Source organism: Pseudopipra pipra, chromosome 1 (genome assembly GCF_036250125.1).
Source record: "Pseudopipra pipra isolate bDixPip1 chromosome 1, bDixPip1.hap1, whole genome shotgun sequence".
Taxonomy (NCBI): domain Eukaryota; kingdom Metazoa; phylum Chordata; class Aves; order Passeriformes; family Pipridae; genus Pseudopipra; species Pseudopipra pipra.
The window spans coordinates 28125175-28197263 of record NC_087549.1 but is presented as its reverse complement, the minus strand read 5'-3'; the positions used below and the strand labels follow the sequence as shown (position 1 = coordinate 28197263).

General features: G+C 35.2%; 1 long non-coding RNA gene across 1 annotated transcript; it reads right to left on the bottom strand.

Moving 5' to 3' along the window:
• Window positions 1-24504: 24504 nt before the first annotated feature.
• On the bottom strand, window positions 24505-43011 carry LOC135411814 (uncharacterized). The gene is made up of 3 exons (XR_010429330.1): window positions 42863-43011; window positions 26489-26578; window positions 24505-24710 (listed from the first exon to the last, which is right to left on the bottom strand). It is a non-coding gene; the product is annotated as an uncharacterized LOC135411814 (long non-coding RNA).
• Window positions 43012-72089: the final 29078 nt, after the last annotated feature.

Sequence of the window (72089 nt, the reverse complement as noted above, 5' to 3'; positions counted from 1 at the left end):
AACTACAGTGTGCTAGCTAAATGTCCTGTTCAGGCTCTAACTTTCCTGTAAAGACCAATGATTAGTAGGACTGCCCTGCAAATTAGGTCATCTAAGCACTCTCATGTAGGTTTTAGAAGCAGAATGTATGGTCCTTAGAAGGAAAGAGAGGTCTAGATATTTCTAATATTCCTCTTCTGGTGTATTATGAATTATATATACCCTACAACGAAGTTACCTCAGTGTATACCGATTCTTAAAACTCAAAAAATAACAAAAAATTTCATAGGTTATGGTAGCTTGTGAATACCCTCTGATGCCCAGTCTGCAGTTCTACTTTACAATACTCCTGCAAATGAAAGAATTATAGTGAAATTCCCTCCCCATGGGCCAGGCAATCTTCCCTAGTAGAAAATTTAAAAGCAGTATCTGAAAGTTATGTCTTTTGGGAGGATCACAAACTCCTTTTTTTGTCTTTTTGGTGCAATCGCCAAGCATACGAAGTTTAACAAGGGCAAGTGCTGGATTCTGAACCTGGTACAGGGCAACCCTGGTTGTGTGCATAGACTGGGGAACAAGAGGTTGGGGAGCAGCACTGTAGAAAGGAACCTGGGGGTCCTGGTCAATGGCAAGTTGAATTTGAATCAGCAGTGCCCTGGCAGCCAGAAGGGTCAACTGTGTTCTGGGGGGCATCAGGCAAAGCATCACCAGCCAGTCGAGAGAGGGGATTGTCCTGCTCTGCTCTGCACTGCTGTGACCTCACCCTTCAGTTGGACTAGATGATCATGATGGGCCCCTTCCAAATCAGCATATTCTATGATTCTATTATTAAATAACATATCAGTATAAATGCCTTAACATAGACTTAATAGTTAGTGAGTTTGATTTTCTGAATTTTTTTTTCCCATAATGGTACAGATTCAGGTTATTTTCCTTTACATGATGGTTACCAGGTTTTCTAAATCCAATATGCCTTTATTAGACTGGTTGAACCCTAATCCTTGTCTATAAAGAGCAGGGACTTCTGATTATTTTTCTATTTTTCTGGCAATGTGCTTTTGTGCTCCTCATACTCTCAGTTTCTGAATACAACAGTCCCTTTTGATGTTTTTGATGTAGTTTCAAAAAAAAAAATAAAAGAAGGAAATTGAGGATATCAAACTATGCAGCACAATATTTTGAAGCTTAATAAAGAAACCAAAATCTACTAAGAGGTCATTCAAGCTATAAAAGTTTTTATCTAAGTTAGAAATATTTCTCTCTCCTTTCTTCAACTTTGATATTATTTTAGGCTGTGTTGTCTGCCTTAAAACAGAAATCAAACACAGATTTCCTGGACACTCAAATGCTTTAAGAAATAAAAGTTGTATGCCTATTTGATGGGGAAAGTGAAAATGTCAAAAGCAAAAGAACTCTATTGAATCTGTTCTCTCTTATAGAGAGAATACTATGTCTTAACACATAAATTGTCATTGTTTATGATGAAAATACCCAATAAGTAATGTAAAAGAAATTTTAAATGGAACCAAGATTTTAAAAATTAAATCCAGGGATCTATTCAATAGTGGTTAAAATTGGCAAAGGCATTTCTTGTACTTCCACCCTCTATGTGTGATGTTGTTAGCATGAAGTGAGGGATATGGTATTGTCATATTCTAGGCTTTTGATGTCTTCCGTCTTCTGCACAGGTGCTAGTTTGGGTTTTTACTAACTCCACAGTCCACAAAACCAACACTGCAATAACTGTTCTTTCATGTATTTCAGAGGCTCACTTTTCCTTAGATGTCAATATTCAGGGTGCAAAAGGAAAACAACATCATTCCCTAAATGCATGGATATACACCTGTATGCACAGTGTGTGGAAAATCGTCTAGGATTTAGCTTTCTGTGCATGCACAGCGAACACCTAGGACTAGCAAATAGTGTAAAGTTTCTTGCCCCAGAAGTTGCTCCATGGACTTGCCCTGAAACGGTGAGAGGTTACAGCAAATAAGTCTTATTTATCTTTCTTAAATCTTAGTAAGTCTTCCTTTGCTGAACTCAGTGCTTCAGCACTGTGGTTGTACCTCGTGTGTTGGTTACTATACATGCGTAGGTTCACAGTGTTGTTTTGGACTACTTCAGTCCAAAATTTCAAGCTGATAAAACTCTGCTTAGCAGTCAGTTGCATGACCCACAGGAAAATACATTGACTTTTGCTTGAGCTGGAACTTCTCTCTGTACTTGTACTCTTGCCTCTGATTCACTATGAAATATAAAATATATGAGTAATTAAATAAAACTGATATAGCTGAAAAATAAGCTTTTCAAAGAAAAGCCATGCAATAATATTATACCTCAATACTTATTGTTGGTAATTTCCTCTTTAACTTGCAAAATTCATGAGGTAGAAGGGATATGACAGCTCTCTGCTCAACTGGGTGATAGTACAGTACTGTATAAGCAAGTGATTGTAATGAAGTTGGCACACAGAAAAAAAAAAGAAGCAACTTGGCGACTTTGCAACCTGTCAGCTTGGACAGTCAGACCTTAAGAGGCAGGCAGATTTTAGTTCCTATATATATATGTACACACAAAAATTACTATTATTTAAAAAAAATGCTTTTTTAATGGGAATACCACTGAATTCTGAAAGCAGGATATAAATCTCTCCAGTCCCCCCTGAAACTGCCACATTCATTTACAGATTTTTTTTTTAATAGATTTCTGAATTTCTCAAATGTCTGTCATCCCTTCTACACAGGGAACTGGAACACCAAAACCAAAGCTTTTGATATCCCTCTGGAAATTCACCCTGTAGGCCCAATTCTTCCTTTCTCCATTTCCATTTCTTTTTTACCCCAGATGTAGAGTACCGCAGTAGAAAAAACATTGTTCATAAATGTATGGGAGGTGTGTGTGTGGTGGGGGATGAGGTTAAGCTCCGTGTTCAGACCTCTGAAAATATTAAAACATATTCAATTTCTGACATGAGTTCCTAGTTTTAGCAAATTTGGCACTTAAATACAATGGTTGCATTGGTTCCCGGTTGCAAGTATTGTTATAATCAGCTCTGGACTGATGAGAGAGAAGGGCATTATTTGACTCCTATTTCTAAACATAAGGCTTTCATAGAAGCAGTTTTCCTCTGACTTTTGAACTCTGGGATTCAGGGAGCCAAAGAGATTCAGTTGTGCTGGGACAAGCTTAATAACAAATGCTTTTCACTTTTGAGGTTCAGTGACATGATACAAGAAGACAAGATATCAGGGCTGTAATCACCACTGTTTTATGACAGCCTGACAAATGCTTGAAATTGCTGTAAACACGACACATCTTCAACTGGCATGTGACAGGGTCTTTCCATTAAATTTTACCTAATAGTGCTCATTTATACAAGCTGATAATAAGCCAAAACATGCATTTGTTTGGGTTTTTTTTTCTTGTCAAGTACAAGAATTTACAAAGAACCTGAAAAAATGATCCCTTTGTGTGAGCAGGAAAGGAAAAGCAGACATTTTGTCTTATTTTATATCTTGGTTTTCACTTGAGTGGATATGAGTTTTTAAACGTAGAGCTGCATATGTAAGTTTCTAGGCCATGAACTTACATGCACATGGCACAGGCGTTATTCTTGGGGCTGTCCTGTACAGGGCCAGGAGTTGAACTTAACGATCCTTGTGGGTTCGTTCCAACTTAGCATATTCTGTGATTCACACATAGGACATAGACTTTGCCAGCACAAAACACATTGAGCACAAACAGAACACAATTGGTATTAGATGTGAGGTTTTTTAAGGGATAAGTAAAGCCAGATTTATTCTACATTATGACCTGCATTTCTTGGGAAGCAAGGTTTATTCAACCTCATTTTAAAATCGCTAAATCCAATGTTTCAGAGAGAAAATAGAAGCCATGCTTAAATTATGAGAAGCATGTTAAAAGGCATTTAATATAGATTCATCAACAGGTGACTGTGTGTTAGGATGCTTAGAATAATAAAGAGAGTCTCTAATTTTTATGCGATGAACTACTGAGTACTGTGTTCAGCTCTGGGGCCCAATGTAAGGAAGACATGGACTTGTTCAAGCAGGAGCATCTCCTCTTTGAGGAAAGACTGAGATTGTTGGGATTGTTTAGCTTATAAAACTGGGAGACTTTGTAGCAGCCTTCAGTATTTAAAGGTGACCTACAGGAAAGATGGAAGGAGTTTGTCATCAGGGAGCATTCTGATAGGCTGAGGGGTATTGGTTTTAAATTGAAAGATCCTAGATTTATATTACACATTATGAAAAACTTTACTGTAGCTACAGGCCAGTCAGTCTCACCTCAGTGCCTGGGAAAATCATGGAGCAGTTCCTCCTGGAAATTGTGTTAAGGCACATGGCAAATAATGAAGTGACTGGAGACATCAACATGGCTTCACTAAAGGCAAAACATGCCTGGCAAATTCGGTGGTCTTCTGGGGTTATAGCAGTGGTGGGTGAGGGAAGGGCAACAGTCTCGTGAAAAGCATTTGACACTGTCCTGCCTGACATCCTCGTATCTAAACAGAGAGACACGGATTTGATGGATGGACCACTTGGCGGATAATTCATTGGCTGCACAGCCACAGACAAAGGGTAGCATTTTTCAGCTCAATGTCCAAGTGGAAAGCAGTGACGAGTGGCATTCCTCAGGGGTCAGTACTGGGACCAGCACTGTTTAACATCTTAGTTGTCAACACGGGCAATGGCACTGAGTGCACCCTCAGCAAATTTGGCAATGACACCAAGCTGTGTGGTGCAGTCAATGTGTTGGAGGGAAGAAATTCCATCCAGAGGGACATGGTCAGGCTTGAGAAGTGGGTCTGTGTAAACCTCATGAAGTTCAACAAGACCAAGTGTAAGGTCCTGCACCTGGGTTGGGACAATCCCAAGCACAAGTACAGGTTTGGTGGAAAATGACTCAACAATGTGCGCTTGCCTACCACATCCTGGGCTGCATCAAAAGGGGCATGACCAGCAAGTCAAGGGAGGTGATTCTCTCCCTCTATTCTGCTCTTACTTTACCTCCTGTTATAGCTTAACTTACCTTTTATTCTAAAGATTTTTTTCTCTGTGTCCTGGCTTCCAGTGGATTAGCTTTCTATCTGCAGTTTTTGTACGAATTTTTTTTTTGCAGTTGTGGGTTTGTTGTTTGGGGTTTTTTTCTTTTTTTTTTTCTGTTCATTTTGAGCATTAACTGGTTTGATTCAAAGATGCTAGCTGGGCTGGAGCTTGTTCCTGCTGCTTAATGGGATCGTATTTTTTTACCCACATGATCTTCCAGTCTTGTGGTTGGATTTATTCTTTCCTTTGTAACCATATCCATCATATAATTTTTGGTTCTTTTCATGGCTGACTGGATAGAACTGACCAATTAATTGTGACTTATTAAATCACCCAAGGTCTAAAGATATTTCTACTTAGATTTGCAGTCTGACAGAGTTGAAGCTATAGGAGCAATTAGTCAGTGCATGGTTTTGGAAAATTTTACTGTGCCCTTTGAGGAGAATTGAACACGTTTGTGGTTAAATATATTTATGTAAATAAATTAATAAACAACACATTGGAAAGAGTTCTACCGCCATAAGTGGTTCTACAAAGAGTCTGAAAAGATGCATCATAAGCCAATTCCTTGCGTACACTTCCACCACTACCAATGATGTGAACACTGGCAGATCGCCTTTCAGGTAAAGAAATGATAGAAATGATAATACATTGTATCTTTTTTCCTAATATCTGAGTGCATTTTGTAACATCTACTACTAGATGACAAGGTCCAGATGACCTCTTGGACCCTACCTGTACAAATTTGCTTGTGAACTTTATCTTTTCTCAATTTTCCATCTATGCAGAACAATACAATGAAAGCAAATCAAAAACATCTTTTAGGTTCCAACACAGACTTGAGATTTGACAAATTGTATTGTAATTATGATTACTAGTACTTGTTGTACTAAAAAGTTTCAGCTTCCAAGCCTTTAAAAAAATTATATATCTAATTATATGGATTTAAACCAAAGGGTTTTTTGTCTCATTAATGGTTGCCTGGTTAATGACACATTATAAAACATCGTATAAAGTTCTGGGAAGGTTTGTCAGGTTAAAGGCCTTAAGAATGATAGATATATTCAGACCTTTCTTCTTTCATTTTTAAGAAATGTTTTTAAAAAATTGTAAAGTGGGATTTTTCAAAGCTGTTTAAAGGGGAATTTTACTACACTTTGCAAGGGAACAGAGAACAAGAGTTAATCATAATTTGTTCTGAGACTGGAACGATACAGCTGTATCATGCTTGCTCTCTTTAGGCTACTTGTCTTTGTGAAAATGTAAAGGTAATTTTTTTCTGATGTCATACTGCTCTCACGCAGCCTCGCATTTTGGAATTTCCAGTTCAACGTGCTTCTCAATGCATCGTTACATACTGTATCCTGTGGCCATGTCAGCCCTCTTTGCAACATACCCTTTAATAAGGTGAAAAACTAGCTGAGAATACACTATTTTCAAAGAAACTATCCCTAACACTGTAGTCACTTCTAAAATTTGTCACTCCATCGATACATGTTCTCGTTAATTAATGCATAAATATTCCCTGTGCTACTAAGATATTTATATCTGATATTTAGGCATTGAGGAGCTCTGAAAAACACTGCTCAACTATCACCTAACCCTTAATTCGTACCATTGGCTGTCAGCAATTTTCCTAGGCACCTGACACAATTGGCTTTGCTTGGAGTTCTCAGTTATAACTAACTTGCTCATCTTTGTGTATCTGCATTGCTTTTAGAAGACTGACCGTTTGTAGGTTGAAGAGCAGGACACCAAGGTGCCTTTGTAGTTTTAGCTGTGGGAATTTCTGAGACAGATAATTTTTTTTCCTTTTCCCCCCTTTTCCTACAGTTGAAGGAGCTGTCAACATACAATATTTTCTATACTTTTCTTGTGTCATATCATCACAGAACTGATATGATAATACTATTGTTTAAGTAAATATATAATTTCATTTATAAATTAAAACAAATACACTTGAAACAGTGATCAGGGATGAATTTCATCACATTAGCATGGCATTGGCTTGTTCCTTTGTGTGGTCTTGACTTTATTAGTCAATATTTGTCATTTTTGATCAGTAATGTATATGTTCCACTTGTCTTGGTCTCTTTGTGGTGCTTGTACTTTAATTTATATTAGTTTGGTGTGACATACAATTGCAAGTTAATCTTAATTATAGGAAAAGAATCATCTAATTCAAATTAATAGATCACATGATGGTTTTAAATTTATCTTCTCTGTCACACACAGATGTTCCATCCACTGCAGAGGTTACTAAATAAACCTTTTGAAAAATTATTCCTTCTTCTACAACCAGAGTTTGAACACAATGTACCATTTTCTGGCAGCCTGTGGATTAGACATGTTCTCAGACAGATTGGTTCGCAAAAAGAATGAAAACCAAAAGTCATCTCCAGAATTTTATGCTGCCCATCTGCTCCCATGTTCTGCTTTTTGCTTGCTTCTTTCCTATCTTATAACACCCAGTTTGTAAGGTCCTCTACATCCCTTGCATTTTCTAGAACATGTCTTCATGTGAATTTGTCCTGGAATTTTATCTTAGACTGCATTTTAAAATTGAATAAATAATAAAAAAATTAAGGAACATATACAAGCTTCTTGCAAATACTTAAAAAAAAATTACTCTTTGATTATTTGTTTGTATTGCATGACAGAAAAAGACCATTTTTTGCAGTCTGGTATGTCACATTTGACAAACAAAAGTTGTAATCTAACATTTCTATCACTTAAATTTGACAGTTGTTAATAGTTAATAGTTATCTCTTTATGTAACAATATTTTAACAAATCTTTAATCTCAATGGATGTAAGCTTCTAATTTGGTTATACTATTAGATCTTAATAAAGGAAATCTTTTAAAACAAGATAATGAATCTATGATAGTGGTTCACTAAAATTTATCAACTTCTGAAGATTAATGAAGTCTACTGACTGTTCCTTATTTGAAAATTTTTTAGAGAAATTAAAGTTCAAGGACTAAAGGTATAACTTGTTATTATGGAAGCATTGCCTTTTTCTCAATATCAAAAATAGGTTGTGATCCCTAAAGATCTTTTTTCAAATCTGAAACACTGATGTGGTGAAATAGAAATACAAAACATCTGTTCTTAATGCAATTTACTGTCACATATTTCTCTCTTAGACTGGCTGGATATGTTCCTGCAAAGCAAAGGTTTTTGCTAGTTTTAATTATGTAATTAGAAACTTCTCTTGATTAGGCAAGTGAACTACAAGATACTATATTTAGGGTTTTCCAATTTAGTTCATAGGACTAATAAACACAATGATAAACCTAAGTTAATATTTTTGAGCCTGAGATCTCTTTTTATGTATTCCAAAATGTATAACTCAAAGCTAATCAGATGTTATACTCAGGAAAGAAATCTATGACTGGGATAATACTTTAATTTTTACTATAGAAGGAACTAATTTATGTGTCACTATTTGCCTGCCTGCTGTTACTTTTATGGTAGAAAGCACTGTTTCTGATTTTTCTGATGCACCAATATATCTAATACTATACTTGTGACTGAGAACAGTTTTTGCTGAAAAGCCTAAGAGGAGCCACACTGCATCTCTTCACACACTTTTGAGTTGCATGTATTACACTTCCTAACTTTGAAAGAGAAAGTGTAAGCATGACACTTTTGGTGAGTCAGATTTTCAATCCAAGTTTCTGAAGCCTGTTTACTAATTCATTTGCTGGGAAGTCTTGCTTCTTAGACGCTGAAAAGATTCTGAAAAACATTTCCAGCATGTCAAATTAGCTTGTTTTCAGATAACAGTATCCATACAATTAATACACATAATGCAGTGTCTTACCTCCAGATGTGTAAATTGTTTTGGAAGCAATTAGGGAATTTTTTTCAGTTCAGACATGAAAAATGCCACCAGTCAATTGATTAAAATTTTGCATGTTACTTATTCATGTACTTTCTCACTCACGGAACAATTTATTTAAAGTATTTTTTAACTGTCTTGAAAAGATTTAGCATGAAGTTTAGACTACAGGAACTGTGAAGACAAAAAAACCTCTAAAAGCTTGTATAGTTCTAGCAGCCCCTTATAATGATGCTTATAGTCATGAAGATGAAAATAAAATTCTGCAGAGGGATCATTTCAATTTTAATATCTAAAATGTAAAAGTTGAGTCAATCCTCCATCTGCTCTTTTATCTATTGAGTCTAATATTAATCTTGAGTTCGAACTAATGTTAAAAAACAAGTTCTGAATATTATATAATTAAATCAAAGAATTGTGCTGCTTTTGTTTTAAAAGGAAAAAAGGGATAAGTGTCATGTGCTAATTGCCAGAAAATTAAAATCAAAAGGATTTGAAATTTTTTTAGAGTGTATACTGCAGTGTAAGTGTTCATTTTGGTCTTTTGTTATGTAAGTGAAATGTTCTTGAATCTCTCTATGGAGTATGTTGATAGGCCAAAAAAACTGAGTAGGTTCTAATAGAAGTTATTGGTCATTCTTTCTAACAGAAAACAAAAGAAACAAAGAAAAAAGGGCAACTATCAGATTGGCATCATCTTGTGAATTCAGATGAAAATGATTAGTTTGGGTTTTTTTTGTTTCTAAGAAAGGCTTTCACTGTAAGTTAGTGAACTTGAGTAAGAAATAACCCAAACTATTTTTCTCATGATAAAAGTGAGTCTTCTTCATGATTTTCAGTAATATGTATTTTTCAGGTGATCATAGTATTTAGAACAGTTAATATATCTCGGGACTCTGTTTTTTTATGTAGGCTACCAATAGGTAAAAAAAACCTCAAACAAACTCCCTTAAATTCAACTGAGGAGTAAAAGACGGGTCTAGACAGACAGGTGGGAGAGTACAAGGAAAAAATAAGACAACAGTCTGAGTAGAAATAAAATTCTCATAACTATACTGTTTTATTTCCTAATGAACTGTTTAAATAAAAGTTTTTGAGAGCAATCTGCAAGAAAACAGTGAATTAACTCTTTCAGAATGGAAGAAGCATTCTGGGTGAAAAAGATAGGCACTGTAAAAAAACCAACAAATGGAATAATCATTGATGAGAGATAAGAGTTTTTGCTCTGTTAAGAGTCAAATATAAATAAATTAGTTATACTGCAAAATAAGCAAATACTATTTTGAAATATTTTCTTAGAAGTCTGCCAAGGGAAATGGGATATTTCATTCCTAGATGAAACTGTAGTTGACAGTAGGTTGGATTTTCCATCTAAAGTGCTGGGCTTCCATGATGAAATCCTGTCTCTTTTCAAGTTAGTGGCTAGATAAGAAGAGACAAGGTATGAGGTAGTGTTTTACTTATTTTCTTTAATCTCTTCATACATGTTCATGGACAAGAAAAAGAGCAACATACAAATGCAAAAGAAACTACTCAATTGACAACAAAAATAGGATAAAGAGCACTACTTTGCAAAGAGTTAACATGGGAAAAAAGTTAAATAAATGGGAATTTTTGTGCCTTTGATAAAATCTTCTCTTTACTATCTAAACTGATAAACGTGGAGTACTGAAGACAGTTAAAAATTGGCCTAAGTATTTTAGACAGATGGTTATCTGCAAGTCACATTGATTTTCCTGAGAAACCGAGTGATCAGTTTTTGTAAAAATTTGTCCCATGTGGCTAAGAATCTAAATATAGGTCTGACTTTAGGCTGAGTTTCAAAATATTTGTCTAAGTCCTTTTTCATTTTGTTTTCTGCATTAAGCGAACTTCAAATGAATGGGCAGATACTCTAAGTGACATTTTGAAGAGGCGATCGCTGAATCACATTAACTCAAAATAGCAATCCAGGTCTAGTTTCCTCATAGGTATTTCCAGAATAGTGTCCTGTCTACCTTGAAAAGTGAATCTAAATTAATGAAAAAACTACTGAGCTTGGAGCTATCTTCTTTTAAATATGATTTGCTAGTCTTTGTCCCAGAACTCAAGAGAAATTTTAATTGCAGATGCAGAGTGCAGTTACACTTCTGACGCATATTTGTGCGTCTCTACTTGACCTCAATCTGACATTGAATTTACACAGGTGAAGAAAGTATTGTGTATCTGATAACAGCTACGGTAAAAAAGATACCAGGGTATGCTACACAACTATGAAGGAAGCAAGTATAAACAGAGAGGAGCTGAATCTGCTGCACAGCTGGTGGGAAATGATGAAAGAGAATTTATTTCTTGAAGCAGAATAGGCATGGTGTCACTCTAGCATATTCCTGGTGACTTTGAGATTTAGAGTGCCAATACAGGTTTTAGGGCTAATTTAGCTTTTAAAATAACTTTACTTGAATTTAGATATTTCGGAGGGTATCTGTTCCTATTTTCGGTGAAAACAAATTCTAGATTAATTTCTTCATAGGTCTCTGGACAGAGTGTCACTGCAAACATGCACCTCAAATAGGTAATTCGGTAGTGGGTGGATGTTTAACATGTATAGCCAGAAGAAGCAGCTATCAATATTGATGAAAAACACAGTTTTGCTCCTACTCTTAAGCAAAGTTGATTAGATAATAAGTAGACATTTTCATTGTGGATAGTTGGTACATCCTGTAGTTACGGAAAGTTTGAATTCTGGGAAATTTGAACATTAGTTCCAGATGTCAAAGAAGAGTCTGTTCTCCTTATTATAGGCAGGAAAACAAAAAAAATAATTTTGGATGTGTTGTTATATTTCTAGAAGAAAGTCGATTGGCAAAATTTTATTCTCTAGTGAATATGCTGGAGGCATACCATCCTCTTCAGACAGTTTTCTGAGTTTCTGTATAACAAAGTATTTTTTATTGCTATGACTAAACTAGATGAAAAGAAATTGAAACTCTGCCAATCTTTGAAAAATAACAGTTGCAAAAATGAAAAGAATTGCTGTGAAACACACAGAATCTGTTCTAGGAAATCTACTAAGGGCTTAATTTGGGAGGTAACGACTATATTTTCACCAGTAGAGGATGATAACATTTTTCAACTCCCAATTCTAGGAAATTACTTTTCTGTTCTCCTTATCCTCATGCTATCTCATCCGTGTCTTTTTATGTGATAGGCAAAGTTATGCAAGCTTAGAGAAGCAAGAAAATGCTCTTAACCAGGGGAGAGGAGTAGTAGCAAGTAGCATAGCAGTGTTTATAACTTGAAAGAAAGATTAAACATGGAAGCGTAGGAAGAAGTGAGTAAGATGTTTACAGTGAAAGAAAAAGTGCAAACCCTCGAGGTATTGAAGATCAGTATATAACTTTCCTTCATTTTGGTTCTAGAAATTTTGGCTTTTACAGGGCAGTGAAATCTGCTAAAAGAAAAGTGTTTCAGGAAAGATTTAAGCCTAATTTAAATGGAGATATTTTTCAGGCCATTTAGTCTCATTCATATTTTTAGAAAACATGTAATGAATCATTCTAATTATATTTAAAATATGGATGAATAACTTCCCCTGTAAGCTGTATGTATTTTTTATTCTTCATATGTTTGAGCATCGCAAAAGAAATTTATATTTACATTGTTCATTTCCAGTTTACTTTAATTCAGCGTATCTGAGTTTGTACATTTTATCAAAAGAAGCAGCATTAAAAAATTCTCCCTTATATGATCTGGTCCCTTTCACAATTAATAAAAATGTTTCATAGTTAATTTTTCTCACTTCTAATATTGATGTCCTTCTAATATTTTGTTAACAGTGTTAATTAAAACACTGCATTACTCTCCTCTGTGTATTTTTTACCATCTCACATCCAGTAAATACCTTGTAATGTCATTTTGTGCTGGTTTTGGTTGGGGTAGAGTTAATTTTCTTCACAGTGACTGGTATGGGGCTGTGTTTTGGATTTGTGCTGAACACAGGGTTTATAATACAGAGATGTTTTTTGTTATTACTGAGCAGTGTTTGCACAGAGCTGAGGCCTTTCCTGCTTTTTGTACTGCCACAAGGAAGTAAGGGGTGCATGGGAGGCTGGGAGGAGATACAGTCAGGGCAGTGACCCAAACTGAACAAAGGAATATTCTATACTATATGACATCATGTTCATCATATAAAGTCGGGGGAAGAAGGAGGAAGGGGGGGACATCTGGAGCGATGCCATTTGTCTTCCCAAGTAATCATTACACATGATGGGGCCCTGCTCTCCTGGAGATGGCTGAATACCTGCCTGCCCATGGGAAGCAGTGAATTAATTCCTTGCTTTGTGCATGGCTTTTGCTTTCTCTGTTAAACTGTCCTTATCTCAACCCATGAGTTTTCTATCTTTTACAATTCTGATGTACCAGTCCTGCTGTGTGGGGCTTACTGGCTGGGGTTAAAACATGACCCCTTTTGTTTTTATGCCAAAGAGTATGGATCTTGCTTAGCTGCAATACATAAAAAATGTCCTAAGTCAGACTGCTGGCCCATCTAGCCCAATATTCTGTCTCTCAGATTGACAAAGGAAATTATATTTAGGGAAGGACAATAGATATTATGATACTGCTTTTTCATAGAAAAAAGCCTTTCAAATGGGAGCAATTTTCACTTGCACTCACTTTTATTATGGTCTACCTGTCATGAAATGGTCCTAGTGTTTATGAAAATCAGGTATATTGTCCAGTGGCATAAGTGTAATTTCACATTTCTATGAAGTGTCTTCTGGACCCAAGTCTCTTGTACATACAGAACTGTTATCATTCTCTTCACAGTAATTCAAATAATAAAATTTATTCTTCAGATTCTTTCATGAATAAAAAGAGAAAGATGACTCATTCAAGTGGGGTACTTGAAATTATTTTAATTTTAAAAAATTGGAATTCCAGGATTACAAAATACATGTTTATGCTGGTGTCATGGTTTGAGAGCCCCAAAAATCTAATTCTCGAGTCCTAGCCCCCCTCCCACATCTCAACCCAGTGACAAACCATGACAGCTGGCTTATTTTTTTTTTAACTAAGGAACATTAGATGCCTTACAGAAGAAAAATACAGCCTAACTCTTAAAGACAGTTTTGTTCTCCTCAAGAAACATCAAGAGAAGGAATTAACAGCAAAACAATGAAGTAAAAATCAAAAACTATCAGGAATTAATTAAGACTAATACTTAGCTCAAAATAGGCATAGATGTAACACTGACTCAGGGACCAAGAAGCAGAAAAAATCCTTGCTATGTCTGTTGAAAGAAGGTAGATCATCACGATTTTCTCATGACTTTCTGTCATCTTTAACACAGAAGTGGGAAACTGTGGTATTTAAATAGAATAAGAAAAGTTTCTTTCCTTCTTTTTTGCCTCTTGTAACATTTTTCTTTTCCTAACAATATGAAATCTATTCAGAGATTTCTTTCAGTTGCGCTAATTATTTAGCCATCATCAACTGTTGTTCACAAGTTGTTGAAAGCAGCAGGGAGACACTAAAGCAGATACTGTGATTGCTTTCTAAAATTGCTGGTGCCTAGGCAGTTCAGCAGTCATTACCATGTAAGGTCGCTTAGTGAGGAGAAGTAAAGAAGTTTGGGCTTGGAAAATATAGGTTGAAGAGTATAATTTACCTCTAAAACACCTCTCAAAAACCTTATCCTTCAAGGTGCTGAGCACCTCCCAAGAGACTAACAACTTCTATTGAAATAATCCTCATTTAAGATTGAGTACTTCTGAGAATGCATTCGGAGTTATCCAGGAGCAATGCCTTGTTTCAGAGTTGATTATTTTGCACAATCCATACGATGGTTTTATTTTTGCTCCTGTAGTTCGCAAATATTTTTTTCTCAAACAGTTTTAGTGTGCAGGACAATGCATTTATATTGAGGAAACATTTCTCGTTCCAGTGGAAATGGTCATTCTAACTTAATAATTAACACGGTTGCAGACCATCTAAATTTTCAAAAATATATTAGGACCTTAATCTGAACAATGCCGTATTTTACAAAATGCTAAGCACAGAGTAAGTACCCAGACTGTCAGCAATGACTGGTGGCACACATGATGAGGTGGATCAAAAGAGAATTGATTTCAATATCTGGCTTCTAAGATTCTCAAGATATATTTTGAAGAGCAAGGCAAGAAGGTATAAACAATTCCTTTCAGAATTGTAGGGGTTTTTTCTCTCCATAAAAGAAATATAACATTAAAAGCCAATAAAGAATTTTCCAGATTTATCATTCATTTTATCCCACTATAAATCTCGAATGTTTTGGTAATATTTCTTCTGCAGTTATTTTGTTCAATATATGGCACAAAACTACAGTATGGAATGCAGAAGCCATTTCCCCACAGAAATTTCACTTCTGAAAGACAAGACATGCATGCATGCCTGGAACTTTATTTTTTCCAGCTGAGTGACAGAAATAACTACTGCCTACTACTATAGCAGGATCTATTTTAATCCTCAATATAAGAATAGTCTCTCTGGGGAATTTTCTTTGATGTGCATTTATTTTCTTAGTCTTGTACTGCCATGTTAGTAGTAGTAATTATTCTGTTGCCAAAACCAGACTACCAATCTTTCAGTAAATATAGCTGGGTACCTCAGAGAATTAGTTTTCAATTTTTTTTTTTTCAGAGTTTCTGGAGATCTGTAAATTATGTTTAGGCAGTGTGTAAGCCTTAAATAAACAAAGTAAATCAACTCTCGGTAAGCTTTCTTTAGCTCTATGGTTAAGGTATACCAATATTGGGAATTCACTGTCTCACATCAGGAGTTGGAAACAACTCTGTAGTTAATTTATGTTAAATTTTAATAGTTAATAATAAATAGTACACTTTCAGAAAAAAGACAGTCTTGAATATAGTTCTGTTAACCAGAATAAGACTGCAAGTGTACACTGATTTGATTGTTAGTTTATTATTTGTGTATTTTTACACATAGGAAAGAAGAAAACTGTAGAATATGCACAGGAGGAAAAGATATTCAAAGAGATTGAAATTTTGTGCTAAAAAAAATTGACTTTTTTAAAAGAGTGTTAGTTTTAAAATATATTTAAAAGCATTTTCTCAATAACTTCATTCTGAATGCAATTTTTTAAAGAATTTTTTTTTCCTTCTATGTCAGAACAGACAGGTTTTCTCTGACCTTAAGTTTTTTTGATTGCTGCAAACAAACTATTTGCCAGAAAAAGCTTGTTGTGCTTTTTCTATTAACCTGAGTTGAAGCAACTGACTAGAGAGAGAGTTTTAGTTTTCAGGTTGAATGATGACTTTGATATAAATATAAAATGACTAGAAGCAATATCCTCTAGTGATTTTCAGCATCGCTTGATATATATTTTTCTTGACTTCTCTCATCTTATCAGAATGTTGTATGGAAAAGTATTTTTCTATATATAATTTTTTAAAAATTAAATGTCTGACTGACAAATCAAAAAGTTAATTCCCAGCTTCTAGCATATCAGTAATAGCCAATGACCTTGATGATTAGAGGTTTTCAGTACACATCAGAATAATATGAGAGAAATTTAAATAATTTAAATAATTGTATGGCATGTGTTGGTCACTGAATTTTGAGTGTAAGGTACACTTTTTGAATTACATATTTTTAAACACAGATAATATATTTCTTCATATATAAAATATATTCATCTCTTTTGTAGCGATTGTGAGTGTAGAGACTCAACCACTAGGTTCCAAGAATGGTGCTTTAGAATCACAGAATGGTCTGACTTGGAAGAGACCTTTAAAGGTCATCTAGTCCAATCCTCTCTACCCTACACAGGGACATCTTCAACTAGATCAGGTTTCTCAGAGCCCCATCCAACCTTGAGAGTTAGGGTTAGGGTTTCCAGTGGTGGAAAATCTACCACCTCTCTGGGCAACTGTTCCAATGTTTCACCATCCTCATGGTGAAAAACTTCTTGTTTATCTCCAATCTAAATTTAGCATCTTTCAGTTTAAAACCATTACGGCCTGTCCTCTTGCAGCAGGCCTTACTAAAAAGTCTGTCCCCACCTTTCTTATAAGCCCCCTTGAAGAAATAGGGTCTCCCCAAAGCCTTCTCTTCTCCAGGCTGAACAACCTCTCAACCTTTCCTCATAAGCAAAGTTCTCCAGCTCTCTAACCATTTTTGAGGTCCTCCCCTAGACCTGCTCTAACAGGTCCATGTTTTTCTTGCACTGAGGATCCCAGAGCTGGACACAGTACTCCAGGTTGAGTTTCACAAGAGTGGAGTAGAGGGGCAGAATCACCTCCCTCAAACTGCTGGCCATAGTTCTTTTGATGCAGCCCAGGATGCCAATTTCTGGGCTGTAGGAGCACATAATCAACTCATATCCAGCTTTTCATCCACCAGCACTCTCAAGTGTTTCTTGGCAAGGCTGCTCTCAATCCCTTCAGTACCAGTGGTTTCTCCAACCCACTTGTAGGACCTTGCACTTGACCTTACTGAACCTTATGAGATTCCTATGGGCCCACTTCTCAAGATTTTCCAGGTTCTGTTGGAGGGTATCCCATCCTATAGGTGTGTCAACTGCACCACTCAGATTGATGTCACCTGCAAATTTGCTAAGTGAGCACTCGATCCCTTTGTCTATGTCATGATGAAGATATTAAACAGTACTGGCCCCAATACAGACCCTTGTCACAGATCTCCATCTGAACTTTTTTGACCATTACCCTCTGAATGCAATCATCCAGCCAATTTCTTACCCACCACCCAGTGCATCCATCAAGTCCATATCTCTCCAATTTAGAGAAAAGGATGTTGTGGGCAACTGTGTCAGAGGCCTTACAGAAATCCAGATAAATGACTTCTCTGGCTCTTCCCCTGTGAACTGAGGTAGGCACTCTATCCCAGAAGGCCACTAGGTTTGTCAGGCAGGACTTGCCCTTGGTAAAGCCATGCTGGCTGTCTCGAGTCGACCTCTGTCCTCCATGTAATGTAGCATAGCTTCTAGGAGGATCTGTTCCATTGTTTTTGCAGGCATAGATATGAAGTTGATAGGTCAGTAGTTCCCAGACTCCTCCTTTCTACCATTTTTAAAAATGGGTAAAATGTTTCTCTTTTTGCAGTCAGTCAGGACTTTATCTGACTACCATGACTTTTCAAGTATCATGGAGAGTGGCTTGGCAACCACATCTACCAATTCCCTCAGGACGCTGAGATGCATTTTGTTTCATCCCGTAGACTTCTGTATGTTCAGGTTCCTCATGTGGTCACAAAACTGATCTTCTCTTTCATCCCCTTGAAAGGTATGGGAAGAGAGGTTTCTGATGAAGACTGAGGCAAAACAAAATAGTTGTTGAGTATCTCAGCCTGCTTCTCACCTCTTTGTCAGTCATGTTCATAGAGAGGTGCACGTACTTTGACCTTTCTTTTCTGGCTGACCTCCCAGTAGAAGACCTTATTATTATTTGTGTCCCTTGACAAGTTCATCTACCTCTGTGCCTTGGCAATCCTGACCCTAGCCCTACGCAACTGGGCAATGTTCCTGTAGTCTTCCTAGGATATCTGTCCCTCTTTCCACTCTCTATGCAAGTCCTTCTTGCTCTTTATTTTACCAGTAGGTCTCCACTTAGCCATGCTGGTCTCTTGCTGTCATTTCCTGATCTGTTATACCTGGGAATTGAGAGATCTTGAGCTCTATGGAAAGTATCCTTAAAGATCTGCCAGTTCTATTCTCCCTTATTCCTGAGTGCAGATTCCAGGGTGTCCTAACTCCATGAAGATCTGGAAGTTTCCTTTCCAAAGGGTCAGAGTGTTGAGTTTATTCTTCACCTGTCGCATATCCTTCAGGTCTGTGAACACCGCTAGTGCATGATTACTGTGGATTCATTCTTTGTACTTTTCCTCAGAGCATAGGAAGGAGGGAATTGGCAAGTTAAGAGAAATAAACCAACTCTTGTTCCTCCTCTTCCATGAAGGCTATCTCTGTACCACAAGGCTTTACTTTTAGACAAACCATGTGAATGCTTCAGCTAGGACCAAGGATTTCCACATGACTTTTGGACTCCCATCAATGTTGTCATTGCAAAGGACAAAAGAACCAAAGAGAACTGGAGACTGTAGATTCCTAAGAAAGATTTTCAAATAGGAGAGGCAATCAAGCAAAAAATTATGCTCTTATGATACATTTTATGATTCATATTTCACTTGCTAATTCATTTACCAAAAAAAGAGCTGTATTCTTAATCTGATTACATAATGACTGTGAAAGCCAAATTACTTTAATAACATTTTGCATCACAAACTATGCACGAAGAAAAAAAAAGTACAATTTTCATGGTGTTGAATATTCAGAAAATAAAATCATGCTGTCAGCTCAAATAAGGAGGAAACATATGTTTTAGGCAAAAACAAGACAGAGGACATAGTGATGCTGTAAAGGCTATAGAAATAATACATAAGTGACACTGGTGAAGTAAAATCAGCAACAGCTTAGTCACAGTCATCTTAATCTGAAACTTTTCTGTACTTTTTTCAGTATGAATAGAATTTTCTTAGTAAATTCATTTGAAAACACAAATTCACAATCAAGCAATATTTATATAATAGCAAAGTTAATAGACCAATTTATTTTTAAGGGACAAAGAATATAACATAGTGTTTAAATTTTATTTTATATGTATACAGCATCTTTTTTGCATCCTTGAATCTATGATTTTTGCAGTTAAGAAGTGAGATTAGCCTCTTCTTATTACAGAATCACAGAACGGATAAGGTTTAAAGAGACCACAGTGGGTCACCTAGTCCAACCTCCCTACTCAAGCAGGGTCATCTCAGAGCACATTGCACAAGAATCCCTTCCCTGCAGGGCCCGTTCCCATGGGATTCTTCCAAGAAGATCCCTGAAGAAGCTAAAGTTAGCTCTCCTGAAATTCAGGAGAGTTGTAGTCTTACTTGCTGCCCTGATTCCTCTTTGACCAATACTGAACTCCACAATCTCATGGTCACTACAATCAAGACCACCCCCAACCTTCACAACCCTTCCACAAGGCTTTCTCTGTTTGTTAGTATGAGGTCAAGCGCACACCATTCCTTGTGGGATCCTCGACTACCCATGAGAGGAATTTGTCATCAACGCTTTCCAGGAACCTCCTGGACCCTTTGTACTTTGCTGTGTTACTTCTCCAGTAGATGTCAGGGTTGAACCAGTGCCTCTGATTTTAAGGCTACTTCAAGTTGCCTATCCAGTTCCTTCTCCTGATTAGGCGGTATGTAGCAAACACCCACAACAGTGTCAACCTTACTAGTCTGCCCTTTTATTCTAACCCATTAGCTCTCAACTCGCTCATCATCCACCCCAAGACAGAGCTTGATACATTCCTCATATAGAGGGCAACTGCACCACTGCACCTTCCCGGTCGGTCTCTCCTAAACAGCATGCAGACCTTCATAACAACATTCCAGTCATGGAGGCTATCCCGCTGTGTGCCCATAATTGCAGTGAGGCCAAAATCCTGTGACTGCACACAGATCTCTTGTTCCTCCTCTTTGTTCCCCATACTACATGTGGTGGTGTACAGGTGCTTTGTAGCAGTATTTGACTATGTCAATATCCTAGTAGGGGTACAAAGGGATGCCCCATAGTCCTGTCTTTGGCTGTTTGCACTTTCTTGAGTTATTCCCTCTTAAACCTCCTTTTGCTACTAAGCTAATAGCCATATTTCTCCCTTCTCACACCTTATCTCTGTCTAGCCTGACCTTGTCCCAATTCCCCTTCAAACCTAGATTAAAGCTCTCCCAATGAGCCCTCATAACTAGTGCACAATCAGTTCATTCTCCAGCTCTGTTCTTTATTACTGTACATGGTTCAGGAAGAGATTCATTACTTCAAAAATTACAGACAATGAACAAGAAGGATATAAGGCCTTTTTACAGAATACTTTTTAGCAAAAACTTCTACATTCCAATTAAGATCATTCCATATGTACTAGAACAAATTATTCTATAATGTTTAAAGATTAGAACACCCCAAATTGCATATTCATTGCTTTTATACTGGGCTTTTAGCTGTTAACGTATTAGTTTTTCGGCATAGATTGACTTACTAAGCAAATGAAAAATGCTTTTTGCATAAGGCATTGGTCTCTGTTGGAATCAAGGAGTTATTATTCCATGGTGTAAACACAAATAAACATCTGTTTCTTTTGTCCTCGTACAAGTAATTAGTGCAAAATCAGGAAGTACATTTCTCACAGGAGGAATTCTTGCAACCTTCTTACAAATGAGACTTTCATTCTGACATTGCAGACAGTTGTTTTTTTAAATTCCAGATAGAAAAACCTTGCACCAAAAAAGACATCAAAGTATCTTCGGAACAAAATGCACAATAATAAGTTTCCTTAGGTTGTATATTACTGTCTTATCATAATTTATCAAAATATCATTGCACATTGAAAGAGACTTTTCTAAATGCTACCATTTATATTTTTAGAAATTCTCCAAAATATTTTCGCAATTACAGAGCTTAATCAAAGTACCACTAAGGTCAGTCTTTCTCTCTTGTTCCCATTTTTAGTGTTCTTCCATAGATGAGGGATTAATTCAGAGATGTTCAGCACCTCTTGTTAAATGCCTGGCTTTTTCACCCAGAAGTAGAGCCCGTGCTTAATGCGGTGAAATGCCTATTGTAGGATGAGAGAGAGAAGGAGAGCAAGCGAGAGGAGAAGAGAGAGAGAGAGAGAATGATAGCTGTGTTTTACTACAGCTATGGGTGTCCATGTTTCCTTTTAGTTCACTTTTTAAATTATGTCTCACATAGCTTGTTTATTATAGCTAGATGGATTTTGGAAAATGTAACCTACATAGCACCTAGTGAAGCAAATGAAAGAAAAATCCATTGGCTTCAAGAAATTTTGGACTGGGAAATAGAGAATGACATTATGTATTAGGCAGGTGTTCCTAATACCAGTTTGAAATGAAGACGTGGCACAGGCAGCGAATTTATATGTGTGTATGGAAGGCAGGCAGGAATCAAGGAGGCAAAAAGTTATTTATCAATTAAGAGAATTATAAATAAGCCAGCTGATAACATCTTCTCTTCCTGAGGAAAGGCAATCTCTTCAGTAACCTTCAGAAACACTGGAGTTGAGACATGTTTCAGTATGTGTTGTGTAAAGGGTAAGATTGATTTACCAGTCTCAGTCCCAAACACAACAGAAAGGCTGGAGGAGTGGGATGGTTGAACAGCTCTTCACTGCTGGCACTAGTGAAGAAACAGGGCTCTCCATTAAGCCCACCCTCTACTCCATCTGTTCTCTCCCCTCTTCCCAATGCACAAACACAACTTGAAAGAAGCTGCTACCTTGTCTTCTACGAAGTCACAGACAGCTCTTACTTACACAATGCGTTGAAGTATTGAAACAGATTAATAAGATTTTAGAGGTATAACCGACCTGAAAATTAGTATTTTGAAAAAATTCTGTCTTAGTAAGCAGTCCATTAATTCACCTCTTTCTTGTAACTTTAAAAACATTTTGAACTTGTTTATCAACACATGACATGAGAGAAGTCAGAAAGGAGGGGATTGTAGTGTGTGAGCTAATGAGGATTTCACAGTTATGAATGGAGAAATATCCATACCTTGGAGATATTAGATGGGAAAAATCAGCAAAGATGTTGCCTGCACAATTTTAAAAACCTTAGTAGAAAAAGTCTTATTTCTGTACACACAAGCTAGAGCTGTCTTGTGCCGTGCTAACCTTGCAGACAGCAGTGCAACTGTGCCCAGCCACATTCAGACCGAGACGTCAGGGTGTCAAGCTGTGAGTACTTCTGCATATGAGTCAGCGCTGGCTAAGGGGATATTTGAGCTACTCTGTGCAGTAAGGATTTTATTGGAAATTGAATCTCCTGTTAGTCTGTCCACAGCCTGATCAAGCTCTGTTTCAAGGGTCAGGTGGGAGAAAGGTGGATGAGACTGTCTCAAACTTGTAGGTCTACAGAGAAAATGGGGTTTGGTGGGTTGACTTCAGCTGGACACCATGTGCCCATGACAGCATTCTATCACTCCTCCTTCTCAACTATACAAAGGGAGAAAAATACAATGAAAGGCTCATGGGTCAAAATAAAGACAGAGAGATCATGCAGAAGTCACCATCATGGGCAAAACCAGACAAAACTTGGGGAAATGAATTAAATTTATTGTCAATCAAAAGCCAGTAGGGTAATGACAAATAAACAAGAAAGCAAAAAAAAAAGACCTTCCTCCCACCAATTCCTTCTTCCCAGGCTTATCTTTACTCCATATTTCTCTACCTCCTCCCTCCAAGCAGCACAGGAAGATGGGAAATGGGGACTGTAGTCAGTTCATCCCATCTTGTCTCTGCCACTACTTCTTTCTCATTCTCTTCCCCTGCTCCAATGTGTGATTCCATCCATAGGAGGTAGTCCTTTATGAGCTTCTCCATCATGGGTCCTTTCTTTGGGCTGTCATCTTTCAGAAACAGACTGCCAGCAAATCTGCTCCAGCATGGGCTACTCTGTCCATGGGTTCACAGATCCTGCCAGGAGCCAGGGTAGGCTCTCCAAGAGGGCACAGTCTCATTTGGGAGAATCTGCCTGCTCTGGTGTGGGGTCCTACATAGCCTACAGGTGGATCTCTGCTCCACTGTGGTCCTCCATGGGCTGCAGGGGCACAACTGCCTCATCATGGTCTGCACCATGGGCTGCAGGGGAATCTCTGCTCTGGTGCCTGGAGTAGCTCCTCCCCCTCCTTCTCCACTGGCCTTGACATCTGAAAAATTGTTTGTCTCACATATTGTCCCTCCTCTTCTCTGTTATTTCCTCCTTCTTAACTAGGTTATCCCAGAAGCACTACCACCGTCACTGATGGGTTTGGCCTTGGCCCAGTGGCAGATCTATCTTGAAGCCAGCTGACACTGGATCTGTTGGATATGAGGTAACCTTCTGGCATCTTCTCACAGAAGCCACCCCTGCAGCCCCCTGCTACAAAAACTTGCCACACAAACCCAGTATGTGGGGACAAACATACGCAGATTATGAGTGATGAACAGGATGACAGTCGCTTCCAGAGTGATATGAAAATGTAAAAAGTTTATGGAGGGAAACTTTATGCAGGAAGTTTTAGCCATCCTGGTCTTCAGGAATGATCATTTATCTAATCCATCAATGCAAGTGATGCAAATGAGAGTTATTTTAGATTTTAAATAAAAACCTGTAATGAAAAGTGAGAAAAAAACAATCACACTGTGGTTAAACACTAAATTATTATGGTGAAGATCATATGTGATACTATCAAAAAGTTTATACAATATAAAATAATAAGAATAAGTAATTACAGTAAAAACAGTTGATCAAATCCACATTGTCATCTTTCTCAAGTACAGAAACTTATGCAAAATCAATCATGAATTTATTATTGTGTACATTCAATAAGTGTAAAGTATTTTGATATTTATCATTGTAAATATTACACTTTAATGTGAGTTCTCATAATTTTTTTTTAGTATTCCCAGTAGAGGAAAAAAAGTTTACATTGATGTATTATCTCCTTTCCAGCTCAAAAAATGCTCAGATCAACAGTCATATTTTGCAATACGTATCTGAGAAGAGCTTGTAAATTCTGACTATTTCTGTCAACGTATGAAAAACTTGTGTAGTAGAATACTGATGGTTTTGAACAGAAAGTCCAGTCTTTGTTCACTTGGTGCTTCAAACTGCAGTGCAGGTCAGTCAAGCACAGAGGTCCTGGTTTTAGTTTTGCTTGACCAGCTCACAGGAGCTTTTGTGGAAGAGAAGAGATGAGCATTTTTCATAGCAGGAGCTATAAATAGAATATTTTTGGTTAGAAGGGCTGTAGCTCTAGCACAGGTTAGAAAAAAGATGATGACCTAGAAAAAAGATGATGACCTAGAAGCACTCTGTTACTCTAAGAAGAATTAAGCACTACTGAAATGGCCCTCACAATGGTCATTTCAGCCCAAACAATTACTTGAGTAATTAATTCTAATTATTCCATGTAGAACACTGTATTAAAATTTTTATCTGAACAGCTAACTTCTAAATTCAAAATGGAAATTTGAAAGTCTTGTAAAAGTTTTGAGTTTCTATAACAAAATGAAGCAATAGTAGTAGATATGGGAATTGTGTCAGTTAATCTTAGTGTAATGTCAGCTATAGTGCTTATTCTCTGCTGTTATTATCTAGGTTACAGCTTTAGATTAAAGGTCAGTGAACACTGTTAGAAAAGTAAAGTCTTATTTATGAAATAAAATTGCATAAATGAAAATATCTGTAACTAGCCTTGACAACATTAGAGATCGATCACAGTTAAAGTTTTTCTTTCTAAGGGAACTTGAATGGTAAAGGTTTATGAAGAAAATTTGCAAAACATGCTTTAAAAAATTCTACAAATACATAAGCAGTAAGTTGATAAGAGTAGAAAAGAGACATTAAATATAGAAGCACATAGAAAAAGGACCACTTTCCCCAATGTATATTGGGGAAGGCTATTTCCAACAAGTAAGGCTATTTCCAACAAGTTATTTATCACACATAGAGATGTATTATTTAAGAACCCCATACTTCAAAAGTTTCATAAGGTTTAGCTACGTATTCAAATACTAACAAACCCCTCCCATCCCTGAGTTGTACTTTGAAAAGAATTTCAGAAAAGAACAGAGTGCTGTTTTCTTCCCCAGTATATCATCATGCCATTGGCATTCTCTCTGTGACAGTCTGAAGTTTAGGTGTCTATAGGCCCTTCAGACAGGTACCAAGGGCACAATGGAGTACGAATTAACTCCCATCAGCTGAGCCATGGCTTAGCTGCTGACTTATCAGGATAGCCCCGTGCTCTGGCAACAAGGAAAAAATATATCAAGCTCCATGAAAATGCTAGCTCGTACGAAAATCAGAAGTAATGGAATTTATCTTCAATTTTAAGTCTTTAATACAAATTAAAAAAAAATTCCTTAATTTACTGGTTTAGTTTTGAGGTCATACATTCAAGTGTGAAGTAATTTTTGAAGTAACATATTTTTTATCTGTTTATCAGGCCCTAAAAATTATGTTCCAATATATAATAATTTTGCTATAGCAGGAAATTTTTTGATCTTTATGTGTAACACTAAAAAAGAAATTGCAATGAAATAAAGCAGAAAAGCCTAAATTCAAGGAAAAAAAAACAGGAAAAATGCATGTAAGGTGAGAAAAAGGCTTTTTTATTTTCCTTAAACTGGCAGACATCGTCAGTTATAAATAATATCAGGACCCTGAGAATGGTGACAGGCCCTAATGGCCCTGGACAGCGTCACTGGGACCTACACACATACCCCTGCCCATGGGCCTGGAGGCTCCATTTCAGCTTAGTCTCATTCACACAATTTTCGCTTAAGGCATCTTGCAAATAGACCTCTGACCAGCTTGTTCCCTGGCATTACCGCCTTATTTACTGGACTTCCTGAGTTGACATCAGATCTTTTTTGTCACCTTACTTTTGTATGATGATCCTTGGGTTGTTGGCAGGGCTTATTCCTGTCACCAACCCTTCTCTGCTCACCTTCCTTGGGCAGATTGTGCCTTGCAGGAGGGAACACTGACCTTCCCTGTGTTGGGGTGACTCTCAGCTCCCTGATGGAGCAGGGAAGATGCTGCTCTCTGGCAGTAAACTGCTGCAACTTTCCTGGGAGGCTGCAAGGATTAGTGAGGTTTGATTTCAAACATTATTGACATTCTTTAAAAAACTTCTCTGAAAGTAATAGTTCCTATCTATGGTGAAAAAAGATGAAGAAGGGGAGGTAATAAAAGCAAGAGTAATAACCTGAAACTCAAACAGGAAATAATAATTTACATATTAGTATAAAAAATTGTGATAGTGAGGTCAATTAGAAAAAGAAATCATTTGCTGGAGAATGTCGTTCTACTAATATTGCCCAAGGTGTCAGTGAGACTAACATAACATTAACAAAGGCAATTCTTTTACAGAAGTATGAAATTAAGATAGAGTTGATTTGCAAACTACTCTTCTGTGATAATATAACCATGGGTATTTTTATCTGGGAAAGGCAAATGTAGCTTCTTGTTTGTTTGGAGGTTTTTTATGTGTTTATTTTAGAGTCCATTTCCTGATTAATGTTTATTCTGTGACACTTTTTACAGCACCTAACTCCTGTATTTCGTGCTTGATGGTTTATCTTGGATATTTATTTTATATAGTAATTCTAGATGATCTTGCTGCATCTCCTTTTCACTTAAAAAAAATTTAACTATATTCACTCCAAGTGCATACAATCTGATTTTCTTTTCTTTCTTCTTTTTTCTTTTAATTTTGGAAATATGAATCTCCAACACTTTCATAAACATATATTTACTTATTAGATCACAAATAAATTCACTTGGATACATTAATTTTTTCCTTCTTATGCATGGCATGTTTGTTTTATGAATCTGTTTAACAGCTTAAGTAGTAATATTTTTAACAATATTTTTTGAATATTGTTTCATATTCAAATGTTGGGTCTCCTTTGAATGTGCAAGTCTGTGACAAGTTTTATAAAGGTTAACTTGGAAATATAATTAAAATTTGTTGAGAGTTAAATTAAAGGATCTATTACCCATCTATTTACTTCTGAATTATGTTGCTCTATTTAATAATTAAACATATTTTTCCCTGAAATGTTAAGTTAAACTAAGGTGTTTAATTCTTCCAAGAAATCATTACAGTAGTCTTCCTCTGGAAGAGAAACAACAGACAATAGTAGAATCATAGAATCGTTTAGGTTGAGAGATACTTCTAAGGTCATTGAGTCCAACCATTAACCCAGCACTACCAAGGCCACCATATTAAGCAATGGTTTCAATTAGAAAAGTAGAATTCCTTGAGAGGTTTTTTTCAAACATAAGAAGGTGTGAATTAACCCACCATATGGCCCTCAATGAGTAGGTAATAAGGAAGCAATACAATGAGGTACAGATGAATCACAATATTCATATGTCAGTAGTTGGTCTGAAAAGAGAAACTATTAGAAAGGACTAAAAGGTTGAAGTTTCATTACAGTACTAGCCTATCATCACCAGAAATACTGCTTTTGAGTGTGTAATGCTTCAAGAAGTCACATAAACCCTGATTATTTGGAATTCACACATTACGGTGCTTGGGAAAGTGCTGCTAAAATATCCCAGGAATGATTTCTAAACACTTCATTCATTCAGTAGATAGGAAAGTCTTTCCAAAAAAAATAAAAATCAGTGAGATTTGTCAGTTGCATCTGATGAAGTGTTTCCAATGTCATAGAAAATTCAAATAGAACTGACTTTGCTAATCTACACTTTCTTAACTAAGCTAAAGTTGCCTTGTATATGGGTACCCAGTTTTAATTGCTTGGCTGATTCATGGTAATATATTTATATGCTCATGATATTTGACATGGAATCTGAGCCTTAATAGGAACAAAGGGGGAAAAAAAAAAAAACTTAGTGATTTTAAGCAAAAGACATATTCAACAAGAAAAACATACTACTGATAGTAAGAAAATATATTAAAAATGTTTAAAAGACACAAAGATAGATATACAACCTGGTCTTATTCAGAGTACTGGAACAGGCTTCCCAGGCAAGTGGTCATGGCACCAAGCCTACCAGAGTTAAAGAAGTGTTTGGACAACACCCTCAGGCACATGATGCGATTCTTGGGGCTGTTCTGTGCGGGGTCAGGAGTTGGCCTTTGATGTTCCTTGTAGGTCGCTTCCAATTCAGGACATTCTATGATTCAATGATGTATGCCAGACCAGAGTATTACTTTCTTTTCCTAAAGTACTTCTATTGCCTAACCAGAGATGTTTTGGACAGCAACTGTCATAATGTTAATAGAATAATTAAGCCATATGACTTCTCTCTGTGTGTGAAGGTATTGAAAATGTAATCTAATTCAAGAACAGTAGGATAATTAAAATACCTACTGCATGTTCGACTTCATTGAAGATCTGGAAAAGGAAAACTTATGGACTGGATGTTCCAGTGATTTTGACTGCGACACAGCTTATTTTCTTCTCTGTAGCGGGTACAGTGCTGTGTTTCGGATCCAGTATGATAATAAAGTTGATAACGAACTATTGCTAAGTAGTGCTTACCCTAAGTCAATGACTTTGCAGTTTCCCATGCTCTGCCAGCAAGCAGGTCACAAGACACTGGGAGGGAGCCCAGCCAAAACAGCTGACTTGAACTGGCCAAAGGGATATTCTATACCATAGAATGTCATGCATGGTATACAAACTGGGGGGAATTACCGGGAAGGAAGGGGGGCCGCAGTCAGCGGCTGACCAGTTGTATTGTACATCACTTCTTTCTCTTGGGTTTTAACACTCTCTCTCCCTCTCCTTTTTATTACAATTATTAACATTAGTATTATCATTATTATTATTATTATCTTTTACTTTGTTTCAGTTATTAAAATGTTCTTAACTCGATTTCTATATTTTTTTCCCTCCTGATCCTCCTCCCCAGCCGATTGATGGGGGAGGTTAACAAGCAGCTGCGTGGTACCTATTTGACAGCTGGGGTTGGACCATGACAGATCATTGCAAGCGGTGTCATAAAGAATCAGTTCTGGAAACATTTTGAAAATACTTTCAATGATGATCCGACTAAAAGTACAATGAAGGGTATGGATGACATGAATTTTGAATCTATACATAGCAAGATGATGTAAGATATCTTGGAAACTGCAGTAATAGAGATGAGGTGGATTGTAAAGATGTAAAGTTCAAGGTTTATATATTTGAGATTATTAAAAAAAATTCAGAATGGAGCTGTGATCTAATCCCTTGCAAGCAAGGAAAAATATAATTAAACATAAAAATGATACAGCCATGAATGAGGAGAATACAATCACAGAGGGTAAAGGACAAATAGTTGCCAGTAGAAGTGATGAAATGTTGTTTTGGAAGAGAGTTGATTTCATTCTATTTCTGAAGAAGTCAGGATAACAAAATTTTTTTTGACCAAAATTTCTGTCATTGCTGCACTGCAAGAGAGAAAAGGACTTAATCAAAATGACACAATAAGACTAGAAAGGTAGTAGAAAATATATAACACAGAGATGTCTTGACTGGGACTGCAAGAACCCAGTACTCATAAATTCAACTTCACATCCTAAGAAGGAAAATATTATTTGTTGTAAATTTAGTTCTGCAAGGTGCTGAGCAATCAACTCATTCTATTACAAGAGCGATGTAAATACCAAAATGGATCTGCATAGGCCTGTTAGTGAACCTCTGAGTTTACACAGTCACTTTTGTGATCTTTGACATAATTTTTAGCTGTTACTTTCATAACTACGTGAAACTATTAAGATTAACTCAAAAACGTTGATAAAAGGTAAGAAGTCATCTACCTTTAAAAATTATTTCTTACTAACCTCATTATTCTTAAGTGCTATGAAATCAGATTTTGTGTCATAAATACAGAATTTATGAAGAGAAAAGAGCTATTAAAGAGCAAATCATCCAGATTGTGAGATACTATAAATTATCATCTGAGACAGATGTGCTTAAATATCTCATTTCAATTTGTTTAAACTGCACTGCCAGTAAAGGAATGATTAAATCCATGAGCAAATAAAATAATGAGAGAATTTTTCTCAGTAAGATCAAAATCAGTAGGTATGAAATGAAGACTATTACTCCCTTAAATACAAATTTTATACCCTGGTAGTATGAATGTATGTATAAAATTTGTATTATAATGAAACCTATATTTTAATGTAGTGCAGTAGATGTACAAATCTATACAAAATTGGATCATAAAATCCTTTAAAGTAATTTGTTATTTTTGGTAGAGTTCAGATGTTCTGTGTGTCAGAAAGAAGAGAGAATCAGTAGTTTGCCATTATTACCAAATAAATATCTTCCTGAATACAAAGAAGAAAAAGTTCTGTTTTATATAACAGCAAACAACTTTTGGAAGTCTGCCAATTTCCAAATTGATTATAATTGCTATAATTGGATATTTTAAACTCTGGAAAACAGGGTCTCATTTAAGCTAGTGTTTGTGTGACTGCATAAAGCCAGAACCAGATTTCAGTTTTGCCAGGTTACTTAGGAAATAAAAATACTTAAATGTGATTGTGCATCACTTGCAGTTTTTCAGATCACATAGATTGATATGAACCAAATCCTGACTTTATTACTCTGGAAAAATATTCACTAAAGTCATAAAATGAGAGAATTTTGTGGTAGGTTGTGACACAAACAGAGCATCCATGGGTATGGCATGGCAGGTACTGGAAAGCAGTGGGAATGATGAACTCCTTGAACTTCAAATGTTTGAGGATTAAATTTTGATATTTAAAGAAAGACTTATTCAGATGTTTTTCAACTGTAAAAATGAAGTGGTAAAGATATATTATATATCTTCAAACAGATCTTCTGTTGTACTCAGTCACATAACCTGCATGATTAGAAGTGGTCTTTTGTTGATATTAGGAAAAAAAAAAGGGGAGGAAAAAGGTAAATGAGTCATCATTTAGTAAAAATCAAGTTTATATTTTCTTATATGCACTGATTCTTTCACCAGAAAAGGGTGAAGAAAGGGTAGAGGGCCTCAGCACATTTGCATTACATATTATTACCCAAAGTGTATCGGAAGAAAGAGTTGTATAGTTTGTATTCTGCTCATAACTACCTCTTAATAGTCTTGAGAATGTAGAACCACTTAAAAACATCTAAACCCCTCAGGAAATTGTTTCAGTGCCATAGCTGGTTATGAAGCTGGGTCATTAGCTATTAATCCTCATATATGAAAGTACTAGTATATATGAGTTCACCATTCTGTGAATGACTATAGTTGTACTCTCCTTGGCTGCTTGATGTGTATAAGAATAATATGAGTGAAAAATTTTATATAAAGTAATTTTATATAAAGTAATTTTATATAAAGTAATTTATTAAAATTCAATACTATCTTCTTTTTCATGATGGACCTATTTTCGTGTCGGCATTCAACTGTAATAATAAATATATAACTGAAAAAGTTAAAAAATCCATTTCTAGTAGCATTGTTCTGCTAAACAAATGAGCAATGATGAGATTAACTAGACAAAAATCATATGCTGAAGACATATAACACAGTAAACTTTGAAGAAGAGTTGTTCTTTCTACGCATTTGGTCCTCTGAACTTCAGAGAATGTAAGATTTGATGTGATTTCCCTAGGGAAAAAAAATATAGGTACCTCAACTTTTCAAAGTCTGATATGATTATAAATATTGCAGAGGTAAATATAGTGTGAGATATTCAATATATAGCAAAGAAAAAATAACTAGTTTCATGCAGACAACCATAGACAACTTTTTATAGTGACATGTTTCCATTTATCATGTTTCATTTTATAGGCTACTTTTCTGTCAGCAGGAGATTAAAATTCAAAGTTTTTCTTGTTGCTTTAAGGTCTCAGACTAAAAATGTAAGATATTCTTAAGCAGTTTATACACAAATATGCAACAATTAAGAAGAAGCAAAATTATTCCAGAGCTCTGCTGTAGCCATGGCAACCACTTTCCACTGTACTTCATTTAGATAAATCTGACGGCTAATAAGAATACTTTTTAACATATTTTTTCCATGATGGAATTTCTTGAATTTTTTTTTCTTGGGAAAAAAAATATTATATTAAAAAAAAAGGTATCACTTATTCATTAAGAATTAATGAATTATATGTTCAGTAACTTTATGTTCAATTTTAGTTCCCACGTCGGAAGTTTAAAATGCATTGTGTCTTTGTTCTTTATTTTACTCAACTGAAGAAAATGGATTTGGACAAAGTCTTAGTTCTAGTGAAACTATGGATTTCAAAGTAGCTCACCACCTTGCCTTTGGTATCTCCATCTCCTCTTATTTCTGGTATAACTTTTACCTACATACTTTATGTATAGCAAAAACCCAGAGAGGCAAAAACATACAGTAATTTATAAATTTACAAATTTACTGTTAGTGCTGTTCAGTGCTATTTAATGCTATTTAAGTCAGCATTGGCATCATCTCACTTATACTTGTCCATAATTTTTATCCTTGTGATGATACTGATTCCTCCCTGATGCCACAGTGAAGGATACTTAGCCAGAAGAAAACTCTCTTACAAAAAAAGGATAGCATGTGTGAGATTTAGACAAGGCCTAATTTTAGATGCCTAACTTTGGTCAATGGAGATGGTTCACTGTAAATACTCTCAGAATAAAAATGTAATTCAGTCCTCCTAATCTCCTGAAAACATCTTTGAAATCACAAACTTTTCCATTTAAAAATATTGTTTACTAAATGTGTAAATAACTTTGAAATTCAAGACTGCAAACCACAGTGAAATTATAATATAACCTTCCCATTAACTATAGCAGACTTTAAAACTGTAATTTAATATTTTTTTCCTAGTTTTTAAAAATATTGGCTTATTATCTCAGAATCTATGACACATGTAGAAAAATAATGCTGAAGTACGAAAGACCTCTTGTTCTTAGAAAAAATAATTAGATATTTTATATACGTCCACAAGGTGCCTTCAAGAGAAGTGCATGTGTATTTTAAAACCTATCACTACAAAGCATGCTAAAATATATATCTTTAACATAACTTTGTAAATCTTCATGAAAAGATTCCCAAAAATAAAAAAAATTAAAAACCTTTACTTTGAAGTGAAAAGAAATTCTGAAACTCTCTTACTGCCTCCCACCAGTAACTCAGATTTTGAAACGGAATGCATGTTATATATATATAAACCATATAGCCTTATGGTGCTTTAATAAGCCTTTATCACCACAAAGCCTTATGGTGCTTTAATTATTTGGACTTTTGAATTAAACTCTGTGTGGACAAATTATGAAACACATAATTTAGAACTAAAAATAGCTTTAACTTTTTTTCTCTCCCAACTCCAAGAAAGGCAGTATTTTCAAAATATTTTCCAGTTAATGTAAAATATATAACTGTTTCCATCATGTTCCATTCCTTTGAAGCAGGATTGAGTGTCATCCATACTTCATCTGATGGCTTTTAAAAATATGGGACTATGTAAAAGATTAAGAAATTGTTCGAGTTTCTATTACAAGTTCTGTGTAATGGCTATCTTTCAGGCACCCACACAGTCACTCCCTCAATCCCCCATCTCAGATGGAGACAACAAGATGAAAAGCTCATGAGTAGAGCCAAAGAGAATTTACTGAAGAAAAAGGCCACGTGTGCAAGTAAATGAGAATAAACAAAAAGATTTGTTGTCTATTTCCCATCAGTAGCCAATATCCAGCTATATCCTGGTAACTGGGGCCTCAGTATGCTTAGTGGTTGCTCCCGAAGACAAAAACCTTAGTAACAAACGTTCCCCTTCCCTCTCCTCTTAGCTTTATTGGTGAGCACAATGCCATATGGTATGCAACATCTCTTTAGTCAGCTGTCCTGGCTCTGTCCCCGCCTAGCTTTTGGGGTGACTGGAATGTTGGAGAGACAGTGCTGATGCTGTGGGAGCAGTTCTCAGCAAAACACTGGTGTGTTACAAATGCCATTCCAGCTACCAGTACAAAGCACAGCTGAGGGCTGCTGTGGGGAAAGTTACCTCCATACCAGCCAAACTCTGTGCAATTTTCACCTCTAATGGAGATTCTCTAAGGCTTTTTCACTGCAATCTTAGAAAGATTCAAGGTTCTTACCAAGTTACTTTTTTGTATTGTAAATTAAATAAACAAATTCCTGTGCAGGTCATATGTATAAGCCAGCTATGTAGTAAGCTTTGCAAAAGCATCCTTAATGCTAAATTATTTATTGTATACATGTACTGGTTTTGGTTGGGATAGAGATAATTTTATTCATGGTAGGGTCTGTGTTTTGGATTTATGCTGAAAACAGTGTTGGTAATACAGGGATGTTTCCATTACTGATGAGTTTACACAATGTCGAGACCTAATTAAATTTTTTTCTTTTAAAAGAAATACTAAATTTCAAGTAATAGATATTTGAAATATTCTCATACCATTACAGATGGATTAATTATTTTAGGTAACAGTAAATATATGTGATAGTTGCACTTACAGTCTTTAACATTCAGCTAGAGTAAATCTGGTAAAGATTTCACATTCTTGATACAGGACACTTTAGACCACTAGAAGATCATTACATAATGTAGTGATATACTTATCCTTTAAATTAGTTGGGCTTATACTAGAAAAAGAATTTGTTCCAATCCCCTTATTGAAGAAATCATATCGTACTTGCATGAATACTACTAAATACTGAAAAGAAAACCATAGCAATTGCTCAGTGTCACAAAAGACTAAACTGGTCAGAAATATTTTCAGGCAAATTGAATGCATTATTCAGTCATTAACAGCTTTCTTCATTTAGGGAACTCTGAGAGAAACAATTATTTTTCACAATGCAGCTCTTCTTCCAAAAGAATTTCATTTCAGTATTTCAGTTCACAGCAATTCAGAACTCACTTTGTCTATATTTTCTCCTATATGCAGAGTTCTTATTTTGAAGATGGTGATATTTTGATTTTGTTTCTCTGAAATTTAATATTTTCCCTCTACAGATATAAACATATATAAAAGCAAGAATGCACATGTATGAATATATATTGTAAAAAAGTATAAATATGAATTCAAAATAAACATGAACATTTAAATATAAATGTGTTTTATTAGGTTGCTAATTTTATAACACTGGATTTGAATTTATTTCTTTTAATATAGACATTTTAAATTATTCTAACACCTGCTTGAATTATCTGGTTATACAACAACTGAAATAGCTGACATATTTGAGCAGAATTCTCAGTGATCTTGATTGCAGAACTGCTATCAAGAGAATTTTGTGAAAGCACTTTAAACTTTTGTTTTGAATGCTTTTTCACCATATTGTAAGTGATAATATTTTAAGGTTTTTCAGGACAATGTGTTTGGAGATAGATATTATAAGATTTTCTTTGCAGTTATTTTCAATGAACATAATATCTGGAGCAGTGCATTGATGCTGCTACTCTTTAATTTTCGATTGCAATAAAAATAACAAAGAATTGTGTACTTTTTATTGTTATTTATAAACATTTTTAAACATGAGCTCTGCATTACTACTATTGCATTGATTTTATGGACAATACCATTAATCTAGCTTCTAGATAGAACATATAAAAATATTTATCTATAAAATCTCTTGGAAGGATGTGTACATACTGCTAAGAGAGCTACTACCATTCCTAATACCCCATTGTCAGGTCTACCTAATCAACAGAAGTGATTTAGTCTTAACCAAAAAGTTGAAAATTTAGTTAATGTCCAGGCATTTCCAGATATTGGAAATAGGGATATATTTAATTTATCATACTTTTGCAGCTAATTAAAATCACAGGTTAGTATATACAACAGGATATTTCCTTTCAGCAGAGTTAATTTTAATACAAGAAGAGGAATAGTCAGTGACATAATCTGAAATGTGATTTATCTGCAAATCCTGAACACATTCTGAAGGAGACTGTCGTGAATGCTCATTTACAATAATCTGTCTTTGTCACCAAATTGTTCACGCTTGAAACAATTGTTTCTTGTGACCAAAATAAGTATGTGTCAAATAAATGCATGAGGGTACAATCTGATATTGTGCTACCTCGAAAGAGATTATACTTTGTTGTGATAGATATATATATACAAAGTCAGTAATATACTGTATTTTTTTAAAATAAGTGGATACATACTATAGTGAGTTTTCAATAAAATTTTTCTGAGGAAATTATTCTCTCTCATCCAAGTGTATCTCAGTGATATGCTTTAAATTTTCTAGGAGAATTTTGGTCAAATGCATCACAAAAACAATAATATGGAACTTAATTGTACACTTAAGTCCCCAGAATACTTGACTAGGCAAAATTCTTAACAAAATGATAAGGCTGTTTCATGGGGGTGACATTATTATTTCTGGACCAGAAAATGAAGAGTTTACATGTCAGTTACGCAGAAGGCTTTACCATACCTCATAAATGTATCCCTATGTCAGAAACCAGTAAATACATCATAAGTAGAGAGAAGCAGTAATGAATGTGAAATGTATAATTACAATTTGAGCCTTATGGAATTGAAATTAGGCAATATGCAAAAGCCATCTGGGACTGAAACTGCGTATACTTGCTGTTGCTGTCTTGAAAATGCTTGCTGTCAAATAAAAATTGCCAGTTTAACACAAGGAACACATCTGTAGGGACACAGGTCTATTGAGAACTGGTGCCACTGGACAGCTGGGAGATTTTTCACAAAGAATATCTTGTCAGAAGGCAATAGAGATAAATGAAAAGGAAAGAAAAGGCTGTTTTGTTCTGCTCTTTTTGAATACTGACTGAGTTCAAGGTATGCATGAAATAAAAATCTGGCCTATAAACAGTAAAAGAGAGGGTTGTCAAGAAAGATGGGCTGTCCTCAGGTCAATAGCAAAATTATGAGAAAGGAGAGACCAATAGCTCAGCTTCTATTTGGTCCTCCTGAAGTCCATCCTTGGATTTTCACGTGGGAAAAAGCTGCTGGAGTTTCTTCTGAAGTGTGAGGAGAAACGAGATGTTACATGATGGGTCTCAAGGAACATTTTAAATTTTATTGATTCATATCTTCAGTTGTACTAAGACTTGAAAACTTTACACATGCCACAGAAAAATATCTTCAAGGCAGATTGTGAATATCTGGAGTTCTGAAGAATTCTCAGAGGCATGCTGATATTGGCTTATGGCAAGAATTTTTATGTATATTCTTCTAAGATTTCTAACCCATAGTCTAGCAATAATATTAACTACTGCCTGGGAAATAATACAGAAGAGAAATGGGCAGTCTGAAAACAGGGAAAAAAATATGAATGCATGCTAGAAATAAAAAATAGCTCACAAATAGTGGCCAAAAAACCAATGCATAGACAAATAAAAATCCTTAGAGCTGTGCAAAACATATTGAAATTTACTTTTTTTTTCCCCCCAAGGAACAGTTGTTTCTTGGAAAATGTTATGTATGAATTCCAAGGAAAGGATCAGTTTTCAAAGCTTACCAAAGTGCCACCAGGATATGGATCAATCCATGACCTAAGTAAGACTACTGTTATGAGAAAGGTCAGCCCCTAAAGAATTGTCTATACAAGACCATATTGACCCAGTAAAGACTCTGCAGTGCAGTGACAGCTCATAGAACCAAGTATTTCTATACGGTCTTGGTTTGTGAAATGAAAGTTTTAAGATCTGGAAATATCTATGCAGTTAATTAATGTAATTTCTATAACTCTAGTGATTGATCAGTTGTATTGTTTGGTTTGTGGCAAGTTTGAAAACGAATCGAGCTCCAACATCTTCCCCTCAAAAAAAACCCTCTAGAGATATATGTGAGATACTGGTGAACACATATTTACTTTCATAGTCAGTGCCTTGCTAGTGTATAACTTAGATTGTAAAGTGCTCTAAGATATCTTCAATATGAAAGATGCTGTATGAACCCAAATTGCAATCTGTTTCTTCTAAAACGAACATAAATATCAAGTCTCTGTATAGTAATTCATATACTATAAAATTATATTGCTCCTCTTCACATTTGGTTTAGCTTACTTCTGGTATCAGTATGAAAAGAAATATTCCTGAAGTTGTTTCATAAAACGGCCTTACAGTGCCAAAAATAAATACCTCAGCCCCTGGCAGGATGTTTCATTTTCTTTTCAATGTGAGTGAATGCATCTTGGCCAAACTGGTAAACAGGCTCTGAGGAAGTGGGAGAATAATACCTATTCTCTGTAATGGGATTCATAATAGTTTTATGGACTAGCAAAACACAGGTTTTGAGTTTTCAGAGTAGAAGATGATTATAGCTTTCACATACATTCTTAAATTCACTTGACATTGAAAGCATACTCAAATATCCAGAAGTTTTTAGAACTTATTGATTTAAACACAGTTTATTTATGATTGCAAGAAACTTTGTAGACACTGATGATAATTCTGGGGAGTAAATGCTTGGGAAAGATGTGTTACAGCATTCTGACAATTTAGGCAGTGACAGTAGGAACTGCTTTTTTGTACTTATCATGTTACGCAGTAACCTGATTTAATTTTAGAATTGCTTTTTCTAAACAGTTTTTCATTAGAGGGCAGCAGGAGTGTCACAGACTAGCTGTTGATAATTTTCATAAAACCAGGCTGATCAGTTGGGGTTTTTTACCTTTTGCTAGTATCTTTTAATGTCGGGGAAAGTTAAAGTTAATGGGTTTTGCTACATTACATTAATGTACCAATTAGAAATACAACAGCTCTTTTAGTCTCCCAGATCCTCACTGTTGAAGAGTTTAAGCAAAACTTAATGAAAAAAGTGTGGGGCTCTCCTGCTTATTAGATGCATATACACTTTTCAGAGGTTCCTGAAATCTTTCAGGACAAAGCTAAATTTAAATGTGGAAGAGTAAGTGAAATGCAGCACCTAGAAACACAAAAGAAAGGTAGAAAGGACAATACAGAAATATCTTGGCCTAGTCTCATCTGAAAATTTTGCCACTGATAATCCTGGAGACATGTAAATATTGTTTTAATTAATTATGTTCTGTTTGCACAATAGACCCGTATGATCAACCACACTGTTATTATGCATGTTCAGTCTGGTTCAATTCTGAAGAAATCAAATTGACTTTTAGGTCAGGAAAGGGATGAGGGCTAAGGAGACAGTACTGGCTGAGAATGTTTTCCTCCTCTGTTCTTCCCTCACGAATAGAACGGGTTCAAACAGTAATTAATTGTCTTAACCTGCCTTACCCATCCATAGCATTCACACTTTTTGGGCTGTAACGTCTCATGTATACTTCTCTATCATCATGTCCTATACTGTGACCAGTGTCGCACTACTAGAGCTGAGTACGGCTCTTGCCCGACATCTAAGCTGTTGCTGGTGGAGAAACTGCTTAGGGCACCAAGAAAAACACAGCCAATGTTAAAATCTGAGTAACAGCATAGATACATCAACAGCTTCTTTGCGTGTAAAATTTAAAGGCATAATGTCCAATCTGTACACGTCAGAACAGAGACACACGATGTTCAAATTCAAGGCTATCTCTTTGAAACCTGTGAGTACCAATGCCCTTTCTTTTAAGACTTTTATAAAACCTAGGACATAAAATCTGGCATCAAATCATGAGGTCCTCAGCATAACATCCTTCTCTCCCTCCTCTCTCAGTTTAGATGGATTCCCTTAGGAGACATAGCAGTTTAGTAACGGAAATCAAGCCTTGCATGGGAACCTGTGGATGTCATGATAGAATACAAATCATTCAGGAGAATTTAGAGCTCTGAGTTCATTCCTGATGAAGGACAGTGTTGACTTGTTTGAAAAGAGACCAAGTTCAAAGGAGTTAGCTCCCTTGAAGTACTTTTTTTGTAGAACTCAAACATGGATTCAGATACTTTTGTCAAATCAGAAAAGACACAGTTAGCATAACAATTAAGTAGTGATGAAAATATCTTCATAACCCTAAGGGTTACAACAGATGCATGAAGAAACAGAGAAGGAAGAAAAGCATGGAAGGCTCTCTTTTGCAATATTGAGGACATGGGTGCTGTTAGGCTCTCAGCGAGAGGTGAAGAACCTGTGATCATTTCAGCTCTTCTGTCTGGTAAATGTGTTTTTCCTTTCTTATCTTCGTCTCGAAGATGGAGAAAAGACAGACAACAGGGCAGTGGAAGTGGAAAAGGCCGACTTTCTGGCTGAACATTTTTTCACATGCCACCAAAGGAGAATGGGCATTTGGCAATGTAGAGGCCGTTTGAAGAACACATTGAGTGGGGATAGGAACAAAAAAAAGTCAGTACGTGGAGGGGAAGATACTTGACTCTACTAAAGACTCAAGGATCAGGGAATTAGCTACTGGTGAAGAAAGCAGCTGATTAAAATTTTCCAACCATCACCTCATGAGAGCATTGAAGCATGAAGGAAGGAAGAACTTCAGTTACTGTTTGCTTTGGGTTTGCATTTCTTTTGTTTTTCTGTTTTGCTTATTTTGCTTTGTTTGTTGGTTTGTTTTTTTTTTTTTTTTTTAAGTTTTGGTTTTGTTTTCAATAGAGATGTTAATGTATATGAATATTGGTATGGTTTAGAAGCACCACACTGAGATTTCCTAGGTCATAATTAAACAGACTAAAGGCATACACAAGTCTGGGGCTTGAAAAAGGTTTCAGAGGAATCCAGTTCCCAAAAGTACTGCAAGACAACAATAATCATGCAGTTCTGAATATGAGGAGCAACACATAAACCTCCTATGAGAGGAAGACGAGATCCTACTGACAGATGTATGCACCAAGTAGAAATTGTTATGATCCATGAATGATTGTTGGTAGTTTGTAGATGAATTCTACTGATACATTAATGATAGTTTATCTACTGTACCTACTTCTGCCTGGTCATGTTTGTTGGATCTTGTCTGTCTTTCCATGTGTCCAAGCTAACAGCCAAACATATCATAACTAATTTGCTAAGATATAGGGAGAGCATGAATTATTAAAAAATGACAGTAACATTTTAAAACATACTGCTTTTTTAGAATGTAGGTAACACAATAGTTATATTCAGTCCTCATTGCTGTTCTAGGTTGTCACAAGTTTAGTGAATAAGTAACAGTGAATTACATCAGGAAATACTGCTAGTATGTAGCCTGATCACATAATGATGTATGGCCCAACAATATTAGGTCTATCATTTGTGTTCTATTGATGATGGTTTCTTACAGAGTAACTTAGAATTTGGTGACTCAGCCCATCTCTAGTTTTTCTATATATGGTGGACTTAGCAATAGAAATATTCATACCCCATATATAAAATTAGCTTAATGTCTATTTATGTGAATTTGTAGCGCTTTCCTATTGGAACCTGGCTCAAATAATTGGTTTTAACAATATGTTATGGTGTTCTATTATTATTGATTGCTGTTTGAAAAAGTAACTATTTCACCTAGGCAGCATGTTAGAGCTTTATTTTTGGACTACTATAACTGAAAACCCCCAATGAGAGATAAGAAGCTCAGATTTAATTTCATTTTATTAAGCTAACAGGCACTAAGGCTACAAAGAAAAGAGGTCTACAGCCATATTGCTAATTGTGGCTGCAATAGGTGATCTATTAAATTTTTCTTCTCCTATTCAGATACTTGCTCAAGATTTTTTCTTATTTATTATGGACCAGAAAAAAGACAGGGTTAATTCAATGCTGAGAATAAATGCTTAGAAAACATTTATCCTTTGGAGGAATATTTTAATCAAATCCCAGAGATACTGTTTGTCTTCTGATGTGTAATACACATTAAGAAATTATGGGTCCAAAAATTGCTGCTGATAGAAGCTGGCATACCTTCATGTCCTTTGATGAAGATGACTCTTTATGGACACAAATATCTTGTCCTCAGTCGGCAGTGTGCTGATGTAAATATATTTACCTGTAAATACCTTTAGGCACACTAAGAATAAAGAGCAGTCAGCTGGAAAATTTACATCAATCTTACTATGGTCAAATCCTTCCCTGACTTAAACCCAACCCTCTTAAATGCAAAGGATTCACTGTCTGCAGTAAAGATGCCATTTCATCCTCTGCTCACAACTGAATAAAATGGTCAGACTTGAAAGTATTGTCAAGAATGATGAATTTATTAACACTAAATGTTACATCACCCTTATTATAGTTTTGTAGGTGCAGGCATCAAGAACAGTCACATGGCCTTTAAAACTAGTATGAGTCTATTTAGATTCCTCTGTGGTCTTCAAAGTATTTTCCTAAAATTAAGATTTACATTTTAAGGAAATCAGCAATAACTGTTAATGACAAACAGCACCGACCAGCTCTGTACATACTTCCTGGGCTTTAAGTACACTCCCAGTTTCTCTCCTTCCGGTAGGGGGGATGAGGAATGCTTGTTACAGTCAGTTCATAAAGCATTGTCTCTGCTGTTCCTACCTCCTCAGGTGGAGGACTCCTCTTACTGTTGTCGTGCTCCAGCATGGGGTCCCTTCCCCAGGAGACAGTCCTCCACCAACTTCTCCAATGTGACTCCTTCCCATGGGCTGCAGTGTGAAGACACATCATTTCAGCACAGGTCCCCCATGCCAGCAAACCAGCTCCAGCAGGAACCCGCTTCAGGATGTGCTTCCCACAGGGTGCCAGCCTCCTTCAGGCACTCACCTGCTCTGGCATGGGGTCCTCCATAGACTGCAGTTGGATTTCTGCTTCACCGTGGAACCTCCACAGGCTGCAGAATGACAGCCTACCTCACAATGGTCTTCACCTCTGCCCCTCACCTGGAGCATCTCCTCCCACTTCTCCTCTGGCCTTGGTGTCTGAAAAATTGTTTCCCATGAAACAACTTTTCCTTCTTAATTGCATTATCCCAGAGGCACTATCATTGTCACTAATGGGCTTGGACTTGGCCAGTGGTGGGTCTCACTGGGAGCCAGCTGGCATTGGCTCTATTAGACATAGGGGAAGCTTTGGGCAGCTTTTTACAGAAGCAACCCCTGTAGCACTCCCCACTACCAAAACCTTGTCATGCAAACCCAATACATTAGCACATAGCCATTTAGGTCCAGTGAGGTTGAGGAAGGCTATTGCACAGCTTCCAAACTTTGATTGGGTATCCGCGAAAAGGACATAGAGTGTATTAGAGGAACACATAAAAGTAAGCCTAGCCTGATATAAAGAATGAGGAAGAAGAAATTCCTACCAGGAGCATGATTTTCTACCAATGAAGACCTTGGTGTGCTGATGAAACCTGGGAACTGGCCCAATCCCTCCCATTCTCCTAAGGGAAGACTGAAACTACCAGCTGTAGGACCTTGGGAACAGCAGGGGTCTAACACTATACCCAAGGCATAGAAAATTAGAAGCCTTTTTGTAACAATTTTAACTATTTTATTAATGAGGTTTCTAGATCTTAATTAAATAATTTATTCTATTGCTAAGAGACTAACTGGAGAAAGAAAATTTTTGCTCCATCCATAATGGTGTGTTCCCTTTTGTCTGATGTAAGATTTTGAGTGTAACAATTGCTGCTAAAGTCAAAGGCTGAAAATCCTAGAGATATTTAGTTCATAGGTTGAATAGGGAATAGGAATTTCTTTGCACACTTGTAGCTTTGAGTTCTTCAAGTAGTGCAGTGTGCCAAGAGAGCTGTGGGTTAGATAGTCTGGTAGGAATTTAGAATGAATGCTTTCCTTATGAATAAAGTTTCCATGCCACTGAGAACATGGGTTTATATTCTCCCAGCATGTAATGTTTTACACAAATCTGGAAGAAACGTCTCCATTCTTTGAATCCTATCCCCATAGGCAGTCATGTAATATAAGTATAGAAGGATGTTCAGAAATAATTCCACAAAACACTCCCATAAACAATACAAAAACCTAAAATGCTTCAGTGTAAGCAGAGGACAGCAGAAGCAGAAAGCAGTCCCAAGACATTTCCTTTAACCTGTTACCAGTGTAAAATGGGTGTCCAGTGTAATTGTGTTTGTTGACTTGTGTGGGTCTTCAGATCTTATTTCTATCATAAGGAGTGGATTCACCTAAAAAGAGGTTATTTTGACTTTCTTAAAAAACCACAGTCTTGCTTATAGTGAAATAAGAATATATACTTCAAAGTACCAGACATGTTTTCCTTTTCCTTATAGATATGACAACATAATTCCCTGAGTGAGTTTAAGCCACTGCTTTTCCTGTGTTTTGCATGTGAACAGCACAGGAAGAACAGTTACCTTCTGTCAAAATGCTCAAATGAAAGTTCTCATCAGTGTTTGTCATGTCTATATCTACTAAACTAAGAATGTAGTATATCTTATACATAAAGTCAGGAATTTATTGTTGATATAACTGAAATCTTGGCATTTTAAGTCAAGAAAAATTATTTTTCTAGATCTTAATATTGAAAAAATAATTCCTATGCAAAAAACCCCCTAACTAAATAATACTCATCAGGGCTAGTCTTCGCGAACGAAGATTTAGGAAGGGCTCTACCCACGTTTGTTGCAAGCGCGTTGGTGGCTAAAAAGGCCAATACGAGATAGACATGTCTGGTTGCAAAAGGCACAGCAGAAAGACTCCTTAGGTGGTATATTCTGCAAGACATGATTCTTTCTGTGTTGTCTTTTCTCCTCGAGAGTGATCCTGCGTGCGTTCTCAAAAGCATCAGCAGCGTTATAGATGGTGTGTCTCCAGACCTCCCGATTGGAGGCCAGAGTAGACCAGTTATGTTGATCAATATGGCCAAGGCTGAGATGTTGTTTCAGGGAGTCCTTGTATCTTCTCTTTGGGGCTCCTCTCTTGTGGCAGCTGGTGGCAAGTTTACCATAAAGCAAGAAAATAATACTACTAATAAAATTAAAATTATAATACACCCTCTTCTGTGTTTTTAACCTTTTTCTTGATGTTACTCACTTTTCCACAGCTCCTTTCAAGATGGGTAGTTTCAGGCTAAGGTGCATGTTTAAGGCTAAGTTTCAGTTTTAAGTAAGTGGGCATTACAGCAATTCATAAGCCTCTGGAATGCTTTGATGGCCAAAAATAATGATTTTATTAATGATTTCTTCTTTTTTACTGTAGAATCCACAGGATGCTTTATTCATTGTTCTGAAGGTCCATATTACATACAAATTTACATACAAATTTACTATATATGGTGCTTTTTACTTATGTTACATACTACTTCATTGCTCCTCTTGTTACCTCTAAAACTAATTCTGTCTTGCTACTGGGTTGCATTTCTTTTGACTGACCATTGAGATGTTTATTGCCACGGGGTTTCCAGAATCTCCAAGATTCTGCCCTACCTCTTTATCAGCTCATGCATGCATTTCTCTTTGTTGTGTTCTGTACCATGTCTTCAAAAGACCTCTGCTATTTTAGCAGTATTGTAATGTATTGTATTGCCCTACACTACATTATTGTTTTAGAGACATAAATCTGTCTTTCTGTCTAGAGAAACTGCTCATTACTGATATCCATATAAAACCATACTGCTGCAAGACAAAGACGAACACAAGGAAAAAAAAATAACCTTTGTCACACAGTCAAATATAAACCTTACAGTTTTAGAATCATAGAATCACAGATATGGGTTGGAAGGGACCTTTACGATCATCTATTTCCAAATCCCCTGCCATGGGCAGGAACACCTTTCACTAGATCAGGTTGCTCAAAGCGCCATCCAACCTGGCCTTGATCAGTTCCACAGCTGGGATATCCACTTCTCTGGGCAACTTGTTCAGTGCCTCAGCATCCACACAGTAAAGATTTTTTTTCCTTATATCTAAGTCTAAATCTACCTGCTTTCAGTTTAGAGCCATTACTCCTTCTCTCATCATTTAAATGCCCTTTAAAAAGTCTCTCTCCAGTTTTCTTGCAGACCCCTTTTGGGTACTGGAAGGATGCTATAAGAACTTCCTGGAGAGAACAAGTCCAGAGGAAGGCTGGGAAAGATGATAAGAGGAATGGACTATCTCTCCTATGAAGAGAGGCCGAGGGAGTTGGGATAGTTTAGCCTGGAGAAGAGAAGACTTTGGACCTAATTGTGGCCTTCTAAGTACCTGAAGGGAGCCTATAAGTATCTAAATGATAGATACAAGCTGCCTCGTCCCAACTCTGGCCCCCCTCATCCTCTCATTCTGGCTCCTAATCTGCCTTTCCAGATTTGAAAGACTGTCGTAAGTTTTTTGTTGCACCTTGCAGACTCTATCCACGTGTCCTGGACAATCAGTGCCTCTGAAATAACATTATGCAACTTGTGTTTAAGCAAATAAATGACATCATAGGTGGTAAATGTTACATCTATCTGGTGTTGATTAATCAGTGGAACCTTCTCTCACCTCAAAGGACACTGAAGGTCAGCTGCAGAGGCCTACAGGTGCACTGACTGCTCTGAGGGAGCCTAAGCAACTACCTTATGCTTACATTTAAGTGTCATCTTCAGGCTGGTATTTGTGGTGAGCTGCCTCAACAGAAATCAGAAACCACATTTAACCTTCTTGGCTTACCAAATTGGCTGTTACAGGAAAACTCATTCCACTGGCTGCATTCATCTGCCCTAATTTGCTACTTCTAAGACATTCTAAGCACTGCTTCTCACTATATTAGGAAAAAAAATTCTTGTGATATATGTCAGTATTGAATTAAAGTTTTTTTTTTTAAAATTCCATGTATTAGTAGCAGGTCTGTCATTTCCATATAAGCATATGTATGACCTTGTGGTTTGCAGTTAGTTTATACTCTAATAAGGATGCTTATATTTATAGCTGGTTTTAGTGCTATGCAGCTCTTGTTTACTACTTTGCCTCTCTCTGATCTGTAAGACTCATGCAACCTCCTGACAGCAGGAACAGAAAGCAGCAACACACAAGGACTGAAGTGCACTTTGATTAAAATTTCAGTAAGTTTATTAGGCAAGAGATATTATCAAGTAAATTATTGTTAATTGTAAGTATTAACATGCCTACTCAGTGCTAACACATAACTTAGTACCTGATTTGATCTGAACTTATATATATGATTACATGGTTACGCTTTAATGGTAACATTTTAACGGTTACCTCTTTATATGTAATTCCTTTTTGACATGATTACCTTGAAACAGCAAATTTCTCTTAAACATATTCATAGAAAAAATTATTCTATGTAGTCTTTATTGTTTTGATCTATTAGTGGTATGTGATCATATGAAATCACAGATTATATGAAGATCTATGTTACACAGATCCTTTGAAGCTTTATTGTGATATCCATTGATTTAAAAGGATTTTGGATATGTTTGTATCTGTATATATTAGCTTACATATATTTCAGACCAGCTTTATTTAATTACTCTGAAGGAGAGCTGGTTTATTGTACAACTCAATTAGAAGGCGGTGGATCAAATATAATCTGCTTCCTTATATGTGTTGTCTAGAACATGGGCTTGTTACCCAGTGCACAGTGCCAATTCACACACCAAGGAGTGGTATTTCTGGTTTTTATTATTGTTTGCTTAAAACAGGGAGTTTGGTGGTATCCCACAAAAGGCTGGCTCCCTGATCATCAAAGCTTTATTTATACATGATAACAAACACAGGCATCAGCATTCACTGGCTACAGATTACATAAGTTTTCCATGGATTAGTACTCAGAATCCTATTTGCTGGTTGTGTCTCTTGCTCCTCATGCTAACTAGTCCACATGTGTGGTTTTCCCTCCATTTGAGTCTGGAGTCCATTTTGAGTAGATGGTCAATGAGTTGGTGGTCACAATCTCCCACTACTGGAATTACCTTCTCCCCAGTTATTGCTCAGTTCTGCGGACTTCACTCCTGGTGGCTCCTGTCCAGACAGCCCATTCATCTTGAGATTGTCTTCCCTTTCCCTTAAAATAAAAGATTAGCCAGGCATACAACATTCACAATGCAATTGCTTAATCATATCTGTCTAGCTAGAGCTACTGATTAACAACTAAAAAAGATTGCAAGTTTGGTTGAAATCTTGGGGGTTCAAACCTTGAGGGGCTTGATATTGTATGGGTTGCAGATTACAGGTGAATTTATCTCAAAACATAATTTGCAGTTTTAAGTATATAATTTCACTCACAGTGGAGTGTGATTAAATACACTTAGCTTTGGTCACATAAGCTCAGTACGCCTGCCCCTCTTTGGAAGGACTAACACATTATATTCTCCTACTCATCAAAAAAGATGTTTGTGAAGATCTGATAGATAAAATTCAACTGTGAATGTAGAAAACTACAAAGATTATCACTAAGTCTCTTATTTACATGTGGAGGTTTGTAGTTCATTGCAGTTAATAATGTTTGTTCATTAAAGTTTAACGGGTGAGGGGCTTATGTCTAATAAAATATGACAGAAAGGAGCTATCATTTTCAGAGTTTTGAAAAACAGTGACAGCAATAAAGAAAAATATTTTTTATTTTTATGGAATTTTGCCAGGATGCATCCTGATCACTACCCTTATTTATTATTAGCCTCTCCTAAAACAATGCCAGCTGTCAGTTGGAGCCAACATAGAGCTTCAACATGGAAAGGGCCTGACAAATCATCCAACATTCAGAAGACATTTTGAAAGCTGCACTTCCATGTCCGTTACTCTTTGTCCTTTGCAACTTCATCCATTAGTCTCTGTAACTTTTCTAGAGGTACTAAGATCAGAATCTTCAAAGTAGATGTGGTGTGAGTGACTTCCAAGTAATTGCACTTTTGTTCCTTCCCACTGCATTTCTTTTATCCAGATTGTTTCCTTCCTTCTACGTTCAAAACAATTTTGACCAATGAAACTATATCAGCCAAGTGGTGGGAAACTACAGTGTTTAACCACTTGAGGTCACTCTCTGTGCATGGAGTTTTGACCTTTACAGTCAAAGTCTGGTTTAGCCCAAGTTCACAGAAATAAAACAGTCATCTACTTTGGACAATGATGATTCAGGAACACAGAGGAGTTATAACCCCTTTTTTCATCAGTTCAACCTCTACAAATCAGCATGCTTTTCAACTACATAGAGAGTTTGCTAGAGGTCAGATATGGAGAGGTTTTCTGCTTGACAAAATGTGAGATTTCTAACTCCTACTCCATATGAAGAAGAGCTGAGACCTTTCAAAGTTTTGTGGCATGATATTACCAAAAGAAGTACTAAAACTATGGAACTTAATCAAGGAAAACTATTTCTTCTTAATGTGTTTCAATTTCATTGCAAAATTCCTGAAAAATTAAAAATTTAAAATATTCGATTTTTTTATTTATTTTGTGTGTGCCCAACTAAAAATCACAATTAGCAGAGAGATTGAATTATATTGCAATCTAACTTAGCTGGAAGAAGTTTTATTATAAAAAGTATGAAATAGATCAGATGCTTAAAAGACATGTTTCAGATAGCTTTAATATAATGCAAATAGGTGTTGAACACCTCTTCAGAATACTGGTGGTAGGGTTTTCATGGCAATACAGTAATCTTATGCTCCCTCTCTTAGAAAAAGAAAATATTGCTAAAAATAAACTACTGGAGCATACATTAAGGAAAATTATTGTTTCCTGTATGTCTCCAAGCTATTGAGACTTATGACTTTTTAAAAAATTGTATCAATCTCCAAAAGCTGTGGCATTCACATGTTGTCCTGTTGGACACTTGTGCTGTAATATCTGTGGACCTGACAACTAACTCTTAGAGAGTTTTTGTGTGGGTTTCTCACTAATCAAAAATATATCTTTCAACAATTTGTCCTAAGGAAAATCTTTTTATGCAAACTCACTTTATTTTTTTTAATGGAAATAATTTGGAAATTTATGCCTCTATCTCTTTCGTTCTTTTCTGAATGTGTGAGATAAGTAATTTCATTAATTAAACCTTTGTAGCTAAAGGCTACAAATGGCCTCAGGATATTTCTTCAGCTAATTTAAACTTCTTAAATACTGGAGATTTAGTGGCACAGAAAAATCTGACCTGGTATGTTAGGTTCAAATTGTTAAGAATTTAACAATAGACATTCTTAAATCTTCCATGTGAATGATAATTGAAGCTTAATAACAATCATAATATTGCTTACAATATTTATAACTAGGGATAATTACTTGAGAATTATTAATAAAGAATAAAATTATGTCTATAGTTTTATTCTATTAGCAGAACAAGTAATGCAGATAAGAAAATTAAGTGAATTAAGATATCAAGAAAAATATCACACCATCAAGACAGAAGGCACTTACCAGACCCTACTGAAAATTGTACAAAAAATGATCTATTTTTTTCTTTTGGTAGAACATAAAATAATGTCTTTCCACATTTTCAGTGTATTTCATACATGCCCAACAATATGTACTGAGATAATAAAGCAGAATATGTGAGCACATAATTTCCACAATCATCCCCTCACATATAATAAAATCATAAAGCATTTGATTAAAAAAAATCAAGTTATGCAGTTCAAGCAGTGCTCTAACAGCATGTAGACTGGACCTAATTTACTGTTTGTTATTTTCTTTAGCAAGTAATAATTCCTTTTTTTTTTTCATATGTTTCCCCACCACTAGACAATCTAATCAAGTATGCTTCAGAGTGTGATGTTAAAAGGCAAAAGAACCGAAGATTACTGGGTTGATACAGTAAAGTAGAAAACAATATATCAGATTTCCCATAAAGCTTAGTTATCAGTGTAATGTCCTTTCCAAACACGTTAAGTGTACATCTATAGTTGGAAAAGAAAGACTGCAGGGCCTACTTAATTTCTACCAGTGCTTGAGACTACAGAATACTCCTCCAGTATTTTTTAGGGATCAGAATTTTTTACCAGTGCCTTCAGGAAATATTTCCATGTGGCTTGATTAAACCAATGCTTTTTAAAGTGCCCTTAAGTCCTACATAATGTGAACAGAAAACAGTGGGCATTGAGAAAACCATCATAAATAGCTACATCAACAGCCAGAACACACTTAACATCTTGCATATACATCTTGCATATACACATAATGAATAACACTGACACATCACAGCCACAGACTGGCCCTGGGGTAGTCGAATCAGTGCAATCAGTTTTGTCACTGATACCTTTTTGTGGGATCTATAATATGTTACCTCACGGTATTAAAAGTATATTATAGTTCAATTCAGCTTTAGTATTCTTATATTTGTATAATTATCCACAGTTACATTTTCACATGGAAAGATGTGGATGGCTATATTTATTATCAGTTATACTATGGTGTTCCACAACATGCAACTAAAATCAACTTCAGATAATGAAGTCATGACATCTGCCTCCATTTGTTACAATAATAATTTAATTATGGAACTGCAGCAGTTTTCTCTGGCTGAAGATTTCTGCAGATTTTTCGAAAGGTTTATATGTGACCATTCTTAAAAACCAAGGATATCTAGAGAATAAATTCATAGTCAAACAAATAAAAGACAACTCGCTCCGTAATACATGGTAACATAAAAGATACATTTTTGTGAGTTATATACAATGTTAATATTGTGAGATTAGTGTTCCCTATCAGATGTGATACATCTTAATGTTATAAAAAGGTATAATAGATACAAACCTGAAGATGTATCCATCAGTAGAACATAACATTTTACTATATATGTCTTCTGTTCTTCAATTAATTATTTTGTAAAATGGAAATTATAAATATATTTGTGTATTTTTTTTATTTGACAGAGTTTCCATTTGCCTTCTTCATATCATGACATACTTAATCAAAACTATTATTTTGATTGCTCTAAATAAACAAATAAACTAACAAAAACATTGGCACAACATTATTTTTCTTTGAAAACAAGAAATTTTGGGGGATTAGTTGAACACTTTCATTTGCATTTTCTATATTATATTGTTCTGTAACAGAGAGCCAACACAGGAATGAACTGAAATTATTCCATGGTAAGCAAGCTAGGTTGGTATAAATTAATTTCAAGGATTTGAATTTTAAGATAACCATCAAAATAAGGTTCAAGACATTCTGTATGCCAGTCCACTGCATAATTATATATTATTAAAACTATTGATTATTTTTATAGTCTTGTTTGGTAGTGGAGCCTGAAATCACACAGTGAAAACACCTACTGTAATCTACTCTCTCCAGAAAATGAATGAATATATATGTGTATATTTGTATCAGACACTAGTGCCCTTATTGCATACTCCCACTGTCACCTGTCCTGGTGAAGGAAGGTGATGAAAAGTGCAGCACCAACTGCACCAAGGCACTGTACTTTTGGGATGCAAACAAACAATAGGGTTGGTGCAAACTCTCCCTGATTTTTGTTAATGCATAGACATTTCTTCTAGATTTTAAACAATGAAAAATCCTGCCAAGCTTCCCTCCTCTCCCTGCAATTGAACCAAACTTGTATGCATTATGTGTCTGTATTGCCTCAACACCTTCTTACATCTTTTTCCTGACTGGAATATAAAACAGATTTTATAAGATTTAGTATATGCAGATTTTACTTTTAATGCACTGTTTTACATTCTCCCTTTGAAATGCCCATGGTTTTTATATAATACACTATTACCTTGCTGTCATTCCTTTCATGTTCAAATTAATGACATTTTTTGTACATGCATCAAAATTGTCTGATATTCTCTGATAGAGATACTTTTAAAATTTTCATGTCAATACAAACGCAGAAGTGTTATAACAATATTTTTGCCTGTGACAATCTTCAATATTACATAGAACCGGTACTTTAAAAAAAGGAAATGTTTGCTAGTTTTCTAGCTTTTGTAGACCTATTCCTATGAAGAATTAATTTCTGCAGATCTAATAGACTAATTCAGTACTTCAAAGCCTTGTATTTAGCATATAAGACTCATTTAACACGCACTAGGTCTCTCTTTAACAATGATTAATGATATGGCATAAAAAATTGGATCAAAGTTTTCTTGTTCTTTAATTTCATTATTATTCATAGAAAATGCTGCTTAACTGCTTAAAGGTTTACATATACTATCCATTTTTACACTTATAAATCTGTAAAAGGAAAGCTTAATTGTTGTATGTTGTATGTATTCTTACTTTAAAATAAAGGATGCAAACTGATATTTGCAAATTAACCTACTACCTACATACTCTCTCATTAAATATTAAATATAATAGTTCAATTTTTATTAAAACTAAGGATATTTGTTACAATAATCATAACTTCATTTTAGGACCACACAAACTCTTCCTAAAGGTAGCCTAAGAAAGTTCAATATAAAAGGGAAATAATGCACATAAGGGGCATTATTTCACCGAATGAAATCTCATTGAATGAGATCAGAAAGATAGATAGGAAAGCTTGATCATTAGGCAACAAAATTTAGCTCTGATCCTATTACAGTCATACCAATTTATTCTTCACTGTCCTTAAGACAAGCAGTAGCATGAAATCAAGTTAAAAGAGGAGGGGAGAGGAAACAGATGAGGTATAGCCTGGAGATACAGGAGATATGAGAAAGACTCTGACATTTAACATGCTGAGACATTTGCATTTTAAAAGGTGTCTCAGATTGTCCATATATTTAGAGTAGAATGCAAATAATACAATAATGTTAGCTGCAGAGAATGATAAATATTATTTCTGAAATGGAATTACCTTGTGGAAAAATGTCTGAGGCTTAGTTGTTTTACATCACATTACTTCTTTCAGCAAAACCTCTTCATTAGGATGCAGTCAATCTGCTGTAATGAACAGTCCAGGCTGATTCTGTACACATTTTCTCAATTTAGGGATTGAGATACTGTGAATATGGTTTTTTTTTTGTTCCTCAGTTCACTAAGATGTGTACGTGATTGCATCACTATTACATAATGAATAATTAAAAAGTCTTATTTAATGTGTTACCAGGAAAGACACTCTTTGCTAGGGAAGTCAACAATCCTGCTCCATCTTACAATACAATGTAGTTGTAAGCACGTCTTTAAGTTATTCTAAAGTAGTATGTAAGGAATTAGTTATGACCCTGAATGTGGTAACTAACTTCTACTATGGTTCCATCACTTTGTCAGACATACATTTACTTTCAGATGAATATCTACGTACTTCCAGGACATCCAGAGAATGTATAAGTGGTAGATAAAACCTCATAGAATATCAGATATTATATCCATTCTGATGCTGAATGGTTCTTTTCAGGATTTAATTAATTTAAAAGTTTTAAGGAAAAAGAAAAGATAAGCAATTACTTAATTTTTTTTTTTTTTAAGTTATACCAAAATAATTCTGAACAAGAGAGGGAGGAAAGGGTATTATTTTAAGAATAACTATGTTGAGATTTTAATAATTAAATAAAATATGCTTTAAAAAAAAATTTGGGATATTGGTACTGCTTTTTCCCTTGTTTGAACCAAATAAAGTGGGAACATATTCCAAGGGCTTTTATTTGTGAAGTTTCTGGGTTTTTTCAATTTGCTCATCATACAAAGGAAATTTTTGTCTTAATTAAGGTCCTTGTTTTTTGGTGAATTTATGGCTCAATAACATGATTGAACATCTGAACTTTTTTTCCCTTTTTTTCCTTAAAAAAAGCAGTAAAATAATTTACTGATGAGAATAAATTAATGTCACAACAAGGGGAACATTATACATATAATTAAAAAAAGAAGGATGTCAAAGATTGGTGAATCACTCTCATTTTTGCATTTGTAAAAGCAGTTCAAACTCAATAAGTGCTCCTACAACCAGTATTTCTTTTTAATTCACTGGCAATTGGAAATTAAAAAAAATAATTCTTTTTCTGTTTGAATCTGGGCTCCCAACCCCGCCTTCATCACAAGAAGAAGAAATATTCTTAAATAAGTTTAAAGAACGAGAAAATGATAAGTTTTACATTTCTAAATAACTGCAAATAATTCTTTGCATAAATAAAAGTCCTCATAGTTCTTATGGATCATCAGATGTTTTTGTACATTTTTCAGAAATTTACATTATGTGTTGAGATAAGAGGTCTTTTGGGGTATTTCTGCATATTTATAATGTCTAAAATTCTTATATATTTTTTAATAATGCATGGTGTATTATTTAAAATATTATTTAAAATAGTTCTTAGAAGATGAGGCAAAAAATATTCAAATATGTCTTTTTGTACCATAAATAACTTCCAAATAATTTTATTACAGTATGTAATTTAATATCTTCTCTACTATGTTGAGAACTAAAAAGGAAGCATGTTTCTATGCAGTGAATGATAATATGATGATAAAAAAATTCTAGTTGTGTAGAGAAGCATAAAAAAAATTCTGGCTGTGTTGAGAACAAGACTTATATCATTACCCAAAGAAGATATAAAAACATTTGCCTCATAAATTTTATGGTGCGTTATGCAGTATTTTAAATTCTGGTAAAAGTAAGATCTAACATTTCCCATAAGATTTCCCAGTGGACAACTGAGACTATTTTTCCTGGCTTCTGAACTTCAAATCAAGTTCATTGTCAAGAGTCCCATTATTTTTTGGATCAATCTACTGATGGGAGCAGTGTTCTAATATGATCGATGTGACTACATTTAACTCCTTCTAAGCAGAGAGTTTTATATATAAAGGTCCATTCGGTGGTGCATCATTCCTCACTTGTGAAAGGCTGATTCTTTCACAGTGCAGGTAAGGTTCAGTCTACATGGATTTTCACTTTTTTATCCATTTTGCTTTTTTTTACCACTTTATATCATATAGAGAAGTATGTTGAAATATTATACAACTGTAGCAATGAAAAGATATATTAAAATCTGTTGGATGTTTCCCTGAATAATTTTCTTGGAAGAACTAAAGGAGCTTTTTTTCATTTCTTGTTGAGGCTTTCTCAAGGGTTATTAATTTCAAAGTAAAAAGTGATGTAACAGCTTTTCCGGCAAAAATGCTACCTTAGGTAATTATCTCGACCTCAAATTTCAACCTATAATGTTACGTGAATTATTTACAATATATTTTTCATTTTTCTTTATGACATTTTTGTACCATGAACAGAGATTTCTGGCTGGTAGCCACTCAACACCCCATAACTAGTTGCATTTTTACACCCTGACATATGAAGGAATCAAACCCAAATCTGATTACATAAAAGCCAGTATTATTTACACGATCTTCAATGGGAATACAGTGCACATTCACTCATGTACTAGTTACCCAGTACTAATTCTGTAGGAAAGCAGATGCATTTCACAGAAACGAGTGTCCGCAGCAGCCCATCTGTTCTGTAGGCAGCAGTGAGCACTCAAGCACACACGGGGCATCTGTGGAGATGTCTGAGCCATCATTGCCATTACTTGATCTGTCTGTATGAAAAACCAGCTTAGCTAGAACCTGCACAGTTCACAAGTGCATTTTCAGAACCAATAAAGCAGATACTTAAACATTTCCTCTGCATAAGCAGCCGTGGGTGAGATGCTGACAATGTAGGTCTCTCCACATCTAGCCATCATCACTTCTCTTTAAAGTGCAGAGAAAAATAAAGAATTTTTAAAGCACAGCCTAGCTGATCTTTTTGAAGTACTTTTATACTTTTTGTATATGCTCAATCAGATTCTAGGAATGACTATTTATCCCTCATGATTATAAAGAGTGTTTTACTAACTAATTCAGATGTCTGAATTTATTTTGAGAAAAATCCATTTCCCATGTCTTGTATTCCACCTTAAATCCAGATTAGATATTGTTGATTTTTACTCATTAAGATAAAAATTACTATTCTCTGTGGAGTACATGTGCAGGGCTGGAATTTGGTTGCTATAGTAATACTAATTCTTTCAGGTTTACATTCAGGTCTAAAAATATACATAAACTAGGGAAAGAAAAAAAACAACAAAACTTCATCTATATTTAGAATGCTTTGCGTGTACAAACATAAATAATACAGCTGCTGTGTTTGCCCTGTGAGCTTTTTCATATAGTTTTTCTCACTTTTCAAGTTTTGAAATTTATGAAAAAATAACATTATGAATTTTAAAATCAAGAATAAACATTTTAAGGAATCTCTTTTAGTCTTTGTGGACTGATCTAAACAGGTGTTATTACTATTTTCTAATTCTTTTTTTTCCTCATATAATTTTAAATAGTTTTAGTTTAGTTTTCCATGTGTCAGCTTGACTTCTCAGGTGAAAAGAAAATTCTCTAGCTGCTCATTGCTATTAACAAAATATACAGATTACAATGAAATACATACTCTCTCAGATCATACAAATTGGTATATATCAATTTTAAAATGAGTAATTGGTATTTCTTCCTGAATAAAAAAAATAAAATTGAAAACTAATTTCTATTTTTCTCCTTTTCAGAACACATCCTGCTTCATGTACATGATGTTGCTACTAATGGGTTCCAACAGCAATTCACCACAGTACTGATTCTATTCTTCTTTCTCTTTAAGATGAGAAATAAATAGTGTCTGTATTTTATTGCCAGCTCGGCAGTGCTAAAGTATAATATATAAAGTATAAATACTTTGGTTTTCTGGTGCAACTTCCACAGTCTTTGCATGTTATCATTATGTATATGGGTACGGAAAGCCAAAAGCAGTCATTTTTATAGTTCTTAAAGTAGTAACACAGCTATCACACAAATAGTCTTTAGATCAAGAAGGTATAATAATCTGAGTGACCAACTAGTAACATCTGCCCTCTAGCTCTCAGGACTGTGGAAAAAAAAAAAAAAGAAAAAATCTTACTGGGATGAATAAGCAGAAAGGTTGCATACGAGAAATATGAAGTATTCATAATAAGGTCTCAGCTAAAGTTTTGTGCCCAGTTCTTATCCTGTTCCAAGAAAGGTATGGACCAACTGAAGGGAGTCAAAAAGAAGAAAAAAAGAAACAATCAGCATTTAGAAAAGAGATTTATGAGGAAAGATTGGAAGAATGGAAAATGTTTAGCCCAGAAATGATAAGATAGGGGAGAAAAGAAATAAGTGTTCATTGTTTAAAATGTGATATACTGTGTTCCGTGGAAATGCGGTAAATACACTTCAACTATAGATAGATGAAAACTCTTTAGTGTATGTATGACAAGATGTTTCTGATAAAAGTGTTAAAAAATCAGAACCTTTAGCACAAGGGAAGTTGAAAGATTAAAAATCTCTTGAGAGTATAGCATTTTTGCATCAAACTTTCTTGGATCAAACTACTGTGTTGAACACAGAGAGGACCATGACTTTGATTTTGCATTTCTAAATTCCTCTCATGTCCTAAAATGTTAAAATTAATGTAGAACTATTTATAAAATCCTGTCTCAATGTTAATTATAATTTAAGCTATGGGAGACACAATAGGCATAAATTAAAATGTAGTATTCGTTCATTTGAGATTGTATGTGTCCACTTTGCAAAGGGAAATGATGATGCCTGATGATAAATGGTTTTGGTGTTTTGTTTTGTGACAGTTACTCTTTGTGGTATCATTTTTCCTTCAAGGTATGTTTTTCTTTGCTGTATCCATTTGTTGAAATGATTCAGTAAATAATTTCTGATATCAATTCTTTGTCCATGTTGCCTGAGAACAAACTGTGAATACAGATTGCTGTCTCCCAGTCCTGCCTGATACTGCCCATGTGCTTATTTTTGCAGCAGTAGTTATGGATTTGCAGACTAAAGGCTCTAAGTCATACTAGGAAACTCACATTCTTCTCCATGGATAAAGGCTTAATTCAAAACTTGCTGTTGAGCAGAATGATCATCATATATTATGGTTCAAATCAAGGTCACCTTTGAATAATGCATATTGAAAATGACTTATAATCTTTCAGGAATGTTTTCATGTCTTAAAAAATGGTAATGCATTTTATTGAGAGAGAGAGAGAGAAAGGAAGAAAAAGATGGAAAAATATGAGAGAAATATAAATTTCTTTCACAACCAAATCATACTTTTCCAGTAAAGGTTTTATGCATTGTTGCAGGAGTGTTAAGGATAATCTCTATTTGGAACAACTGGAAATACTATGGATGAATCTTAGATTTCCTGGTACAATATGCACATTGTAACTTGTTGGTGCCAGAAGACAGGTGATTTAGAAAGAATAAAAGCATGTTATTAATGTTCTAGTTTTCCTAATCTGAAGGTGGGGGAACAATAGGTTCCATACATAAATAAGCTAACGACAGTTAATATTTATTCCTGGTCTGCCACTGCATTTTGTCTTGCCAAAACTGGCCACAGTAACTTTATAATATTTCTACTAACCTACCAGAAGAATTCTGTTAAGGAATAGTAGTTATTCTTTAAATTTAGAGAGAATTTGCATCTTAACTTAAATGTGTCCATCTTCCTTGTTAACCTTAGTGCACACTTCATCTATAAAGTTTGTTTGTAAGCTAGTCACCACAATCAAAGTCTGTCATATCAAAGTAACAGGGTATCGTGCTTTGCTACTTCATTTGATCAGATAGAACCCTTAAAAATGTTATAAAAGGGCAAAGACATACTGTTAATCAAACTTTTTTTGGTCATATTTCTGCTTATGATACATATAAATTCCTTTTTCCAACTATGATGTAACCAAACCTCTTAGTAGAGAACAGATTCTATCTGATTAAAAAATTTAGAAACATGTTTGGAAAAGTTTTCTTCTTCCTTTTAAATTGATTTTTGGCATATATTGAATGATAGCAAGGTAAGTGGTGAGTTTCCATAAAGGAAGACTTTTTCTGTGCATTTAGAGGCATTTAGTAAACTTAACTTCAGAAAATGTGTAAACCAGCATCTTCATTCTGTGTTCTGGTCTACAGATTCCTGCTTACAAAATGATCAGTTGGAACACTATCTCAACTTCTTCATTCTACTAGAGAAACATAGGGAGATATTAACAAGATCAGTGACCTGGCTTTTAGACTTGAACATAAATTTTAGTTATGTTTCTAAATGTTGTAAATTTTGCCATTACTATCCACTAAGATAATTGAATAATACATAATGAAAAATCATTTTCATTCTGCACAATTTATTTTGTACCTCTAAAGTCTTCAGTGACTCTTACTAAAGATATCAGCGATGACAGGAAATCTTTGAATTGAGCTATATTCTGAGATCTTAAACTCTCTGGACAGAAAGTCTGGACAGATACAGTCTTCAACATGACCTTGAATTATATCTAAAATAGTTGGACTGTGATTTTTATTTCCCTCTTTCACATTTTTTAAGGCATTGATGCTTTATTGATGAGAAATATTTTCTCACAGTATTTTCTTTCCTCGGCTCTATGAAGTTTAAAGTCAACTAATCATCACAGAAGTACATAAACATTTTTAAAGACATATTTGAACTGAAAATGTGACTTTTTAAAGTTCATCCCTCATTTGGGAATAAATACCTTTTTATGGAAGACTTGAGTGAACAGTTTTATGCTTCAGCTGCAAAAACTATGTCAAATATGTGGGTCAAGGATTTTATAACAGGAAGATTAAAATCTCATTAACATCATGTTTTAAAGCCTGTCCAGTTAGAAATGCATATTAAAGAAAAAAAGAAAAGCAGACTTTTAAATTCTATTTACATCCGTGGATATTTATGTTTACTCAGATACATTTAATTCAACAAAGAAATAGATGCTACTTTAATAAGACAACCACAGCTACTCATGGGCCTTTGAGTTTCTTGTAATACATAAAACTACACTGCAATAAGCAAATGAAATTCTGATGCAACATTCCATCATTACTTGGTAACTTAGTGGCAGTGATGTTTTAAAAATTATAGTCCCAAAACACTGACCTATTACCTGCCAGAAAATGAAAAGTCAACTGATTCTAGGTTTAACATTTTTTTCCTTTACAAACAACTGATCTTTCTGACCTATTATTTAATCCAAGTTGTAAACAGTATAGATGTACAATCTGTAGAATACAACTGAAGTCTATCATATTCTGAAGGCTTGGGAAAATTTGTTTCAAAGGAAAATTAAAAAGTTCCTCAAATGACCATCCCCCATCGGGGCAGAGGAAGGAGGAGTCTTTCTGTTCCTAATGGAAGACAATTCTATTTTGAATTGCAGAATGAGAAAGGCTAGTTTGTTTTCTTTTAATGCAATGTATCAGCAGGATATTACTTGCCCACCAGACTAACCAAATTGACTCTCAGGACATGGCTGAACATTAATCAAGACTCCATAGTGTTTTCTAAGCTTTTAGTGGTTTCTGAAAACTGTGCTCAATTTTGCTTCTGAAGTACGGTTTGTCAGGCTTGTGTCAGTTTACCAAATAATTTGATTTCAATCACAACAAAAATTAAAAAGTAAGAATACATTGCTTTTATCACAGAAGTGGTGTTAAATTTATATAAATATATACTTCAACTAAATTATGTTGTGCAATTACCAGGAATTTGACATTAAGTCACAATGACACCTTTTGAATAGGTGTTCCTAAAATTTTTAGTGAATAGATCTGTGAAATTGAACTACTGACAGAAAATTTTATGACCTATTAATATTAGAGAGAAATATTTGTAGTGATAGCTACTAAGGAGGATTGTTAGATTTCTTTAGAAGAAATCTCAACATGAAGCGGAATACAAATCTTGATTCCTTATTGTCAAATTCCATTGCTTTTCTGCAAACATCATACCATCCATACCAAAATTCCCAAACACTACCAAGATGTTCATTAAAAAAATGTGTGCTGCTGGATTACTAAAACCAAAATAACCTTCCTCTTAATATGCCAGTAAGATTAGTAACATCCTGGAATTGTGAAACAGTAAGAATTGGCTCAGTAATACAGATATATGTTTCCTAGTTGTTTTATTATTCCTTCAGAAGTGATACAGCATGACTCCTATATCTAGAAAAGCATTTATTTCCATCTCACTAGCTCTGATAAGTAGATTGGGTATATTACTGAACTATCTCAATTCATTAGTAATACGTTTATTTTCCAGCTTGTATTGGCTATATGAGAGCTTGAGGAATAATGATAGTCTTGTCCTAAGGCCTGTGATGAAGTCTGATCCTGAAAGTCAGCTATTTGAACTGTTCCTGTGTGACAACTTCATTGTCATGATTGTGAACTGTGCCTGAAGCACTTACATCCAGATCATGTGAAATAATTGAGCACTAATAAGACTTACACAGCTGATAGGATGTAGCACTAATATCTAGGGGGTTTGCAAAAAATCATCTGGCCAGGCACAGAGACATACAACTTAGAAAAACAAGGGTGTCAACCTCAGAAACCGATACTCTATGTATTAGTTGACTATAGTGACAACTATGACTAGTTGACTATATTCAAATACCATCATGTCAAATAGGATGAAGCATCAATCTCAGTTCATTATGAAATAAGATTATTCATCACACTTACCACATAGCTGGTGGCTTGCTTTATCTAGTAACAAGAAGGGGGGGAAAAAAAGACATTTTGATCCTAGATGTTTATTGAGTCTTTACTAAACTTTTAAATGCATGTTTGAAATGTAGCCATCATAAAAGAGAGAAATGGAGCACCTTTTTATGAGGAAAGGCTTAGACAAGTGGAATTGTTCAGCCTAGGATGGCTTCAGGGTGACCGTCCAGTACCTGAAGAGAGTCTACAAGAAAAATGGAGAAAGACTATTTACAATAGCATGTAGTGACAAGAAAGGGGCATTGACTTCAAACTGAAAGAACATAGGTTTAGGTTAGATATTACGAAGAAATTCTTTACTCTGAGGGTGATGAGAAATTGGAATATGTTGCCCAGAAAACTGTGGATGCCCCATCCCTGGAAGTGTTCAAGGCCAGGTTGGATGGAGTTCCGAGCAACCTGATCTAGTGAAAGGTGTTCCTGCCCATGGTAGAGGGGTTGGATTAAGATGATCTTTAATGTCCCTTCCAACTCAAACCATTCTATGATTCTCCAATTCTATGATGATTTAAATAACAAAAAATAAATATAAGGCAGGGACACACACTAAAGCCAGTGAAAACTGTAACTAGTGATAAATTAATTCTGAGTGTTCGCTTGTTGTTTTGTAAATAATTAATACATTACTCATACTTTTCACAAGTGGTAAATAATCGATAGCTGAAATTGATTTTACCACAGCAGAAAAAGTAAGGGTCGTAGAGAACAACATATCTTACATGAAAGTATTAATTTTATAATTTATAATTTTATGGCAATTAGAGATATGCTAAGTATTCAAAGCACTGAAAAATGCTGATTCATTTTGCATTTGCAAAAATATAATGAAATTAATAGAATTATCTGTACAAAGATTTCAATATCCAGAATGGAATCTGATCAAATGTTAAAAAGAGAAACCTACCGTAGTTCTGTCCGTAGGATATTGCTCCAGAGCTGAGAAATGAAATCCCCTTTTACATTCTTCAGTATTATTTTATTGTGGGTTTGTGGTTTTTTTAAATTTTTTTTATTTTTACTTTTTTTAATCCCTGCATGAAAAAAACAGAATAAGAAAAGAATTTATTTTCTCTCTAAACAATTATGGGTAGAGAGTTACTGTGACGACCAAGAATGCTTAATGTTGGATTGTGGCATGGAATCTAGCCTGTACTTTCCTTTCCATGATTTACAAGGAACAGGACCCACAGATTCCCTGAAATTCTCATTACAGAGGATCACTGTAGCCTCACTAATGATTTCACTCTGGACTCACTGATCTCCTGTTCCTCACTGAAATTTCTACTCTTAGTTATATCCAGTGGAGTTCAGTGTTTTACAAGTGTCCATCAATAAATTTTGCATCACGCCTTCAAGGTAAAAGTGAGAATTTAATTTTTCCAAGCTTACAGTCTTCTTGTTTTATCTGTTGGAAGGGAAAAAAAGGATGAGGATTTGCTATTTAGCCTTTCAGGATCAGGCCTTATTCAACTTGTTTTCAGGACAGCTCCCCTTGAAAACGAAGCAAGATGTATTGGCAGTATTCCTTTTTTAATTACAACTAGTTTTAAAGATTACAAGTGACAGATGATGATGTACCACTTTTTTTTCCCCGGATCACAATTTTTATAAAAAAACCAACTGGTAGTGTAAAAAAGAAAAGATAAGGTGTAAAATACATGAACCCTTGTGCATTTGAGCTCAGTAATATGAGTGTTGTTCTGTCAGAAAAAGAAATAGTTAATATTCCTAAGGAAAGTCAATATAGGCTGTACATCATTTAGGGTTATGTGAACATATTTGCAGTGTTGTATTATACGTGTAGGCAGGGGTAGAATAGGAATCCTTTAACTTTTAACTGTAGGAATACTTTGAAACTTGAAGACATGCATGGACTACTAAATTGAACATATGCATGATTAAAGTAGATAACGTTTCAGAGGCTTTCTTTTAAAATAATTTGTACAAAGGAATAATTTTATCATTGTTTTATTTGAGTTTTTTTTAATTTCAGTTTTTTTGTAAAGGTTGCAGCCTTACAAACACTTAAACTGGTCAATAGGTAAGATACTCATGGGTATAATTGTGTACTTGAAGTGGCTTTTAGTGAGTGTGGTGGTTTAATTAATTGATTTCTTCACTCTGTACTAGTAGCCCCATGTCAGAGATTTGGTCAACCTGGTCTAGTGGAAGGCATCCCTGCCCACGGCAGGGTGGTTGGAACTAGATGATCTTTAAAGTCCCTTCGAACACCAAGTACTCAGTGATTCTACTCTATATTTCTATGACATTTATACAATGATTTGTAATTTTACTAAGGTTTCTAGAATTGTATCCTTAAGATACACACTTTTCCTGCTGCGTTTTTAAGAGAAATATTTTCTCTTCCTCAATATTTCTGTTACCACATGACCATAAAGCTCAACAAGCAGAAATGCCAAGTCCTGCCCTTATGGAGAAACAACTCCATAGGTGATCAAGGGACTGGAGCATCATCCATATGAGGACAGGCTGAGAGTGTCCAGCCTGGAGAGAAGAAAGCTTGTGTGTGATCTTATCAGTGTGTATAACACCTGGTAGAGGAGAAGGAAGAAGATGAGACAGACTCTTTTCAGTGATGTCCACTAACAGGGCAAGATGAATGGACAAAAATTAAAACACAGAAAATTCGATTTGAACACAGGAAACAATTTTTAAGTTTGAAAGTGGCCAAATGCTGGAACAAGTTGCCCAGACAGGTGTCAAAGTTTCCATCTGTGGAGGTATTCAACATCTGACTGGACATAGTCTGGAATAACCTGCAGTAGGTGACCCTTCTTTGAGCACAGCAGTTGGGCTAAATGACTGTTGGTCTAGTTGGACTGTGGCCCCTCCCAAACTCAACCATTCTGTGATTCTGTGTTTCTGTACTTGTCACATTCACATTACTGAGGGATGCAATAAGTAAGGCATGGAAATATATTCTGATTATAGAATATCTTCAAAAAAAATAATTTCAGAAATGCAATACAAAAGAATGGAGTAAGGATATTTATTCATAAAATGGTTAAATTTTGGCATTTCCTGCCTTTCGAATGCTTGAATTTTCCAACTAAATGTCCTTTTGGCATTGTGAAGCAATGATACCTTAGTTTTGATTGATGATGTATTTTTTTTCAAGACAATGAATAAAAGTTATGTCCTCAAGAAAATGAAACTTTTGCAAAAAAATATTAATGACTTTTTATTCTAGGTGCTCTTTGTTTAATTTCATTATCATAATGAAAAACAATAATGTAGGGGTTTTTTTTTAAGGTGACCTTGCAACACCATTTACAAAACTATAGCAGCAAAATAATTTCCTCTGTCATATAGAATATTAATTTCTCAAAAGAATTAAGATGAAAAATTATTGGAATCAGCTTATGTGCTTTAAGTACGACACCTATAGAAAAATAGTTAAATGTGAAATAAAACATATCTTTTCTCCTAAGACTGGGAAATTACATAAAATACAGCTATTTTGCTGGTCTTTACATCTTCTCCTTGGAAGACCTTTTCTTCTCCTTATACTCTCCCACAACACTAAGCCCTTACCTTTTCCAAGGTACTCTTTCAAAGCAGTGAAGTCACTCAATCAGTCCAGCTACTTTTGACTTTTGACACATATATATGTGGTTTTCAAAGCGATGGTGGCTTAAAATATCTTGTGGGATATCCCAACACTTCAGGTTTTTCTTTCAAAATACTTCCACACAGTTAGTCTTCTTCAGTGGAAGATATTTGCTTGGTCAGTGATCTTCTACTGGCTACCCAGTCCAAACATCCTGAGGCTGACAGTCTAGCAACACTTTGTTGTGTCCTCAGTGACAGTACTTTAGTAGAGTACAATCAGGTGAATTCAGAATTCCAGTGAAATCAAAGAGAATCTTTGTTGACCATTGCTTTCAGTGGCTGAATTACCAAAGAGTGTGTTCATATAGTCCATGGCTCAATGTTTTCTCTAAAGTTATTAACATAAATTTATGCCAGTAAAATAAATGTACACAAGCAACTTTAAACACAAGTTTCGGTAGTCTGATCCATGTAGCCAAGAATTTAAAAGGAAAAAATGTAATACTTAGGCATCACATAGGTTTGACTTTTTTTAATCTTTTAAGGGCAAGAGAAAACCCCACATTTCTATAGTTCTAATGAAACGTATATATTGCAAAGTTCTCTGCCACAACTCATAAGACTCAAAGCCTCTAAAGCAGTAGTGCAGTTTAGCATGAGAAAATTGTAGGTATTGTAAATGTTTACTGATCAATTTACTTTTTATACTAGTTCCCAATCAGCATCTACTTCCTAATACCGCCTATGGTATTTAAGGTTAATTTTGCTTCAGCAAGAATATTTTAAGTACCAGAGGGTGCTGATAATAGGAACTATATAGTTCAAGGTAGATAGCTTAGTGTTTCTGCAAGACAGAATGGAGTGAAAATAAAAACAAGTTTGTGAAGGACAAATGTCATGTAAGTGAAAGGAAGATGCTTTGAATACTAAGTGTTCTGAGCTATGCTGCTGTCCTGTGAATTCAGGTCTATGAACACCTTTTATTGCTTCCTCAGAAGTATTTCTTCATAAATTACATATTTTCAGATTTACATAATATTTCATTTTGTAAAAATCCTTGACAGATCTTGCAACTGTGACAAAATATAATCGGGAGATGTGACTAAAATATCCACCACAATTTGCAGTGTTTATTGGACAGAATACTACTTGCATGCTACTACAAATATGATTACTGCAAAGGTAAATAAATTGATGTTTTGTACAGATTTTTCTGGTTTTGAAATCTTTTTTTTCCTCCTTATTTTTTCTTGTCTGATGAAAGACTTCTAATTCAGTCTAACTAGAGTGAAGCATGAGTTTTAATACTTTTCTGGACTGGTATCAACCATGGTGAAGTCTACAAAACTGTATATATGAAAGCTATCCTTTTAAAACATTCTTTGATGACCCTTTTCTGTAAAAAAACCCCCAATGTGTATGTATAATATGAAAATACATATAAATTATTGAGATTATATATAGCACTACTGCTTTTAATAGTCATATTTCTTTCTCATTATTATAATAATTGATTGATTATAATAAAGAAAGTATCTTATTTACAGAGAGGCATTGAGTTTAGAGTCAATATTATTTTGATAGTTGGTAACCCTTGGGTAACTCATTTGTTCATGATTATCCTCTCTGCCATGACAGTGGATTACAAGTCTTAGCCATACGATCAAAATATATAATATTTTGCCTTATGTATATTAACAGTTTTATTTCCAATTTATCAATGCACACATCCACCCAGAGTGAGGTTATCTCTGGTTTTTTTTGTGATTTTATTTCTTAGAATATGGTGTTATGCTACTGTGAACCAAAGTGTTAAATATGCATGGATGTATTTACGTACAAGTGTGGGTATATATATCTGTATATTCAGAGACACGTATATGTCTGTGCATATATATATATGTAAAGGAAGCATTTTTGCACATCTGTGCTTGTGAAAACACTCAAAGATAGGCTTTATTTCTAGCTTTCCTTTTAAACACCTATGTGAATGTTTATAGCTTCAAAACATTGCATTAAAAGGTGCTAAAAGAATTCCCCATTCTACAAGACTGTTTCCTGAATTGTGTTTTAAATTCATGATTTGGTTCTAGAAATAATTATTTTAATTAAAAAAAAAAAAAGTTAAAAAATATTTATAAACTGTAATAGAATTTTAAAATATATTTCTTCTATTTCCTTTCTTCTTCCTTCAGAAGGGAAGAATTAAACAGTTATTTTTTATATGACAGCTCAGGAGTGATATATTATTAAGAAGTTATATATATTATGCTTAATCTTTCTGATTAATAGGTGCTGAAAATTTTCTCTGCTTAAAAGTATGCAAACAGAGTGTATCAGAGTTTGCCAGTAGCTATATTATTGAATCTAATATATATTTTTCTTGGTAGAACTTCTTTTGGAACTGTATTTTCTGCTCTATATTTTCAAGAAGACCAATCAATTATTTTTAGAAATTGTCATGACTAAAGACATCAATGGAAATTCAGTAGGTTATGGTAATGGTCAATAAGCACATTTATCTTATTACATATTTCTTTTAGTCTAAAGCTGTAGAAGAATGAATTCTGAAGTTTTGCTCTTTTATTTTTAATCAAAAATAAGATGAAGAAAAAGAGTTGTAGGGCTTTTGGGCTTTTCTTAAGCTTCTGTTTCCTACATCACTGTAGACTGGAAGCAAAACACCTGGTAATATTAATTTTGTTAAACTGATTGGATGGAATTCCTCCAATATTTTTTCATAAATTAATACTTTAGAGTATTCTGATGACTTTTTCTTTTTGCAGTATTCATTACATTATTGTTCTCCAGGAACTTGTGCATGGCATTTGAGTGTTGGTCCCACAAATGGCATATTCAAAGGTACTATAATAGCTTTTGTCCTAATAGAGAAATCTCTATTAAACCAATGCAGAGGACAAGCTATCCTTGTTGAAACACTATTTGCAATATACTGGTACACTGGAAGCAAAAATTAGCAGCCAAAAACTTGGATATTACAATTAAATGATGTAGAATAATTGGTTTTGACAAGGGAAGTTCCCTCAAAGTAAGTGTTCTGAAACCAGACAGTTAATGGATATATTTTGTGCCTGTATAAGACTTCTGTAAATCTCATCTTCTGATGCTGGTTTGTTTTCGCTTTCACCTTAGTCTCTTTGCTCCTGGGGTGGGTTTTTTGGGGGGCTAGGGGGAGGGAGGGGAAGGGGGTGGGGACATTTCTTGCATTACACAACCCTTAGGGTGTGGAAGAATGTTCTGCATTTAGGAATCAAATAAACAAAACAAAACAAAAAAATGCCCACTAGTTCATTTTAGTTATGAATTAAGAAAAATAGCAGCAATTACCAGAAACATGGAGGAGTCACAAAATAATCAGTGGGAGCATTTCAGAGAGGGTGAAGAGCTGGTTATTGTTCAATAGAATGTGTATGTAAAAGAGTAGCAGAAAGAATTACAGAGAAACAGATAAAAAGCTGCAGTAAATCAAAAGTTGCCACGGCAACTATGATATTTTACTCCTAGAAGAAAATCTAAAGATAATACTTCTTGGGATAAATTCTTCTGGGAATTAAAAACCTGAACATGAAATGTTGTGAGGAAATAATTTTGTGCTGTGTGATCCCACTGCATTCAAAGGAAGAAGAATTACACATCAGTCAAGTATATACAGCAGCTTCCGAGAACTCCTTGTTGCATCAGCTGTTTCTCCTCTTAGTAATAACTGTGCTAGGTAACCACTTTTAGCAACCATAGTAATTTTATTGCTGACTTGTAATCACAAAACAGTTTTAGCTGGCAAGAAACTCTGAAAGAGAAGAGCTACTTCTCCAAAATCAGATCAGGTTGGTCAAGTTTAACTCATTTCCGGCTGAAATTTGAAGATTGTCAAACCTGTCTGAGCAACTTTTTCCAATATTTAACCACTGTCATACAGAATTTTATGCAAATGGCATATATGGATGTGCTGACATGCAGGGCTAACCTGCAGGACTTTCTGAGGATCAGATCACTCATCAGTTGCAAAGATGTACTACAAAGAGTTGAAAATATTTAGCAATGTTCACATGGCATCCCACCAAATTTATAAATTACCTCTTTTATTCAAACCAAAACAAGTCTTTTAGTCAGCCATCTAAATCTTTGGAAAGCTGTGGGGGTTTTGTTTGCTTGATTTGGAAACTAAATCTCTTGTTATGTTTTATAGATTCATTTGACTTACATTTTTAAAATAATTGTTTCAATAATAATGGCTCTGATAAAAAGCAAGAATGCCCCGTTTATCTGCATATGTAGTAAGTTTAAGGCACACAGATGGTAACATTTAGCATTAACTCTCCAATTCTCAGAATGACTAAGAAAAAAGAAGGCAAGATCAACACACGGAGTTCCAATGGACAACCTCAATTTCTACTGCAAATAAACCGGATTATCAGATAAAAATCTTTTTTCTTTCCCCCAGTCAATACAAACTGTAGAAAAACCTAGTGGGGCATTTAAGATTTTCAAATAAATGCTTAAATCAAAGAAACAGCAATGAGAAATATACAGCTTAGTGAAAGGAATCCAAAAGGTCGGACATCAGGTATGATCATAGTTTAAAAATGCAAAGTATAAATGTCAAAGGACAAAAGCATTTTAATGGTTTTTTTCCTAAAGTTCTTTTTGGTTTTCTTTTTTACTGAGAGTGTGTTGGGTCCTTCCAATTTTTAAATCTCAGTGGTTCAGTTCTGTGAACAACCTTGCTGCACAATGCTGAAAGACAGACAGTCTTCCAGAAATATTTTATAACCTGCAACAGTAAAGGGAATTTATTCAGTTGTTTTTCATTATCTAAGGGTCATATCTGGAAAATTCAAGAGAGAGACAGTGTCACTCGAAAGAAAAGAAGATCCAGTCTGATACAGTGCCTCCTCTCTAAGTGATAATTGATACCATTTTCATATGCCATGGTGTATCATTTTGTTCTCTAGTGATAATATGTGTACATACAAGGTATTCAAATCCATAAAATTCTTCCAATTAAACAGAGAATGACATTGACATTTTGCAGTTTTCTGTCCTATAAGTCTGCAACAGGTTATTTCCAAGATTGGATTTCCAGAGGAAAATGTGTGAAAATGTGTGAAAAGGTATGTGGTTTTCATGGTTTTCAGTATGAACTGGCTCAGGCACACTGATCTTTTCCAGACTACTCTTATTCTGTATATGTACAGAGCACTGGGACTGGGGAAATATAGAATGTTTATAGACTCAGCTATCATTTTTCTACCTGTTAATATAAAATGGAAAGAAAATAAAGGAATTCTTACTTAGTTGAAGCAGCACTGGAAAAAGTTGGGTTGAAATTGATGTTGAGCAATGGGAACTGTGTGGACCACTGCCTCTTATGCAGTGGACCACTTTTCCACTTCTAGTTGGTGAATGTTTTAAAACCCATTTATACTACAAATGAAGGACCATGTGTGGAGGGAATGGCAGAACTATGTGGCAAAATTAGGCTCCAGTTTAAGAGCTGAGCCCAGCATAAAATCTTACAAGTCAGGTTTTTTCCATTACATGGTATCTTCATGCTAAGCAAACAGAAGTTATTGGTCAATTGCATATCCAGGCAACTACATATAATAGTGCTGGTGAGAGAGAGTAAAGCCAGAACACAACGCTGAAAATGTATGAGTCAGAGGCCTGGTTGCAGGGGTGTCTGAGGCTGAGCCAGTTGTCTGAGTCTGACTCACTGCCTGAGATTTGACAGGTAGTCACACTACACTGGGAAGTGCTAATGGA